This window comes from Pongo abelii, chromosome 12 (assembly GCF_028885655.2).
Source record: "Pongo abelii isolate AG06213 chromosome 12, NHGRI_mPonAbe1-v2.0_pri, whole genome shotgun sequence".
In the NCBI taxonomy this organism is placed as follows: Eukaryota; Metazoa; Chordata; class Mammalia; order Primates; family Hominidae; genus Pongo; species Pongo abelii.
This window is the reverse complement of record NC_071997.2, coordinates 79256970-79329058: the sequence shown is the minus strand read 5'-3', so window position 1 is coordinate 79329058 and position 72089 is coordinate 79256970.

Sequence of the window (72089 nt, the reverse complement as noted above, 5' to 3'; positions counted from 1 at the left end):
TCTCATTCAAGTTGATAAATAAGATTAACCACCATAAAGACAAAAAGGGATATAAAACATCAAAAGACTTTATCTTCAATTCTATGTCAGCAGGTAACAGCACATACAAATTAAGATAATTCAAGAAGGGTTTAGTAAAAGGTATGTGCAAGGTATAGGGAAATCACAAAGTCTGGTGCAATACTCAAGGAGAATGTTGAGTAAAAGGAAACACTCAGTGACACCTTGAATTAAACTGAAGCAAAGGAGCAAAGGTAATAAGTACCCAGCCTCTCTGTGTCCTCCAACATCCTGATGGGCATCCCCATTAACTGAACCCAGCAGGAAGACAGAGGGTAAGGGGTCTCAAAGACATAGTCCACATAGGTCACCCTTGTCAATGAAGAGTCAAACTCCATAACATATTTGAAGAGATATATTCTGAGCCAAATATGAGGGACAATAGCCTATGTCACAGCCCTTGGAGACCAGGAGAACATGTGCCCACATTGGTTGCAGATTTATTGTAAGATTCACTCTGGAAAGGCAGACAACTTGAAATAGGGGTGGGGTGCAGGTGGGGCTTCCAGGTCATAGGTAGATTTAAAATTTTTCTGATTGGCAACTGGTTGAAAGAGTTAAGTTATTATTTAAAGATCTGGAATTAATAGAAAGGAATATTTGCATCATGATGATAAGGGGTTGTGGAGACCAAAGTTTTATCGTGCAGATGAAGCCTCCAGGTAGCAGACTTCAGAGAACTAATTGCAAATGTTTCTCACCAGATTTAGAGTCTGTTTCATCAGTAATTCCAAAAGGGAAGAGGGTATAATGAGGTGTGATCACCCTCTACCCCACATCATGGACTAAACCAGTCCCCCAGGTAAGACTTGGAATGCCTTTGCCAAGAGAAAGGGTCCATTCAGATGGTCAGGGGGCTTACAGTTTTATTTTTTGTTTACATCCTCCTGGGGTACAAAGCTGGCTAAAAGTTCAATACATAAAGACAAGTAGAAAGACTTTACAACATTTTTGTAAAATCACAGATTTTACAACACAAAATCTGTGATAGTAAATTTATACCTCAATAAAATGAATAATTATTCTGCAAAAAAATATAAATTACAAAAATTGAATCTAGCGGTAGAAAAACTAAACCTACAATCATAGAAGAAGGAAAAACATTATTAAAATGTTACATCAAAAAATGGTTACTGGTCTAGATGGTTTTATTGTAATTCTTTTCCAAGGTTTCAAAGGACTATATCACATTTTTACCCAGGATAAAATGATGCAAGTATGTTTAATTAATTTTGTGAAGATACCATGCCTAATACCATTCTCAAACAAAATAAAAGTAGAAAAAGAAAAATTTCGGCAAATTTCACTTACAAGTATAAGCATTTTAAATTACTAACAAAACAAAATTAATTTCTATTTAAAAATCAAAATTTTCATTTACCCAACAAGACACAGTAGTGTCTTAGCTTACTTACAAGTGTTGCAAAAATGATTTAATAACTGAATTTCTGTTGTCATGGATACCACACTGCTCAATTAAGCCACAGGATTATTTTCATATATACATTAAAGTTTCAAAAAGAAAAGTAAGTAGTGCTTCGTACAAAGTCATTTAGAATAACTGAAAAGGATACATATATATAGGAATAAAATTTAATACTTAACCTCCTATTATAGCTTCCTTATTAAAATTCGTGTAAAAACAATAAAACCTAAAACCCACCATGATTATTTTAGCATCATTACGGCTGTTTCTCCCATTTTAACTAGACGCCAAACATGTAAGTGAAGGAATCATCCTGGACTTTTTAAGCTCCTATAGTCACTAAGTCGCTAAGAGATGAACCACCCCTCTGTGTCCTGTCTGAATTTCTGCCTCACAGAATCATGAAAAATTATAAAATAGTTTTTTGTTTATTTTTAAGCCACTAGATTGGCATAGTGTGTTCGACTGACCAGATATGAATCAAGGGCTATAAGACTGGCTTCAGCAGAAGAGGACGAGGCCAACACAGAGGAAAAAAGGGTTGAAAGAGAGAGAAGGAGAAGAGAGATGGAGAAGGGAGGGGAGGAGAAGAGAGGGAAGGAGAGGAAAGGGCAGAGGAGAGAAAGGACTTCAATTAACAACCCCATGACCTCATTTATATTTCTAAATCCATCTGAGCATGAAGCTTTATCCTTCTCTGGACTTTCCATTTTTTAGAGCAGACAAATGCCCTTTACTGCTTAAGTAAGGCTGAGCTGGATTTCTATCACAATAAAGAGTAACTAAAAACTCCTCCAGGTAGAGGGGCTGGTCTGGCTATTTACAGAACTCTACACAGCAGGATAACTGTTTGGCCACCAACCTTCTTAAAATACTGATGTGGATTAAAGTGAATTCTGGGAAGGTGAAGTCCATCCACTTCAGCAGACATAGGTTTGTTTTTGTTTTCCTGGGGGAATGAGTTTTGTGACAAAACTAGGTCATCAAAGTTTATAATTGATGGAAGTATGAATATATAAGGAATTAAAATGAAGTTTAATTTTATGTCTCTTAAAATCAAAGGTTACTAGCTGTGGATATAAGTCACATAATCCATTATTACTATTTGCATTTCAGTTCTTTTTCTAAACATGTTATCATTCCTAAATCCATTTTCAGAAATCATATTTACAAATTGTAATACCTAAGAGATCTCCTGGGTTTGATACTTCTTGTCCTATAGAGGGAAGTCTTAATTATTTTTATCTAATAAGACTACCAGTATTTCTCGCATACATAGCTTTTCTCTAGTCTTTTCCTAGATATAAAAAATTATCTTTGAATCCTACCCTCTTATTAACCACATTCATTTACCATAATTTTGCACCAGTTGTGGTGACTTTCACAAATGCATCAGGCTGGGTGCTGTGGCTCATGCGTGTAATTTCAGTGTTTTGGAAGGCAGAGGTGGTAGAATCACCTGAGGCCAGGAGTTCAAGACCAGCCTGGGTGACATAGCAAGACCCCACTTCCACAAAAAATTTGAAAATTAGTCAAGCGTGGTCATGCATGCCTACAGTCCTAGCTACTCAGGAGGCTGAGGGGGAAGGATCACTTAAGCCCAGGAGTTCAACGCTACAGTGAGCTATGATCATACCACTGCACATCAACCCTGGTGACAGAGGGAGGCCCTATCTCTAAAACAAAACAAAATACACACAAACATACTTCATTGGTTCTACAAATCTTAGGAAACAATAACCCATTGGAGACAGTGTTATAAAAACAACCTTGTACTATATTACAATGAAAAAAAAAATAAACAGGCTCTAAACCAGATTGACTGTAGAAGAGACAGAAGGAAGAGAAAAATCACCTTGTTGTTCAGTCATTGTGAAATCAGCTGGGTGTCAAATCAATGACCAGCAAAGAATGTGGCAAGTGCCCAGAGAGCTTGATCAAACAGATCAATTCAAACATTTCCTTCATTCATTCAACAACAAAGCCACCAACATTTAAATGAGAATTTAATCAAGAGTAGATTTATTCCTAAACATTAATCAGTCTGTAATTCAATTACAAAAACTAGGCAACAGATAACCACGTATATTTGAGAAAGATTTTTTAGCTTTCAAATGTGCTTGGCTCATTTTGAGAATATTAAAAAGAAAATATTAAAATGGTGAAATGTGTTTAAAGCCCCACAGTGTCACAGATATTGTGCCTAGTAACAAAATAATCAAATACTCAAAAAAGTCTTTTGAAAATAGGAGCTGATGTAAACATATAAGTGTATGTATATGAAATATGACAGCAAGAGGGTTAAAGGAAAAGGCATAAAGGTATTTATAATAAACTGCAGTCTCTCTTCTTATAGGCCGTTTATTTTACCTGTGGAATATCAGTTAAATTTCACTTCAGTAACAGAGAAAACACACACATACACACACACACACACACACACACACACACAGAGAGATTAAAACTAACGTTTAAAAATTGTGGATGGGACTCTATTTAAAGTGATGAAATACTCTGATGTGAACTACATTTCAAAAGACTAGCTAATTCCTTCCTCTGGAATCAATGTCCATACGACCAGAGTTGGAACATAAATACCTCAGCTCTTTTGGCCCTTGACCAGGATAACACGCAGTGGCCAAAGGTGTAGTAACATACCCTAATTGACTGCCTTCTACCCTGTTTTACTTTCCTACTCCCATAACAGAATTTTTTAGTATCACTTCCCAAATAAACTACTTGGACACAAATCTTTATTTCAGTGTCCAATTTTGGAGACTCCAAATTAAAATATGTAACGAGAACATTTCTTTATTCTTCTGAATTTCTGTTAACATTTTATAATTTTCTAGATGTTCGCTAATTGTACTTTTGCAAATTTTCATCACACTCAATTTTTAAATTGCAAACTACATATTTTTTAAAGTTAAAAATATTTTAAGTTAATAATCTCATCTCTATTTTTATTTCTGCTTCATTAATATGACCCCATTTTTTTCCAAGGCATAATGTATAACCTTCCACAGCTTATTCTATACTCAAAAAATATGCATAATCTTATAAAAGAGATCAATTGTTTTTTAATGCTTATTTTTTCATTAATAGCTAAAAATCTATTGGATTATAATATAATCTATTATAAAAAAATTATATTGGATTATAATTCAAAATTTATTAACTGTTACTGAGGTCATGGCAATTCTTCTGTAAATTATCAGTTTATATCTGCTATCCATTCATCTACTGAATTTTTATATTTATACTAATTTTTAGAGATTTGTTCATATTATTTGTATCAATGTGTTAGAGAAAGATCTGCCTTATGTAATATTTAAACTGAGAATAAATTTGTTGTGATCAAAATACTGTGGTGTTCAAATAAGACTGAAAGGAGTCCATAAAGGATATACATGTGTACATATATTTATGTAGACACACACATACACGCACATATCCAAATGGATAGGAGAAATTAACATACGATAAAAATGATATTAAAATTTCAAGAGGAAAGATTTTCTTTTAATAAGTGGCACTGGCTTCATGAATAATCTCTAGGAAATTAAATTTAGACCTTTCTCTTACGTCATATAAATGAAGACTGGAACAGGAAAAAAAGAGAAAATTAAAAGAGAAAAGTTTTTAATTCTCTGACTCATATTTCTTTTTTTTTTTTTTTTTTGAGATGGAGTCTCACTCTGTCACCCAGGCTGGAGTGCAGTGACGCGATCTCAGCTCACAGCAACCCCTGCCTCCCGGGTTCATGCCATTCTCCTGCCTCAGCCTACCGAGTAGCTGGGACTACAGGCGCCCACCACCACACCCGGCTAATTTTACTGTATTTTTTTTTAGTAGAGACGGGGTTTCACCGTGTTAGTCAGGATGGTCTCGATCTCCTGACCTCGTGATTCGCCTGCCTCAGCCTCCCAAAGTGCTGGGATTACAGGTGTGAGCCACCGCGCTCAGCCTCTGACCCACAAGGAAGCTGTGACATAATAAATGTGAAAGCTCTTATCAGCAGAACTAATCTGTAATGCAAAACAGAAATACTATTATGTTTCATCCAATGAGTTGTTCCACTTTAGAGAGTGCTTAGCAGCTAGAGCTTGCTATTTAGTGGTAAGGTGTAGGCCACTGAGGACCAAATGCTTCTCTCAAAAAAAGAGAAATTACAACAGAAGGGAGAAAAAGTTGCTATACCTCTGTGATCATAATGCATATCATTTGCATAAAAGGAATATGAATGAGACATTTCTCCAGCAGATTGTAAGATATAAAATGAAGCAGAGGAAGTTTGCTTTCTTCTCATTAAATCAAAAAGAAATTATTCATCTCCATGAATGCAAATGAAAGCTTTCCAAATGATATGGTCATAACATGGTAATTAAATGCCTGAGTGCCAGCCAGATTCCTTCATTTTTCTAAATTATAATAATTACAATTGACCATTACTGGCAATTACAGTGATCAGAAAGTCAAATTCCAATTTTTCATTCTATTTCCTGGAATAAGTGTGTACCTTCCTCCCACTAAAACAACCAAGTGTTCTTTTTCCCTACCCAAATCTCTTCTGCTCTTTTGTCCCATGCCCATGCAAAACAGCTCTCTCTTCGTGTTCTCCTTTATTTTTATTTACCTCATAATGATGGTTCATTTTTCAGATTTCTCCCAGGGGCTAATCAGGAGATGTCCTTCATACAAGCATTAAATGAAGGTAAAATTGAATGATTAAATACGTAAATTATTGTTTCAAAAAGAGTTCTATGTATTCTGAGTGCCTGAATCATTTCATACATGCCCTCTTATTATCCCAGCAATCAAAATAAGAGCCAGCAATCAAAGGTCCTAACAAATTATTTGAGGAAAGCATGCAAGTTAAAAAAGAAATGATTAACTACCACTCAGTTTTGCATTAACACCATGTTTCTCAGCCCACATCAATGTATCAGTTTACTAGCTGTGTGGCATATCTTGAGGTTTCTGTCGTTGGACTTTAGAAGGATACCTACAAATCAAATCTTTAATATTTCTTTCCTTGAATCAATTCATTCTGTTCTCCAAGTTTCTTTCTTGAAAATAAAAATGCCTCTGAGTAATTCAAGCTTTCCTTAATCATCCATGGCATGAGTTCATCAATTTGCTTTTTTTTAAGAGTGTAATTCAGAACAATTATTTAAGGAATTCTGGAGGTCATTTTTGCAATCCAAATCTAAGTTTCAATGCATAGAAACTTTGGCTCTGAAGTAATAGCTATAAAAAGCATAGATAAATGGGAATGTTGCAGTGCGATTTATTTCAGTACAAAAAAAATTGTAAACTTCTGTGTCCATTAACAGATGACTTACCACTTAAATTAAAGTACAAATATACAATGAAAAAGTGTTCAGATATTATAGAATGATTAGATACATACATACTTATTATATGAGAAACTATCCAAGATAACACGATTCCCCTTATGTATATTTTAATGTGTATATGTATATGTGAGAACATGGAAGAAGGACTGAGACAATCTTAACCAAATGTTAGCAGCTGTTTAATCTGTCAAGATCTCAGGTAAATTTAATCTTTCATGCTTTTATATAACTTTTCTGTCTTTGATTCTAAGCTATATATGTTGCCATTTATCATCACATGCATGGTGATTTTTTATTACAGAGTTAAGAGAAAAGTGAATATATAGAGAGAGATACTTTTTCATGCAGCCCCCAGCTTGGCCCTTATAAGCATTTGTGTTTGTCATCCCCGCCACAGAGGAAAGACACTGAAGACCCAGGTAGAATTTCTAACTCATTCCCTTGTCGTATATGTGACTTTAGATTCAACATTCAGTCTTTACTGATTTCAGTTCTGTTTGTATTAACATGAAACTTAGTTCATGGCCTAGACATATTACCTTAACAACATAACACATTTTAAAAATTGATTGTATATTTAAAGCCTATGCCTTAATTCAGTATGCAAGATACAATCTCCTTGCCTCAAAGTAATTACATTCCTTGACTAAATTAGTCAAAGCATCTAGACTTTATCTTGAATTAGGATCAATTTAGAATCTGATGTTAAAGACAGTAAATCCCTTTTGCTAAAGAAACCCACTCAATGTTTTTCTACTTGTCAATTAACTAATTATGAAATATTCCTACTTTTCCTTTTCGTATTACCATCCACTGGGACAACACCCTTAATCCAGCAACTCTAGTAAACTTACCCAATGAAAAAGAATTTCATAATTCTGTTTTTATAACACAACAAGTGTTCATGTCCAGAACAAAACTTTTGATCACTCTAGTACCAAATCCTGATGATATTATTTATTAATAAGTGTTATATTAGAAACAAAGGGAGAATAAAAGGCTTGATACACAATAAGTATTATAGTTTCTCCTTTAGGATCTAGTTCTTTTCAGAAACCAAATTGTACAAATGACTAAACTGATGTCCTTTCTAGGGTATATTGAACTACTAAAGTAAAAGAGTTTTATACACACACACACATACACACACACACACACACACACACAAATAGCCGGAATGTTTCTAGGATAATTTATTAATTTTAAATGCTATAGGGGGAAAAAAGGTTTCTTGATTTCCTCCAGTACCCCAAAAGGCTAACAAGAAATTTGTAATTTACTTGACGTCTTGATACCTAAACTGAATGCTGTTGTAAATAATGATGCTTCTACAGGCTGAGAAGTCCAAGATCAGGGCACAAGCATTCAGTGTCCAGTTAAGAGCCTTTTGCTGCAATAACAGATATGTAGTCAACTGTCACTGAACAAAAGGGGTACATTCCGAGGGATGTGTTGTTAGGTGATTTCATCGTGTGTGGACATCATAGAGTGTACTTACACAAACCTAGACGGTATAGCCTACTACACACCTAGGCTATAAGCTATAGCCTATCGCTCCTAGACTAGAAACCTGTACAGCATGTTATTGTACTGAATACTGTAGGCAACTGTAACACAATGGTAAGTGTTTGTGCTTCTAAACCTATATAAATGCAGAAAAGGTACAGTAAAAAATATGGTATAAAAGATAAAAATGGCATACCTGTATAGGGCAGACTTTTATACAACTGGCAGTGCATTAGGTTAGTTTATACCAGAATCACCAAAAACACGTGAGTAATGCATTGTGCTACAATGTTATGATAGCTATGATGTCACTAGGCAACAGGAATTTTTCAGCTACAATATAATCTTATGGGACCACCATCATATTTGTGATTTGTCATTGATCGAGATGTCATTATGCGGCATATAGCTGTGCTGTAGAATCAAGAGAGACTTGTTTTAATAAATTGGATCACAAGACTGTGGAGACTGATAAGTCCAAAATCTGCAGGGTAGGCCAGCAGGCTGAAGATCCAGTAAGAGCTGATGTTGCAGCTCAAATCCAAAAGCAGTCTGCTGGCAGAATTCCTTCTTCTTTACTCAAAGTTCACTGATTTAAACATTAATCCCATCTAAAAAAATACACCTTCACAAGAAAATCCAGATATGTTTAACTGAATATCTGAGTATCATGACCTGTCCAAGTTTGCCACATGAAATTAATCATCACAAGTATTACAACTCTTTAACAGATATTATAGAAATCATTTTTAAACAACATAGAAATGCTTCAAAAATATACTGCTACAGAAATACTTAAGCTGATGATCAAGCTAAAACACTGCTTCAACATAAGTTCATGTCTTAGTTCATTTGTGCCACTATAACAGAATCCCACAGACTCGGTAATTCATTAAAAACAGAAATTTATTTTCTCATAGTTCCACAGGCTGAGAAGTCCAAGATCAGGGCGCAAGCATTCAGTGTCCACTTCAGAGCCTTTTTGGTGCATCCTCATGTGGCAGAAGGCAAAAGGGAAAGAGGACCAATGCCGCATGAAGCTTATTATATAAGGCACTTAACCTCATTAACAAGAGAGGAGCCCTCATGGGCTAATCACCTCTTAAGGGGCCTATCCATTAATACCATCACACTGGCTACACCTGAATTTTTGAGGGGTCATATTGCATAGCAGTCCACATACAAGGACCTCATATAAAAACTACTACTACTAATAATAATAACAATAACTCCATGGAGAAATTCAAGAACTCCATTACAGATACACAAAATCTGCCCATTCCCCAGATTCTGGTTGCAGAAGGTGGGAAAGGGGCAGGAATGGGAAGAGTAGAATTATAAAAACAGAAGACCTGACAAAACCAGAATGCCTGATAGCACCAGATAAAACTCAAATGAATTTGTTTTCATCTTTAATAAAATAATGCACCATGTTAGGGGTACATGGGCCAGAATATTAAATACTAATGGAAAAATTTTGTTTGAATAGCAGAAAACATGACCAATTCATGCTTCATCTGAACTAAATTAATCTGGAAACTTATAAAGGTGCAACATGAATTAGACCCATCCCATAAGAATTCTTTGGGAATCTTCAAATGAGTTTTATATAATTGCCTCTATCTGTTGTTTATAAATATGTATCTATAGGACCGGGCACAGTGGCTCACACCTGTAATCCCAGCATTTTGGGAGGCCAAACGGGGTGGCTCACCTGAGGTCAGGAGTTCCAGACCAGCCTGGCCAACATGGTGAAATCCTAACTCTACTAAAAATACAAAAATTAGCCAGGCATGGTGGTGCACACCTGTAGTCCCAGCTACTCAGGAGGCTGAGGCAGGAAAATTGCTTGAACCCTGGAGACAGATGTGGCATTGAGCTGAGATTGAGCCACTGTACTCCAGCCTAGGTGACAGAGGAAGACTCCATATATGTCTGTGTATATCTGTATCTATCTATCTATCTATTATTTATTTTATAGATTTGCTGAATGGTGAATCTAACAAAAGCCACAACACCCACAGAGGCAAAACCAAACCAAAACAAAAATACTATTAGATTTTGTGTTCCCTGTCTAGAACATTCTAAGGTATTTACCGAGTAATCTAGGACATATGTTACTGGAACACTTATTCATAATTTTGAATCATGCAAAGCTTTGCCACTTACTCAGAAGCATTGTCTTTATCACTCACTATTCTCTGTGGAAAAAAATGAAAAGGACCTGTAGAAGAAGAGGAAAGTTACTACCTTTAGATAAATAGAGGTTTCAGAGAGCCTCCAGGAGCAAATACACTGTGGAAATTTACTGCTAACTTATGATTCTTAGCATAAGCTGCTGAGGACAAGAAGTAGACAGCTTCCTCCCAAAACCAGTGGAATAAGATTCTCCTATGTCATACAATCCTTTACATACTCTTGGTTATTTTGTACTTCATACTTTTTCTCTTTATTATTTTAAGGTTTTGCCCCCCATATTTATCCTATAATTGTCCTCTTCTTAAGTTTAGTCTTTACTAGAGACACTTATCTCCTACACCATGGTTGTTTGTTTGTTTTAACTATGGCTGATCTCTCTCCATCCCCATCTTCGGGGGACATTTGGCAAAGTCTGGAGATATTTTTGGTTATGAAGACTAAGTGAAGGTGGTGTCACTGGTATCTGTTAAGTAAAGGTCAGGAATCTTGCTAATCATCCTATAATGCACTGAACAACTTCCTTGCCACAAACACACACAACAAAGAATTATTTGATCCAATATGTCAAAATGCAGAGATTAAAGAACTCTTCTTTTGATAGTCTCTAATGAAGCTTTGGCTGAATGAGAATGAAACCATGGTACTGAAAATAATAGAGGTTCCCATCCTCCTAGAAAATGACTGTTCTGCAGCTATGTTAACAAGGAGCTACGAGAACCAGTTTTAAACTCATTCATCCATCACTGAAAATCAGCCTCTGTGAATACACTTTTACAAGCCAAATGATCAATCGTGGCCTTTTGTTTTTGAAAGTCTGACAATCAGAAATGTACTCATTCCAACAAACACACTACTCAACGCCAAATAATCAACAACAGTGACCATACCATATACAGATGTGATAAAACCACTTATATTTCTGAAAATCCACCAATCCCTGAACTCTATGCTTCTCAAAATCTTACATACAGTTAGAAGGTTTCTTTTTGGGGGGAGACTTCCTGACCAACAGAGATATACCTTACTCTATTAAACAATAATTTTACCTTTGTCTTTATATTCCAGATACTGACAAACCCAGAATTGTCAAAGGATTATGAGACCACCACTCAATATCTGAAATAGAAAGGTAAAGATGAATTTATTGATTTTTATAATAAGAGAGAGCTATGCTGATCAGGCATAACAGACTGCTGATAATATATAGTAATTCGAGGAAGCAATGATTTCTTCCCATAAGAAGGCTATGGCTTTGACACAGACAAACAAAAAACAGACAAAAAATAAACACCACTACTTTTGGTCAATAACATGAGCTTGCAAACAATGTCTCAGGTTCTCAAACCAAGCAGAGACTAGGAAGAGGCCATATGATGCGATAATGCCGGAAGGCAGATTAAACAAAGGAGGCTTCTTCTTTCACAAACTGACTAAACAGGGAAGGTTCTCATGAAAGATTTATAGAGCACCCAGGGCAAAGTCTGACCACTTAACTTTTCATGAATTGGTCACCACTCTAACAAACCTGCAATCATTGGCCCTCAGAGCTGGATTGTATTAGAATTGTGGCTTATTCCTCCACTCACTCATGTCCTATACAAGTTTCCCTTATATATTCAACAAAAAAAGAAAGTCCAAGAAAAAGCAAAAAAAAAAAAAAAACATAAAAATAAAACCAGACTGTACTATATAGACAATGGCAAAAGCAAAACAAGCAGCGGGAGAATAAAAAGGTTAATGGCAAAAAATAAATAAATAAAAATAAATTATCAAATGATACACTTTTAAGCCAAAAGGTCTAATAACCTTATACAAAGCCTAATTATTTATAATACAAAATAATGTATTTGTATAAATAACTATACAAAGACGAGGCTTAATTTTACCAAAATCTTGGTATAACACTATAAAAAGCCCTGTTTGGTTACAAATCCTGGGATAAATTCAGCAAAAAGTAAATTCAGCAAAAAGAGCTCAGTGGAACTTGTTGGAACTCAGATTGTTGTTCAAAGTAACTGGTCTGGCCCAAAATATAGAGTTTGAGCAGAAGGGGCCCACTGAGGACACCTGTTGCTCTGAGCATCCTCTGTAATCCTGCTAAGGCAAGGTCTTTGAAACAGTCTCAAGTAGAACCATGTAGGGTCTAGTACAGTTCTAATAAAACTGTTGCTGTAAGAACCTAAGAAAGAAATGGTGCCTTTATCTGCTCCTACACTGAGAGGATGAAATCTTTCACTGGGTTTTAAGAACCCTGACCCTCAATCTAGTTTCTAGGAAACAGATTTTCTCCTTTCTGGTCACTCTGCTATAATAAAATAATAAATATAATATAATAAATATAAATATAATATAAAAGTTAATCACAGACCATATCATGAGGCTACCCAGATCTCATAGCACATTTCTTGGGAAGCATTTCAGTGCTTAATTTATATAATTGTTTTTAAAACATTTATTGAATCATAATTATGTCCCACAGTATTGTGTGTTAGATATTCAGCAATATTTGTCCATCTGTGGTTCACCATTTGTCTGTGATTAAACTATGTACTTAGAAAGCTCTGAAATTAGTTCTTAATATTGTCTTCAATGTTTTATCAATTAAACCTCAAAATATAAAATTGTAAGCTTTTCTTATATTATTCACATATTTACATATAAAGAGTAGAAAAGTCTGGCATCCCGACTTTTTGAAGAAAAATAGATGCTAGAAGAAAAAAAAAGTCATTTGATGCTTTAGTTTGCCATTAAAACGTCCAATTGGAGTAGAGAAAAAACAACCTAAAACATTAATAAGGCCATTTTTAGTACCTACATTTACAGGATAGTCATATTAATGAAGTAATTTCATTACTAAAATAAAATTATTTTCTTCCATAATGACACAAGCATCTACCAAATTATTTAACCCCAAAATTCAGATCACTCTTAATTTTCTCATTCATTTCTAATCTATCAGTTAGTCTGTTCTGCCTGCCTAATACAGTCCGCAAATGTATCCCAAATCTACCCCCTCATTTCCACTGCACAGGTAGTTCCCTATAATTTGCCCTGATTATTATCACAGCCTACCAAATCTTCTCAGTTTTTCTATTCCTGCCTTTCTAGAATCCACTTCCCAAAAAGCAGCCAATATACACCATATATGCAAAAACAGACACAAAGAGCAATGGAAGAGAACAGAGAACCCAAAAATAAGACTGCACACCTACAGCTATCTGATCTTTGACAAACCTGGCAAAAACAAAAAAATGGGGGAAGGATTCCCTATTCAATAAATGGTGCTGGGATAACTGGTTAGCCATATACAGAAGATTGAAACTACACCTCTTCCTTACACCATATTAAAAAAATTAACTCAAGATGGGTTAAAGACTTAAATGTAAAACCCAAAACAATAAGAACCCTGGAATACAACCCAGGTGATACCATTTTGGTCATACGAAAAGGCAAAGATTTCGTGATGAAGACACCAAAAGCAATTGCAACAAAAGCGAAAATGGACAAATGGGGTCTAGTTAAACTAAAGAGCTTCTGCACAGCAAAGGAAGCTATCAACAGAATAAACAGACAACCTACAGAATGGGAGAAAATGTTTGCAAACTATGCCTCTGACAAAGGTCCACCATCTATAAGGAACTTAAGCAAATTTACAAGAAAAAAAAATCCCATTAAAAAGTGGGCAAAAGAAATGAACAGACACTTTCAAAAGAAGATATATGTGGCCAAAAAGCATATGAAAGAAAAAACTCAACATCACTGATCATTAGAGAAATGCACGTCAAAGCCACAATGAGATATCACCTCACACCAGTCAGCATGGCTACTATTAAAAAGCCAAAAAATAACAGATGCTGGAAAGGTGACAGAGAAAAATGAATGCACACAGATGGTGAAAGTGCAAATGTGTTCAACCATTGTGGAAGACAGTAAGGCGATTCCTCAAAGACCTAAAAACAGAAATATGATTTGACCCAGCAATTCCACTACTGAGTATATGTCCAGTGGAATATAAATAGTTCTGTTATAAAGACACATCACGCACACACATGTTCATTGCAGCACTATTCACAGTAGCAAAGACAGGGAATCAACTTAAATGACCATCAGTGTTAGACTGGATAAAGAAAAATGTGGAACATATACACCATGGAATACTACATAGCCAAAAAAAAAAAAAAAAAAAAGAACAATCCGTATCCTTTGCAGGAACACAGATAGAGCTAGAGGCCATTATCCTCAGCAAAGTAACTCAGAAACAGAAAACCAAACCCCACATGGCCTCACTTATAAGTGGGAGCTAAACGATGAGAACATAGGGACACAAAGAGGGGGACAACACACACTGGGGCCTATTGGAGGGTGGAGGGAAGGAGGAGGGAGAGGATCAGGAAAAACAACTAATGGGTACCAGGCTTAATACCTGGGTGACAAAATAATCTGTACATCAAATCCCTGTGACACAAGTTTACCTGTATAACAAACCTGTGTATATACCCCTGAACTTAACACACACACACACCATATAACATCCCAGCTTAAGACCCTCTAGTGGGCGGGCACAGTGGCTCATGCCTGTAATCCCAACACTTGGGGAGGCCAAGGCAGGTGGATCACCTGAGATCAGGGGTTCAAGACCAGCCTGGCCAACATGGCGAAACCGTCTCTACTAAAATTACAAAAATTAGCTGGCTGTGGTGGCACGTGCCTGTAGTCCCAGCTACTTGGGAGGCTGAGGCAGGAGAATCACGTGAACCTCGGAGGTGGAGGTTGCAGTGAGCCAAGATTGCGCCACTGCACTCCAGCCTCGGTGACAGAGCGAGACTCTGTCTCAAAAAGAAAAGAAAACAAAAAGACCCTCTAGTGACTATCCACCATGTTTAGAACAAAATCCAAACCAATGATCATGACCTATCATGGTTGTTCTAATTTGTGTACACTATTTCATACATCTTCTTCCTCATGCAACACAATCCTGCCTCACTGGCTTTTTCCTATTTCTGGAAAACATCAAACCTTTACTTGTCTTAAGGCTTCTGCACCTATCATTCCACTTGATGGAATTGACTCTTTCACTTCTTATACAGAAGGTTTCTATAGTCTATCAAATCTTACAATAAATGTCACCTATTCAGACAGGACTTTCCCATCTACCCATAGTCTCTACACATCGCTTGGCTTTATATGCCAAGCATAAATTCTTCATAGCACTTACAAAATATGACATTACATTCTTCAATAATTTATTTATTTTGCTCCTTTAGTGTCTTTCTCATTCCTTGGAATATAAACCCTAAAACTGCGTGACTGTCTTACTCACTTATGTAACCTCAGCACTTACAACAGTGCCTGGCAGATAGGAGATCAATAAATATGTGTTGAGCAAATACAGTTATGCTGAATCGACTCATGAAACCACGCATGTGGATGGAGAACAGGTTCAGATTCAGAGGAGTCAGAAAAACTTCTTACATGTATGAACTGCAGTGCCTCAAAGACGCAATGGCTGGATTCCCATTTCTTGCCTTTATTATAGTTCTTTCTTGGCATCCTCCAAAGTGGTATTTAGGTTTGTTTTATCTAGGATTATTTGATATCTTCTCCTTTAGAGGTCATACCAATTTCTAGATCATATTGTCCACAGACAAAAGAGACCAGTACATGCCCCAGAAGTGCATCTTCTTCAATGACTTTAATAAAATCTTTAACTAAGAATACTTGTTAGTCATATGTTAGTAAGTCAGGAAGCACTTGAAGGCCAGCATGCTTTCTAAGTCTTGGAATGGTAGAGGTAGAAACACAAGGCTCTTGAAAACTCTTAAGAATTTGGTGCCAGTGTGTCATTTATCTCCCCTGACAAGCTCTTACCCTTCCTTTTTGCATCAATATAAGGCAGGGTTCATCATGTTATTTTTGAAATTATATTGCTCATCTACAGTGTTGTCATAATATTATTTTTATATCATCACATCTTCACTACATAGATCTTGGTCTTTAATTTGTATAAAGGTACGTGATATGTACAGAGTAGCATAGTAGTGAAAAATGAATAAACTTAAAACTAGAAAGGAGTGGGTTCAAATTCTGCCCCCACCAGTCACTAGCTATATGAACTTGGGAAAATCTCATAACTATCTCTCTGAGCCTCTTTTCTCACAGTAACACCTAAAATATTTCACAACATTGTTATAAGTAATAAATTTTCTACAGAATATGTTCATTATAATGCCTGACACATCATAGAAACAAAATAAGTGTAATTTACTTCTTAAAGCTTCTGTTGTCTATCCTAATGGCAAGTCACCTTGAATGTTTTGGGATCATTGATAGGGCAAACAAAATATATTTTGAAAATAAGAAATATAACCTTTTAAATAAAAATATAAAAGTATAAATGTAGAAAAATAATATACAAATAATAGAATCTCTGGAATACGAAGCATTGTAAATAAAATTACAGATATTAACTTGGGTTTGAAAGACCTGGCACAGCTGGGAAGCTGTTCCTCGAAAAGAGGTCCGGCACAACACCCACCAGAGGAGTCAGCCCTCTCTAAGAAGGATTCAACAAGGAGGGCCAAGCTTTTTGTTTGTTGTTGTTGTTTGAGAGCTCGCTTCTTCACACAGGCTGGAGTGCAGTGGCACGATCTCCATTCACTGTAACCTCCGCCTCCTGGGTTCAAGCAATTCTCTTACCTCAGCCTCCCGAGTAGATAGGATTACAGGCGCTGGCGACCACACCCAGCTAATTTTTGTATTTTTAGTAGAGACAGGGTTTCGCCACGTAGGCCAGGCTGGTCTCGAACTCCTGACCTCAGGTGATCCACATGCCTCGGCTTCCCAAAGTGCTGGGATTACAGGCATGAGCCACCATGTCCGACTGGAGGGCCAAGTTTTTAACTTTTTATTTTGGAATAGTTTAAGCATAAAAGTTACAAAATAGGAAGTATCCTTGTACCCTTTACCATTATTTTCAACATTTTTCCACATTTACTTTCTTTCCTCTCTCTCTCTTCCTCCACGTATAATTTTTTTCTGAACTATTTGAGAATAAGTTGCAGAAATTTTCCCCATTTGCTTCTCTAAGTGCTTCCATGTAAGTTTTCTAACAAGAAAGATGTCCTTTTACATGATCGTAACATAATTATCAAAGTCAGGAAGGTAACTTTTTTTTTTTTGAGACGGAGTCTTGCTCTGTCACCCAGGCTTAAGTGCATTGGCACTATCTCGGCTCACTGCAACCCCCACCTCCCAGGTTCAAGCAATTCTCCTGCCTCAGCTCACTGAGTAGCTGGGATTACAGGTGCAGAAAATAACTTTGATATGATAGTGTGACCAATCTATAGGCCTTTTCCAGAGCTCTCTGATTGCTCCATTTGTACCCATAAGCAAAAGACAATCCTGGATTATTCAGTTGTCCTATCTGTTTAGTCTCCTTTACCTGTAACATTCTCTGACTTTCTTGGTCTTTCATGTTACTGATAATTTCCAAGGGTACAGATCAGTTATTTTTGAAGAATGCCTCTAAATTTAGGCTTGTCTGCTGGTTCCTCATGATCAGATGAAATGATGAATGTGCAATCTACCATGGCAAAGAACACATACATACCCACTGGACTAGAAATTAATAATAAATATTTTACTTTATTTGAAAAATAAACTATGGAAGAAAACATGAGTGCTCATCAATGAGACAAGAAGGCAGCAGACTATTTTAATTCATTTTATCCTGGTCGTGATTGGCTTAGGAGCTTTAGAGGACATGATGGCCCTGGAGGGCCTGGAATTACGACAGAAATAAGGATTAAATGAATTGAATTGAGTATTTATAAAGGTAGAAAAGGAAATTAGTACTTACGTTTTCTTTCATATTTTTGTTAATTAAACCAAAACATTTATGCTAAGTTCTAGTCCAGCATGTAGATGCGCGTTGTTTGCCATGGGTGAATACACAGCCTAGACCACTCATCACCCCAAAGTGTCCTGTGAGATGGAAACTGACGCGTAACTCCAGTTTACTAGACTTCAGATTTGGAGTGTTTTTTCTCATCTGCTCTTGCTGGGCTTCCTATGGCTTCCGAAGTGTTACATGTAGAAAACTGCTTTCCAGGAAGCCCTCCCAATAGGGAGCAATTAGGATCAGCTGATTTCCATTCACAGCACATTGGGGCCCACTGGAATTAAGAGTTTAGAGATTTGGTGACTAATGTGGCCAACTTGTTGCAATGAAAGTTGAAAACAGAGCTATTATAAGGATTTCTCTGTGCCCTAAAAGCTTAGAGAATAGAAAAAACATGTAGAAACTGCAGCATCTTTAAAAACAAGACAGTTGCATTTTTAAAAAATATATAAAATATAAAAATATAAAAATAAAAAAAAAATTTTTTTAAATATAAAATATAAAAATATATGAAGAAATTGGAAAACAACAGAATCCCAGCTGAGGCAATCATTACATTTTATGGATATTCAGTATAAAGCATTTAAATTTAACAATTAAAAAGACACGGGGAAGAAGGTAATGTTCCATTTTGGTACTTTAAACCTGTTGTTTATGTTTCACCAAGTGAGTTCTCAAAATTTTCAGCTGTTCCTGCTTAAAACCAGAGGCACAAATATTTGAGATCTGGAAAAAGATTATGAATCAAGACAAACGCTCAAATTATTTTAAAGAAACAGGAAACATCTCAAAATTTCAGTGAAAGAAGATGGGAAAAAAACATTGTAAGCGGTGATTCACACCATGAAACATACATCAATTTATCAGAAAATACGGTATTACCAAAAGGAAAACTCAATGATGCTATTCTTTGAAAGAATCATCCAAAATTTATCTTGCAAAAGAAGATTAACATCTACCTGTATTTCTTTCAAGTAAATTCTCTTCATTAGCTCCAACAAATCTCAGAAACCTGTATTATAAATATTTTCTTATACATAAATTTTTGAGCCCAGACACTGAATGTTTTTTAAATTATAATATTAAATGTATGAAGGAAACAAAATGAAAATCTAGGCATTCAGTCTCACCAGTAAGGTAACACTTTCCCTTTCGTATATTCAGTGCAGCATTAATGCCAGGTGAGGTATCAGGGCCCTGGCATTGCAAAGAGGTTGACTTGCAGGTTGGTAAGAATAATTTATTGATGACAGTATAGGTTTAAAAAGGAAAGTTCTATTAGATAGAAAGTATGCTGCAGAAGACTGCAGGGTACCTCAGCAAGAGAGGAGTGTATGTGCTGTGGCGGGTTTTCCTTAGCAACATTTATGGACTTTAAAGTGGGAGCTTAACGGTACTTTGGACCATATTAGCCACGTAGATCATGATAAAGGATTATATTTGTGGACATTTTGGTGCCTTAATGTCAGCAAGGGTTGTACAATGAGTTTGGGCATGCATGCATTCCAGAGATGTACAGAAATTCTAGTTACTTATAAGTTTCTTTTTGGAAAGAGGCCTGGAACCAGATGCTGACTTTAGATAATAAGGAAATCTAATTACTTATAAATTCCTCAGATAAGGAATTTTGTCTCTGTCTGGCCTGTTTGATGACCACCAGGTGATCTTTGCTCTCCTCAATTAATAACAGAAAATATATCTTAGGCACATTGCCTCACAGTAGACAATATGTAAATAACATATAAATGTGGCATGATTCCTATTTATTGGTAAACTATAAAAGAAAAAACAAGTACATAAAATTCTGCCCTCTATTTATATTCAGTCCTGGTCTGTGACCACATTTCTCTGTCTACCATATGTACCCATCAAACTAAATGAAAGCAAATACCAGGAAAAAAACTAATAAAATCTTTACAGCAAGGATAATATTAGCTCAATGTGCTCATTTTGGCTGTGTATGTTCTAATACTTGATAAATACAAAGGAAGTATTAAACATTTGAATAACTATAACTAGTGAGTAGTTCATGAGTCATTCACAAAAGTCCTTTAACCCTCACAGGCCATGCACTGTGACTGAGGCTGGGGATAAAATAGTGAACCATAAGATCAAGGTCCTTACTTATCACTTATCTCAAAGGTAGTAATAAGAACTATAAGAAAAATGAACCAGAATAAAATTAGAAGAACTGGCAAGTGAGAAGGAACAAGTAGTGTGTAGGTGGTCAGGGAAAGCCCTTCTGAGGTGACAAATTAGGTTAAAAGCTGACTGATGAGAGGCCTCAGCCATGAAATGACTTGAGAGCAGAGCATTCCCGATAGAAAGGCAGATGCAAAGGTGTGGCTTGTTGGAGGAAGAGAAAGAAGGGCAGCATGGTTTACTTTGGTGAACACACACCTCTGAACTCACTGGTGCATGCCTTCTGTCAATCCAATCAAAACAACCTAAATAGATCAATCTGATCAGTAGCTACAGACACAATTCACTTTAGGGTTCCTTCCCCTTGGGATGCAACATGGTTTCAGGATGGGAAACTTGGTCTAGAAAAGGTTTACTGGATAACCATGGTCCTTCATGATAAAACTCTGCTTATTCCTCTTTAGAGGGCTTATGGGCTGTCTTTAAATCTTGACTCTTAAAATAGTATCTTTGTAAAAAGTTTGCAGAGATGAATATCAACACTTGGCATGCCATCTGCATAGAGCTAATTATATACACTTGTTATTTGTCACTATAAGATATTTCAGAATGAAATGTGCGAACCATCTGCCAACAACTTTATTCACATTTCTTGGATCATCAACAAGAAACCTTATACTTCTTCCCCTGCCCCCAGGGAACACAAATTGTAATGTGCACAAAGTGGGTAGATGAAAAATTCTAAAAATGGCTTTGGCATGTACCAGAAAATAGGAGGTATTTTCAGTAGAATGTTCTAGAATCATTGGTATCTATCAGTCTGCTGTGTGTCCTTGATATAGTGTTATACAAATCAAACCTAACTCTCCAAGTGTCAGACCGACACCAGTGCTTTTAGCATTGTTTACATTATTGTTGGGTAAGGAAGAACAAAGAATCTATGAGCTTAAAATAAGTTGCAGTTTGCCATTTGATTATGTAAATATGTGGTTGCATGATCCCCAAATTCTGCAAATCACATTTTATGCACAAAGGCAAAACCAGCTTTTGTGTCTTGCAAAACAGGTGCACAATTATCCCTGCAAAGAAAAAGAGAGTCATTTGCAGTGATTTTTTGGGGAAATGATTGAGCAATTACAGACATACATACTAATTTTGTTTCACCCTCTGACCATCTTCTATTTGCAAAATGCATAGGCTTTTTCTCTCTCTTTGATAAGAGAAAGAAGCTGCAGAAACAAAGATAAAGAAGTCGGACAATTTATGCTGCTGCCAGTGGACATCAACCTGGCACCACTTGTTCAAGCATTTTTCAGTGAGTACTTGCCATGTCTGATCATTTAATAAAATACCCTGGTAGTTTAATTCATATCTTACTAATATGACTTGCCTAAACCACCCCACAGAGATCCAGGGATTCAATATTTTTTGCAACATGTATAATTTTTAATTGCACTTTCTAGTAGTTCATCCGGAAATAAATTAAGAGGTAAAGGAAAAAGACTAAAACACCCTATATTTCGATTTGCAAATTCGACTCACTTTCTTACTATCTGTGGTTTGCTCAATGCCAAAAGGGCCATATATTTGTTGTAATATAAGATTGGAACTTGGACAATTCTAGAAGGCAAAAAAAGAAATGCCGTTCTTTACTACTTGGACTAGTTTCACCAGTTGAATACTATTTTCACTACTTGAGCCACTTTCAATGTTTGAACTCTGAAAAATTTCCAGGATTGGAACTATAATACTATACAAAGTCAAATTTATATTTCCCAAATTAAATTTTTATAAATAAAGCTGGCCTAAATGTATACATCTAAAATGTTTATACATACACATGTTCATGCATGCATATCTGCCCACACAGACACACACAGTCATCTTTATATCTATATTTTAAGGATCCGATGAAGAATCTCTAATTGTAGAAAACTATTTTGCATAATTCAAAATCATTGAAATGTCAATTACCTTTAAAAATTATCCCATTAAAACTACTCGGGAGATTTCCTAGTATAATTTTATTCCAATAAATAATTTGATAGGGCTACTGGTAAACCATCAGAATAGAAACACTTGGCATAAATGAGTTACAGTCAAATACTAGAAATATCATAATATCAATAATATAGAAAAATATATCTGAATATTAATTCTAGATTGTACTAAATCATGATAAATGTCCTGATGTAAAGGATACATGAATCAATATTACTTGGAGAAAAGGCTCAAAGCATATACCGTTATACTGCGTCCTTGGCCATTCTGTTCATCAAGTCCATGAATGCTTTGAATAAGAAAAAAGTGATTTGCTTATTATTTGCTAACAAAAAGAAACTGAGAAACATCCAACACATGGGTGAGTTGAGATTAAAAATAGCAGCATGAAATGATGGGCCAAATTTATGAAAAATAAAATTATATAGATGAATATAGTCTAGATTTTATCAAAACTATGCGAGCACAAGCACAGGATAGGGAAGATGGTCTGGCATCTTTGCTCTACCACTTACTCATTGCATGAACTGGAGCAAGTTGCTTAACCTCTTTGTATTTCCATTTATTCATCTGTAAAACGGGTATAATAAAAACAGTACTGATCTTTTATGAATGTTGTCGGATTAAATGACCTTAAAGAATTATCAGTCACAGACTCAACTCTCAATGAATGTTAGTTAAATTACTGTTGTGTTTGTTTTTTAAAAAGAGCTGTTTTGCCTAAAAGCTCAATGTGAATCAACAGTGTGATGAGACAGCCAAAATATATTGACCTTGGGCTGCATTTAAAAAAATAAAATATCTAGAGGGAGAAGTCTACGGGAATATTGACAAATGATCATTCAGCCCCTGGCCATGCTCTTCCCTCCTGGTGCCTCTGCCTTCTGCTGTCTGTCTCTTTCTCTGTTTGTCTATGTTCATCTCTTTTATACATGTTTCTCTCCTTATCTTGCTCTTTCGCTCTTCCTATGCCACTTCTTTTCTGCCCTTTAGAGGAAACCTCAATACTCCTGAGTGCATCTAGAGGAGAGCAAAAACTCCTCTTGATGCACTCCTCCTTCTTCTCTGGTGAAGGCAGGAAGTGGGAAAATGGAATGGCCACTCTATAAACAGAGACCACCAGGCAGAGGTAGAAGAAACTCTCTGAAGAGCCACACAGGCTGCTGTCAAGAACATCCAAGTCAGACAGTTTAAACCAAGCTTTGCAGCTTAGCAGAGAACAAGAAGACTCAGTGGAGCAATTACAGGGAAGAAGATATTTGGATTAAAAATAGATATACTTTTTACCTAAAACTTTCTGGAATTAAGAGTAGTATCCTCCTGAAGTAGTTAATTTTCTCTCACCCAAAAGTTTGAGAAGAGGCTGGAGAGCCTGTAATTATATGTAATCATGACAGCTGGACTTAAGCATCCTTGAAAAGGCTTGTCAAGTTAACTGTGCTTATAGACAAAATCACTGAATGTGTATATGCTGTGACTTGAAGTGCAACAGAGACCCTCAAATGAAACAAACAAGTAATAACAAAATAATTTTGACACCAAAATGGAACAAGACTCAGATTGTTCCATTGGATCAAGACTTTGAAAGCTCTTGTCAAAATGGAAAATACTGTCCAGCAGGGGTTATTTTTTAATCATCATTATTTTACTGTGAATTTTTTTCCAAACTGGGCAATGGAACATATATATGAGATAAAATAGACATCATTTTATATGTAAAATAGACAACTGGAGAGAAGCTATGAACAGTAAAATCCACTGGGTTATAGACTTCCTTTTGCTTCTGTGTCTTTTGATTTAGGAAGGCATTGCTTATTTATGTGATTGAATGACAAACTTCTGCAAAATATCTATGTCACATAGTGATCACCGATTACGTGACCCTACAGATAAGAGAAAAAATGCACATAATTAAACTACAATGTTGCCATTTTCAATATACCCAATATTATTGCTTTGCTAAGCATGTCAAAAAGAAAAGAAAAACTCATTCTTCACTATTATTTGCAACCTAAGTGCAATTGTCAATGCTATTTAAGGATAAAATGTAAATATAAAAGGAAAGGGGGCATATAAACTCAGTATCCAAAATGTAACTACTTCTGAAACAGATTTTTTTAAAAGCACTTGATATATTTGCTATAGATACACTCACCTTGAAATTTTACTACTTACTTGCTAATGAGGATATAAAAATTACTCATTTTATATAATGGCTTAGGAAACAGGAGTTTTTTTTAACAGCATAAAATTCATCATGGAAGTCAGTAGTTGGCTTAAATTGCATTTTTTCCCTCAGTTGCCATTTAGAAAACTAAAAGAGCAAACGTTCCAAGAGAGAAAGGTTCCAAATAAACAGTAAACAAAGTAAAATAATATAAACTAATCTACCCATGGAAAGAAAACAGAAAGAAATTTTTTAACAAAGCAGGTTTGGGAAAGAGGTAACAAAGAAAATTGGAGAGTTAAACTCAAAAAGATTAGTAATTATATTCAAAGTAAATGAATTGGAAACTCCAATGAAAAGACAAAGATTGTAAGATTATAATAAAAGATCCACGTTTGTATATAAAACATACAGAAAGATTACCTGAAAGTAAAACTGGTTTTTTTAAATGTATCATGTAAAAAAATAAATAAAAACTGAAATAAATGCATTAATTCAAACTGAGTAAACTTAAGGATAACAGGCATTAAAAGGAAAAAAGTGAGGCACATTTTAAGAATAAAATGTTCAGTTCACCAGTAAGATAAAACACTTCAAACTTTGTATGCAACTAATATAATCAACTGAAAATATTCTAAACAAAACTGACATAACCACAAGGAGAAATTCATAATTATTATAGAGGTTTTTAATTCAACTTTCTCAATATCATGGAAAAGACAGGAAAAATATAATAAGCCATAGAAGATTTAAACAAAAAGATTAAAAAATTTGACTTGATAAGACATATATGGTTTGTTGTACCCTACAGAATGCAAATTATTTTCAAGGATACCTAAAATATTCATAAAAACTGACCAAAGGAAATCTCAATACATTTTAATTATTAAAATACTAAAGAAAATATCTGATCACAGTAGAATTAAGACAGAAATGAATAACAATAATATTTTGCCACAAGTTTTGGAAATTAAGAAATATAATTATTTACAACCCATAGGCCAATGAATGAATTACAAGAAAATAAGAAAATATTTTAAATTAAAGGATAGCTAAGATTCTACATATCAAGGTTATGAAGAGCAACTAAAGCTAGAAATTTACAGCTTCAATTTTATAGATGAGAGAAAGGATAGGACTAAAAAATTAATAAGCTCTGAATCTAGCTCAAGATGTTAGAAAAGAGATAAAGGTAAACTAAAAGTAGATAAAAAGAAATAATAAGAATAAGAACAAAAATCAATGAAACAGAAACCAATGTACAAGAAAGAACTGTCCAAGCCAGAACCTGGTTATTTGAAAAGATAATAAAATTAATAAACCCTTAAGTAGAATAATCTGGAAAATAAAATATAAGACAAAGGTAAAAAATTATCAATTTCAGAGAGAGAAAAGCTAATACCATCAAAGATCCTACAGACATTACATATATGTTATGCAACATATATAAAGCTATGTGTTATGGAAAACATGCCAATAAATTTACCAGGATGTAAATAGCCTTATAACCGTAAAAAAACTGAATCCATAATTTAAAATATTACCACAAGGAGAACTGGCCTCAGTAGCCTCAAGGGTGAACTCTATCAAACATTTTAGGTTATTAGCTCAACTGGAATGTCAAGATACCCTAAGGATACTTTGAGAAAGAAAACTTACAGACCAATTCCATTTATAAACCTAAATACAAAAATCCTTATTTAGAAACATATATTAAAAAAAAGGGCTGGGCACAGTGGCTCACACCTGTAATCTCAACAATTTGGGAGGCCGAGGAGGGTGGATCAGGAGTTCAAGACCAGCCTGACCAATATGGAGAAACCCTATCTCTACTAAAAATACAAAATTAGCTGGGTATGGTGGCACATGCCTGTAATCCCAGCTACTCCGGAGGCTGAGGCAGCAGAATCACTTGACCTGGGAGGCGGAAGTTGCAGTGAGCCAAGATCGCACCATTGCACTCCATCCTGGGCAACAAGAGTGAAACTCCATTTCAAAAAAAAAAAAAAAAAAAATGACATTGAAGTTTACTTCAGGAATAATATTTTAAACATTTTTTTAAAAAGTAGTCACTATGGTATGCTACATTAAGAAAAAAATCTTATAATTATCTCAACAGACCAGAAAAGCATTCTATATAATTCAACATTTATTCATGATTATGAACTCATAACAAACAATTAATATTAATAGAAAGAAAACTTCTTAATGTAAGGAAGAGTAATTACAGAAAACTTGTAATATTTAAAGTTGTTTTCAGTTAGTGGTAAAAGTTGAAAAGTTTACTTTGATATCAGGTCCAAGACAAGTATACCTGATATGATTACTTGTATTCCATGTTGTTCTAGCAAGAAAAATATTCTAGAAATAAAAGCATAAGAATTGGAAATGAATACATAAACTGCCACTGTTAGCAGAGGTCTTGAACTATAAGCAGAAAATCCAAAAGAAAAATCAGAAAAATAATTAGACCTAATAAGTGAGTTTAGCAAAGCGCTATTTATTGTTACCATACAAAATTAACCTGTATTTCTATGTACCAGCAACAAAAAGCAGAAAATAAAATTAAAAGATTTTATTTAAAATACATAAAAATATGGATTTTATTTAAAATACATGAAAATATGGATTTTATTTAAAATACATAAAAATGTGACCATAACTCTGTGAAAGATTGAGAAAAATGTTAAGAAAGCTTATTAAATTGAGAGATACAATATTTTAATTGACCAGAAAACTTAACGTTTAAAAAATAAATCTCTCCAAATTGATCTACAAACTAAAAGCAGTCACAACGAGAATTGCAACAGATTTGTGTTTCTGATTTTAGGGAACTGGACAAGCTGTTTCTATAATTAATATAAAAATGCAGAAGATCAAGAATAGCCAAGACTATTTGGTTTCTGCTCTCAAAAATTATCAATGATCTCTAAGAGTGTTAATTTACGTGGGTAACATGTATTTATTATATTAGGCATTAAAATGGGGAAAAGTTTAAAGATATTTGTAATAAATTGATTTTAAAATAATCATAATGAATACATTACAACAAAATAGCATATTTTAACATATGAAATAATACTATACTTTTCAAATCAAAAATATAATAACAAGCGGCCCTGTTCGCATTTTCGCCAATCTCTTCAAAATCTGTTTTAATAGAAGACTGAATTAAATCTGTTGCATGTGCAATTTGGTTCAAGTATATAAAGAAAATCCAGCCTCACATATATATGTAGTTGGAAAAGATGATATCAAGGGCCCCCTGACTGGGTCTTGGGTACCTCGTAGGCTTTGAGAACCACTGACAACAAAAATCTTAAAATGACTATGAAGTGATGACCTGCTTTACTTATTTTGTTATTTTTTATTTTATTTCAATAGTTTTTGGGGAACAGGTTGTGTTTCATGACACGGATAAGTTCACTAGTGGTGATTTCTGAGATTTTGGTGCACGCATCACCCAGTCAGTGTACACTGTATCCAGTGTGTAGTCTTTTATCTCTCAGCCCCCTCCCACCCTTTCTGCCAAGTCCCCAGGATCCACTGTATCATTCTTATGCCTTTGCACCGTCATAGCTTATCTCCCACTTATGAGTGAGAGCATATGATGTTTGGTTTTCCATTCCTAAGTTACTTCACTTGGAATATTGGTCTCCAATTCCATCCAGGTTTCTGCGAATGCTATTATTTCATTCCTTTTTATTCCTGAGTAATGTTCCATGGTATTATACCACAATTTCTTTACCACTCATTCATTGATGGGCATTTGGGCTGGTTCCATATTTTTGCAATTGCAAATTGTGCTGCTATAAACACACGTGTGCAAGTATCTTTTTCGTATAATGACTGTTTCCTCTGGGTAGATACCCAATAGTGGGACTGCTGGATCAAATGGTAGATCTACTTTTAGCTCTTTAAGGAATCTCTATACTGTTTTCCATAGTGGCTGTACTAGTTTACATTCCCACCAGCAGTGTAAAAGTGTTCCCTTTTCTCCACATCCACGCAAACATCTATTATTTGTTTATTATCGCCATTCTTGCAGGAGTAAGGTCGTACCGCATTGTGATTTTGATTTGCATTTCCCTGATCATTAGTGATGTTGAGCATTTTTTCATATGTTTGTTGGCCGCTGGTTTATCTTCTTTTGAGAATTGTCTATTCATGCCCTTAGCCTATTTTTTGATGGGATTGCTTTTTTTCTTCCTGATTCGTTTGCATTTCTTGTAGATTCTGGATATTAGTCCTTTGTCAGATGTACAGATAGTAAAGATTTTCTCCCACTCTGTGGGTTGTATGTTTACTCTGTTGATTGTATCTTTTGCTGTACAGAAGCTTTTTAGCTTAATTAAATCCCATCTATTTTCGTTTTTGTTGCATTTGCTTTTGGGTTCTTGGTCATGAAGTCTTTGCCTAACCCAATGTCTAGAAGGGTTTCTCTGATGTTATCTTCCAGAACTTTTAAGTTTTCAGGTCTTAGATTTAAGTCTTTGATCCATCTTGAGTTGATTTTAAGGTGAGAGATGAGGATCCGGTTTCATTCTTCTACATGCAGCTTGCCAATTATCCCAGCACCATTTGTTAAATAAGATGTCCTTTCCTCACTTTATATTTTTGTTTGCTTTGTCAGACATTAGTTTGCTGTAAGTATTTGGCTTTATTTCTGGGTTCTCTATTCTGTTCCATTTGTCTATGTGCCTATTTTTATACAGTAACATGCTGTTTTGATGACTATGGCCTTTTAATGTAATTTGAAGTCAGGTAATGTGATGCCTCTGGATTTGTTCTTTTTGCTTAGTCTTGCTTTGGCTATGTGGGCTCTTTTTTTAGGACTGCTTTTTTTCATTCTGTGAAGAATGACGGTGCTATTTTGATGGGCATTACATTGAATCTGTAGATTGCTTTTGACAGTATGGTCATTTTCACAATACCGATTCTACCCATCCCTAAGCATTGGAAGTGTTACCATTTGTGTTGTCTATGATTTCTTTCAGCACTGTTTTGTAGTTTTCCTTGTAGAAGTCTTTCAGATCCTTGGTTAGGTATATTCTTGGTTTTTTTGTTTGTTTGTTTGTTTGCACCTATTGTAAAAGGGGTTGAGTTCTTAATTTGATTCTCAGCTTGGTTGCTGTTGGTGTATAGCAGTGCTACTGATTTGTGTGCATTAACTTTGTGTCCTGAAAGTTTACTGAATTCATTTATCAGTTCTAGGAACTTTTTGGATGAGTCTTTAGGATTTTCTAGGTATATGATCATATCACTGACAAACAGCAGCAGTTGGATTTCCTCTTTACCAGTTTGGATGCCCTTTATTTCTTTCTCCTGTCTGATTGCTCTGGCTAGGACTCTCAGGTGAAATGCTTTCAACTTTTCTTCATTCAGTATATGTTGGCTATGGGTTTGTCATAGATGGCTTTTATTACCTTAAGGTATGTAACTCTTGTGCTGATTTTGCTGAGAGTTTTAATCATAAAGCAATGCTGGATTTTGTCAAATGCTTTTCCTGCATCTGTTGAGATGACTGTGTGATTTTTGTTTTTACTTCTGTTTATGTTGTGTATCACATTTATTGACTTGCAGATGTTAAACTATCCCTGCATCCCTGGTATAAAACCTATTTGATCATGATGGATTATCTTTTTGATATGCTGTTGGATTCAGTTAGCTAGTATTTTGTTGAGGATTTTTGCATCTATGTTCATCAGTGATATTGGTCTGCAGTTTTATTTTTTTCTTATGTCCTTTCCTGGTTTAGGTATTAGGGTGATACTGGCTTCATAGAATCATTTAGGGAGGATTCTCTCTTTCTCTATCTTTTGGAATAGTCTCAGTAGGATTGGAACCAATTCCTTTTTGAATGTCTGATAGAATTCAGCTGTGAATCCATCGGGTCCTGGACTTTTTTTTGTTGTTGGCAATTTTTTTTATTGCCATTTCAATCTCGCTACTTGTTATTGGTCTGTTCAGAGTTCCTATTTCCTCCTGGTTTAATCTAGGAGGGTTGTATATTTCCAGGAATTTATCCATCTCTAGGTTTTCTAGTTTGTATACATAAAGGTGTTCACAGTAGCCTTGAATGACCTTTTGCATTTATATAGTATCAGTTGTAATATCTCCCATTTCATTTCTAATTGAGCTTAATTGGATCTTCTCTCTTTTCTTGGTTAATGTTGCTAATGCTCTATCAATTTTGTTTATCTTTTCAAAGAACCTGCTTTTTGTTTCATTTATCTTTTGTATTGTTTTGTTTCAATTTCATTTAGTTCTGCTCTGATCTGGATTATTTATTTTCTTCTGCTGGGTTTGGGTTTGTTTTGTTCTTTTTTCTCCAGTTCCTTGAGGTTTGACCACAGATTGTCTATTTGTGCTCTTTCAGACTTTTCGATGTAGGCATTTAATCTTATGAACTTTCCTCTTAGCACTGCTTTTGCTGTATCCCAGTGGTTTTGATACGTGTTGTCACTATGATTGTTCAAAGAATTTTTAAAATTTTTAACCTCATTTCATTGTTGACCCAAAAATCATTCAGGAGCAAGTTATTTATTTTTCATGTGTTTGCATGGTTTTGAGAGTTCCTTTTGGAGTTGATTTCCAATTTTATTCCACCGTGGACTGACTGAGAGAATCCTTGATATAATTTTGATTTCCTTAAATTTATTGAGATTTGGTTTTTGGCCTATCATATGGTCTATCTTGGAGAATGTTCCATGTGCTGATGAATAGAATATATCTCCTGCAATTGTTGGGTAGAATGTTCTGTAAATATCTGTTAAGTCCATTTACTCTTGGGTATATTTCAAGTTCATTGATTCTTTGTTGGCTTTCTGGCTTGATGACCTGTGTAGTACTGTCAGTGAAGTATTGAAGTCCCCCACTATTATTGTGTTTCTGTCTATCTCATTTCTTAGGTCTAGTAGTAATTGTTTTATAAATTTGGGAGCTCCAGTGTTACATGCATATATATTTAGGATTGTGATATTTTCCTGTTGAACTAGTATTTTTATCTTTATATAATGTCTCTCTTTGTCATTTTGAACTGTTCTTTGAAATCTGTTTGTCTGATGTAAAAAATAGCTACTCCAGCTTGCTTTTGGTATTCATTTGCAAGGAATATCTCTTCCACTCCTTTACTTTAAGTTCATGAGTCCCTATGTGTCAGGTGAATCTCTTGAAGACAGCAGATACTTTCTTGGTAAATTCTTATCCATTCTGCGATTCCGCATCTTTTAAGTGGAGCATTTAGGCCATTTACATTCAATGTTAATATTGAGATGTGAGGTACTATTTTATTCATTGTGCTATTTGTTGCCTGAATACCTTGTTTTGTTTCGTTTCATTGTTATAGGTCCTGTGAAATTTAGGTTTTAAGGAGGTTCTATTTTGTTGTATTTTGAGGACTTTTTTCAATATTTAGAGCTCCTTCTAGCAATTCTTGTAGTGCTGGCTTAGTAGTGGAGAATTCTCTCAGCATGTTTGTCTGAAAAAGACTATCTTTCCTTCCTTTATGAAGTTTAGTTTCACTGGATACAAAATTCTTGGCTGATAATTGTTTTACTCAAGGAGGCTAAAGATAGGACCCCAATCCCTGCTAGTTTGTAGGGTTTCTGCTGGTGTTACTCTAATAGATTTTCCTTATAGGCTATCTGATCCTTTTACCTCACAGCTCTCAAGATTCCTTCGTCTTGACTTTAGATAGCCTGATGACTATGTGCCTAGGTGATATTTGTGTGATGAGCATCACCTGGGTGCTCTCTGAGCTTCTTGTATTTGGACATCTAGATCTCCAGAAAGGCCAGGGAATTTTTCCTCAATTATCTCTCAAATAAGATTTCCAGGCTTTTAGATATCTCTTATTCCTCAGGAACACCAATTATTCTTAGGTTTGGTCATTTAACAAAATTGCAAACTTCTTGGAGGCATTGCTCATTTTTTAAAATTATTTTTTCTTTTTGTCAGACTGGGTTAATTTGAAAGCTTTATTTTCAAGCTCTAAAGTTCTTTCTTCTACTTGATCAATTCTATTGGTGAAATTGTCTACTGTATTTTGCATCTTCTAAGTGTGCCTTTCTTTTCCAGAAGTTGTGGTTGTTTTTTAGTTATGATTACCTATTTCTCTGGAGATTTTTTTTGTCCATATCCTGTATCATTTTTTAAATTTCTTTAAGTTGGTTTTCACCTTTCCCTGGTGCCTCCTTGAGTAGTTTAATAATCGATCCTCTGAATACTTTCCCTGGCAATTCAGAGATTTCTTGTTGGTTTGGATCCATTGCTAGTGAGCTAGTGTGATATTTTGGGGGTGTTATTGAATTTGTCATATTACCAGAATTGTTTTTCTGGTTCCTTCTCATTTGAGTAAATTATGCCAGAGGAAAGATATTGGACTCAAGAGCTGCTGTTCAGATTCCTTTGTCCCATGGGGGAATCCCTTGATATGGTGCTTTCCCCCTTCCCCTAGGGATAGGGCTTCCTGAGATCAGGATTGCAGTGATTTTTATTGCTCTTCTGTGTCTAGCCATCTAGCAGAGCTACCAGACTCCGGGCTTATAATGGAAGGTGTCTGCAGAGTTCTGTGATGTGATCCATCTTCAGGTCTCTCAGCCATGGATACAAACACCAGTTCTGGTGGAGGTAGCAGGGAAGTGAAGTGGACTCTGTTAGAGTTCTTGTTTGTAGTTTTCTTTAGTTCACTGGTTTTCTCAAATGCTGGTTTATGCTAGAAGTGAAGTTGTCACAAGGACAGATTCAGGACTTCTGGTCAGCCAGGATGTTACAGGCAGTGGTATTAGCTGTTGTTTTCTCCCTTCTTGGAGCAGGGTTGTTCTGTTGTGAGTTGCTGTAATTGCTTTAGTTGGTTGGCCTCCAGCCAGGAGGTGGCACTTGCAAGAGAGAATCAGCTGCGGTAATATGGAGGGATACAAGTTTGCCCAAAGGTCACCTGGATAAGTATTCAGGTTTCTCAGGTGATGGGTGGGGCCATAGAGCTCCCACGAGTTTATGTTTTCTGTCTTCAGCTACCAGGGTGGGTAGAGACAGACCATCAGGTGGGGACATGCCTGAGCTCAGACTCTCCTTGGGTGGGGCTTGCTGGGGCCACTGTGAGGGATCGGGAGGTTGGTTCTCACGCCAATGGAGTTATGTTCCAAGGGGCAGCATGGCTGCCTATGCTGTTTTGCATAGTTTGCCAGAGAAGTGGGGAAAGCTGGCAGTGACATGCCTCACCCAGCTTCCCCAGATTCTGCCCAGGAAAATTCAGACTCAGTTGAAATTATTACAAAGTTCCACTGGAAGTCTCCTTCTCCCTGTGGCCCTTCCCCAAATCCACTGGCTGCCCTCCCCAAGGACCCCTGTGAAATAGAAGTCAGAAATGGCTTGCCTCGGCTTCCCTGGGGACCAGAAATGCCTACGGGCCTCTTCCTACTGCTTCTTCTACTTTTATATTTCACTCAGCTCTCTAAATTTGTTTCAGCTCTAAGATAAGTTTAAATCCTTCTCCCATGATCTAGATGTTCAGATTCCCCAGTGAGGATGTGTGTTTGGAGGTGGACATTCCCCCTCTCACACTTTGGGCACGCACAATTTTTCAGCTGTCTCACCGAATTTGCAGAAGCTAGTCGCTTCTTTCAAAGGGTCTCTGTGAATTCTTTTGGTTTTCCTGGTATGTTCATACAGTGGTTCTTGAAGCAAAAGTTCATGATATTAATCTCTACACACTGTTCTGTCTGTCTGATTGGGAGCTGCAAGTTAGTCCTGCCTCCTATATGCCATTTTCTAGTTAGTTTATAAAGAAAAAGGGCTTATTTGGATTCTCTACTTTTTTCTCTTTTTTGAGACAGAGTCTCACTCCATCACCCAGGCTGGAGTGCAGTAGCACAATCTCAGCTCACTGCAACCTCTGTCTCCTGGGTGCAAGCAATGCTCCTGCTCTACTTGTTTCAAAGTAGCAATTACTAAACAATATGGGTTGACAGAATAAGAGAAAACAAACCAATAAGAAAAGAAAAATCCTAGAAACAAACACATACACACATGAACTCTTCATTGATACCAAAAGTGACATTGTGGAGCCATGGGAAAGGGTGGTCTTTTCAATAAATGATACTGGGATAAGTGGATATCCCCTTGAAAAGAAAATGTAACTTTACTCCTCCATTCTACCACACACACACACACAAAAAAAAAAAAAAAAAAAAAAAAAAAAACCAACGTCAGTTAGATTTCAGACCAACATGAAAAAGCTTTTAGAAGAGTAGAGGATATTATTAAGTTTACAGTGAAAGGAAACATTTCTGTTTTGATTTTTAACAGAAAACAAGAAGCACTTGCTATTAAAGGTGAACACAGATATTTTTGGCTATGTTAACATTAAACTATTTTTCTCAAAATATATCAAGGGAGTTGAATAACAAGTCATAGAATAGAAATGGTATTTGCAATTCATAGAGTTAATTTTAAAAGTGCAAAGGCAGAATATAGACACCACACAGTAGAATATATCGAAATGGCCAACAGTCAAATTAAAAATTGACTGTCTTCATTATTCATCAGAGAAATGCAAATTAAAATTATAATTATACATCACTATACACCCACCAGAAACATCTAATTAAAAAGACTGACAGTGTAAGTGCTAGCAAGGATGAGGAGAAATGGGTACTTTCATAAAGCTTCTTGTTATCTACTAAAGCTGAAGACATCCTCTATGACCTAGCAATTCCATTCCTATGTATAAACTCAACTAAAATTCATTCACAAGCACCGAGAGATAGATAAAAGGATTTGCATAGAAGATTCATTATTCACAGCCAAAAGCTTCACTCAATTCAAATGTTCATCCATAGTTGATTAATTTAATTATATTATATGTATTCATTAGAACACCTTAACAGTAATGAGAATGAAAAGACAGTAGTTATATGTAAAAACATAGCTGAATCTTATAAATGTAATGTTAAGCAAAGAACCCATATGTAAAAAGAGCACTTATTACAGATATCAATTTATGTAATTTTTCTTTATATGTGTTATATTTATACTACAGTTTTTTTAAAAGTCACACTATTAATGCAATAACGTTTATGATCACACATGTGCCAGAAATCTAAGCGCTTAATATAAACTGTCTCATTCTGAAAACAACCCCTATTTTATAGATGAATAACCGCAGGCATTAAAAGGTTAAATAATGTACCACAATGACAAATGACAGTACCAAAAATAGACACAGTCTTGATTATAGAACTGTGCACAGAGTATACAGTCTGTTTTATATGCATCATCTCATTTAATCTTAACCTGCAATGTAGGAGCTCTTATTTCTATCATCTATGAGAAAAATGAGCCCTGGGGAGATTCAATCAAACGCTTAAGGTCACAAAGCTAAGAGGAGCCAAGGCCTTTACCAGCTACACTACATTGCCTTCATTTAGTCAGACAAACGGGCACCTTTTCATTTTTTATTCTATACAAATCCACTGAAATAAATTAGCATACTGGCTTATACCAAGTAAACGAATGTTTGGTGAATGAAACATGCTATACTGAGCCATTCAACCCAGTTATTCAAAAAATAAGGTATATCTCTGTTTCCTAAATAAGAATTGAGAATTAACATGCAGAAAGCCAGAAACATTTGATTCTGGCTTTTCATGGCAGCATGTGACTAATGATTTCACATTTGTGATATGGGATTTCTGGGACCTAACCAGAAGTAGCTCTGGCAATTAGGAAATCCAGTTTGAAAGAACAGCGCAGAGCAACTAACCAGAGAAACAGTCAGTGGTACTTGTGGGATACAGGTGGCTAATTCCTCAAAACAGTAGCAGAATCTTGCATTCCTAGTGTCTTTATCACAAACTGCAAATGTGACAATGAAGGAAACCTTGTGAGGAAGGTCTAAGGAAAAGAAGAACAACTGTGCAGAGAGAAGTACAGAAAGGGAGAAGTGATAGTAAAGAGACAAAAAGAAAGGGAAAAAATTAAGGCCAAATAATTTCCATTCCTTGGTACACTGAATACGGAAAAAAAGAAAACAGAAAAAAAAAAAGAAATAAATAATACCCTTCTGCCCCCAGGGACAAAAGAAAACCTGGTCAGTGAAAGGGGTGATAATAGAAACCTTCATTTTGAAGTCTGCATTTGTGGAATCAGACCACATTCTCATGACTCTCAGCATTTAATCACCATTCTTCTAACTTCTCAGTCTGAATTGAAAAATGCCATCCCACATTCAGCATGATGTTGCAATAAAACGACTTCTTCCGGCAACTTGCCTTGTAATTTGGGTGAATTACAATTGGTTCAGCCGGTAAAATAATGTGATGCCTGTTGGTGACCTAAAAACTTAATAGCACCATTCACTTGCTTCCCAGCCCTGAAAATAAATGGTTAGTCACCAAATTTGTAATTTCAGAACGGCCTGACTACCACTATTTGAGTCACTACTGCACACAGTAGCTCTGGTAATATTGACATCAAAATATCTAGGGCAAATTTTGAAAACAAGATGAGTTTCATCCGACGTCTCTTCCTTTTGCGCTTCTTTAACTGCACTAACACTCATTTAATAGGGCTTATTAGTCAGAAGGGGATGTTCAGTTTTAGTTATCAATTTCATGCAGACTCCTTTCAAGAGATTTCCTTCCACCTTTGGCATTTGTCCTATTTGCAAACTTTACCCTGTATTGCTTGTAAATCTGCATTCCCAAAGCAAAAATAATGAAATTCATATCCTACATTTGTATGAGGTAACACAGGAAGTTCAACTGCTTTCTGAAACTAGTAGAATGTTAGAGATACTCTTTATCACATGAGAAGAGACTCCCAATATCCTCCAAGGGAACTCCAGTAAGGAAGAAATAAAAATCCTTTAAAATACTGTTATGTTCTAAAACATATGAATAGTCTGAAATAGAAAGTAGACACTTAAAAAATTATTTGCATTGGATATCATGAACTTAAAGGAATAACAATAAGTGATATCTATGATGGTGATTATTAGGATAAGTGTTTTCCTGCCTCCACTTGCCCTCTAAATTTTCTGCATTATTTCTCTTTAATTTTAAAATATGTATTTTTAAATTCTGACATTTAGGAGTCAGTTTCAATGACAGCCAGTATACTTTGTCTGAAGCAAACAATTAGAAAAAGTCACACCCAAATTAGTATAAAATAAAATGTATCTGCCAATGGAAAGCAAGAGAAGTAGGTAACTTTTGTCAGGTAGAAAATTGCCATCTTCAGAATTATGAGTAATGGAATACCTAAACATTCTTTGGGTCCACCACAAGAAAATGACTCACATGTATTTCCTGCATTCAAACTTACTAAAGTATGGAATGGAAAAGGAATCGAATTGAAGAAATAATTTCATGTGTAGTTTGGAGGTCCATTTATACAGACATGTGCTGGGGAAGTAGGAGGGGGCATCTATCTTACCTCTTGGTATCATTGGTTGTCAAAGGAAGAAAGTAGGAAGATTGTTTTTCTGGCTTTATCATATGCTCTAAGCATCAAAGCAGGCAGCCCAGGGCAGTCAGAACCAGAATCAGGTTCACCAGCGCAGCAGACTAAAAGAGTGCTTTCTAACCAGGTTGTCCTACAGGGGTCATTTGGCAATGTCTGGAGACATTTTTGATCAGCATAATTGGAAGATTCTACTGGACTCTAGTGGAGAGAGGCCAAGGATGCTTCTAAATATCCTACAATGCACAAGACAGCCCCCATGACAAAGAGTTAACTGGCCCTAAATGTGCCAAGGTTGAGAAACCCTGGCCTACGGAAATACCTAGGAGTATGAAAGATAGGCTGCTTAAAATTCGGAACACAATATATTAATCAAGCTGAATAAGATTTACTTAGAAGTCAAAGGCCCATAAAAACTAACTGGGCTATAGTTTAATTGTTCGTTTGTATATTTTATGTTAAAGTATATCTTAAAGAAATCAAATATTCTTAATTTACCAAGTGACATTAAAATGAAAAATACTGTTCTGATACAATACCAAAAATTTAATTCAAAAACAAAAATTAAGTGATAAATTGGACCTCATCAAAATGAAAACTTCCGCTCTTCAAAAGACACTGTTAAGAAAAGAAAAAGATAGTTTCATACTGGAAGAAATATTTGCAAAACATGTATCTTATAAACGACATGTATCTAGAACATACAAACAACTCTCAAAATTCAATATGATAAAAAAACTCAAATTTAAAAAAATGTGTAAAATATTTGAAAAAACATTTCACCAAAGAAGATATAAAGATATCAAAAAGGTACATAAAAAGATGTTCAACATCATTAGTAATCAGGAAAATATAAATTAAAATCATAATGAGCTACCACTTTACACCTTTCATAATGTCTAAATTTTAAAAGACTGACAATATCAAGTGTCAAAGAAGATGTGGAGTATACAGAACTCTCATACACTGGTAGGAATATACAATGGTACAATCACTTTGGAAAACAGTTTGATTTTTGTCTACAGAAAGATTTGGACACAACTACATAAATAAATATAAGATTTTTCAAAAGCCAAAAACCTGGAAACAACCCAAATGTGCATCAACAAGTCAGAGGTAGCGAATATCCGAGTTACTGGTGGAGAATCCGTACAGGTCTGCAGAAACCTGTTTGTGCCTCTGAAAAAAAATAAATTGACTGAGGGGTGTAAGGTAGAAAAAGATACTGAAGCAAGTTTCAGAGCAGGAATGGAAATTTCTTAAAAAGCTTTAAAGCAGGAAAGAAAGAAAAGTACACTTGGAAGAAATCCGAGTGGGCACTCTGGAGGTCAAGTGCCCCATTTAACCTTGATCCTAGGATGTAATATGCTGACTTACTTCCGGCCTCTTGTGCCCCTTTCCCTTCATTATTCCATTAGGGTGGACCACCTGCATGCGCAGTGCCTTCCTTGTGCTTGGTGGGTGAGCGTGTGCAGTGTGTTTACTGGAATTGTACCCATGCTCGTCTGAGGCATTTTTCCCTTTTCCAGTGGAAGGTCATACACCACCATTTTGTCTCTTAAATCGCGTGCTCATGCCCACTCACCAAATTCCTGAGATTTTATTGGAAGCCGTCAATGACCAATTTCAAGTGTTTGCAAAATTGCCTGGGACTCCCTGGCTCCAGCTGCAACCAATTATCATTTTAGTGTGACAACTGCCAGACCATCACCTGATGGTCTCCTGACATTCTTGGTGGATCAGAGGGAGCCCTCTCCTGCCCCACTCATGCCTGATTAGCTACCTGCTGTTACAAAATGAATGGAAAAAACAAAGTGTAGGTTATCAATACAATGAAGTATCACACAGTAATCAAATGGGGTAGATGCACACAACCACATGGATGAATGTCAAAATAATTTTGCCAAGTAAATGAAGCCAGACAGAAGAGTATCTACTTTGTGAATCTATTTATAAAAGCCCCCAAATAATGCAAGCTAATCTATAGTAACAGAAAACAGATCAGTGGTTGCTGAGAAGCCAGGTGACAGAGGGACATTGAAGAGGGGCTGAAGGGAGGGATTACCAAGGGACTTATGGGAACTTTGCGGGGGTTATGGATATGTTTACCATCTTGATTGTGGTAAAGATTTCATGGATGTATACATATACCAAAAATGGTAAAATTGTACACTAAATATGTGAAGTTTATTGTAAAATAATTACATTTAAATGAAGAAATTTAAAAAATAAAGAACATTTTTTCTGCAAAAGACGCATCAAAGCTTCCATCATGTATTGTTCTAAGATTTTTAAGAGCAAACCTAGAGCCAGTATTTGATTCCTTAACTGCCATATAGTAGCAAAAACTCTTGATCAGCCAGCAAGGCCCACTGGAGTCCTAAGTAAACCACTTGAAGCCAAGATTGAGGTAGTTTAATTCAGTATTTTATGATATTCTTTTTATGTGAGGTAGTTCAGTTTTTTTATGTGATAACCAAATATTCTTCTACAAAGAAGTTTATGTATTTGCATAAAATATCACTCAACCAGTCCTTAATGTAGGAGTATCTAAAATCAATCAACAAATAATTACTGAAAACCGACATAACCCATCCTAAAGTCAGAGCTATTGTTACTCTTAAGAGTCCTCAAATGATTAAAGAAATACAACTACATATATATGTATATCTATCTATCTATATAAATGTAGTTGTAAGATAAAAGGAAAATTGGAACAGGGCTGGTTTCAATAGAATTTTCATGATGTGAAATAGTTCCATAGGTTTGAGTAACAAGAAGTCTATATCAAGGAATTGAAGACTGAGATGTATTCATTCATTTATTCAACACATATTTATTGTGTGTCTACCCTGTGAAAGGCATTACCTAGGTGCTAGAGATATAACAGTGAATAAAACAGCTCTCATGGAGCCATGTTCTGTGAATTTTATGTTCGAGTGGGAGCAGTGGGCAAAAGAAAAATTTAAAATAAAGTTACATATTCTGTTAAATGTTGACAGGTGCTAAGGAGAAAAATAAAGCAAGAAAAGGAATAGCTGAGTGAGGGAGAGGAGGAAGAGGTCAGAATTCTAAATGGAGGGTAGGGGTTCTACTAAGCCCTCACTGAGAGGGTAATGTTTAAGCAAAGACTTGAAAGAGGTAAGAGAGTCATACATATGGATAACTAAGAAAGAACACTCCAGACAGTGAACAGCCAGTTCCCTCTGAAGATAAGATCAGAGGGGTAAAAGTTCAGATCTTGTATGACCTTGTAAAGACAAGGGCTTTTACTGTGATTGAAATGAAAAGCCATTGAAGGTTTTCAGCTCAGGATGTTACGTGGCTTAATTTTTTTTAAAAGATCATTCTAGCTGTTGAATGAGGGTAGAAGAGGAAAGAAGCAGAAATAAAAGTCAGGAGACTATTTCAAAAATCCAAGCAAGAGATGACAATTGTGGCAGACAATCCCTAAAATGACTCTCTATGATCCTTGACTCCTGGTGTTTACAGTTTTGTTTAATCTCCTCCCCTTGAGTATAAACCCTGGGATTTGCTTCTAACCAAGAAAATATCACAAGGGTGAGAAAGATGTTATCCCATAATGAGATTAAATTGTATGGCAAAGGTGATACGAGATCACTACTGTAATTACATTACCATATATATAAGATTCATCTCGCTAGCAGAGCCCCTGGGGACGTGGCCCCTCAGTAGTCTTGAAGAAGTGAGCTGCCTTGCAGGAAATAGCCATGTCATAAGAGCCCTTGTGGCAAGAATCAACAGGAGGCCTCAATTGCTGAGGACAGCCTTCAGCAGTAACTGAACAACCTGAGTATCTTTAAAGAAAATCTTTCCCCTGTCCAGCCTCGGAAAAGACTGCTACCGCCAAAGCCAATTCCTGTTCTGGAACCCAAAGAAGTGAAGTTGTGAAACAGACAATCTAGTAAAGCTATGCTCAGACTTCTGACCTACAAAACTGTGAGATAATACATGCATGCAGTTTTAAGCTACAAGTTTAGTGGTAATTTGTGATGAAACAATAAAATTAACACAGCAGTGGTTCAGATTAGGGTGGTACCAGTGGTTTGAAAGTAAAGACAAAATTTAATAACTGATACAACAATAAAAGTTAAGATAGACTCCAAGGATTTTCACCTAGACAACAGAAAAGAAAAAGCTATTTACTAAGATGGGGAGACCTATGAAGAGCAAGTTTGAAGGAGATAGCATCAATGGTCTATCTTTGGACAATTTAATTTTGAGATGCATGAAGATGGAAGTAGGAATAGGAAGTTGCATCCATGATTCTGAAACTCAATACAAATAAGAAGCCAGATATATACTTCTGGATATACATATATGGTAGACAGTGACTACCTGAGATCAATGATATCTCAAAGTTGTGGGTGGAGAGAAATCAATAATATCTCAAAGCGAGATCATGATTTCTCAAAGCTGTGTTTGGAGAGAGATATTGTAAGCCAGAAAACTAACAGGAGAAAAAGAAGTCATTCAAAAGAGGGCACACAGCATAAGCAAAAGCTTGAAGGGAGGAATAAGCAAAAGCTTGGAGGCAGGAATAAGCCAAAGAGGCTATTGGTGACTTAAAGGCAGTCAGCATATTTCATTCATTTTCAAGAACCTAACAAAGCATGGAAACCAGAAAACCCTAAAAATGACAGGTGGCTAGTAAGAAAGGCACATGAAGCCAGCAAAATAAAATTGTCTTTAATGGGAAGTGGTAGGATGGAAGGAGAGATTAGTGACTTTCCTTCCGAGATATCTGACTTGAAAATGGCCTGTGTATCTTATTGCAGAGTGTGAGAGAATTCCTCTGAAACTAAACTGGAAGGAGTCTTGCGAAAGGCTAGTTTGGAATGAGTAGGTGCCTTAAGTTCTAGGCTCAGCTACAGGGGAACATGATGATTAAAAAGCAATCTGAAATTCATTCTGGCACAAGGGTTGGGGTGGGGAGTAAGTAGATTTGTAGCTCAAAGATAGAAAATAGGTTAACAAAAGAAAGTGTTCAGGTCAACTAATGGATCATGGTGCTTCCCAGATATTTTTAAAGTTTTATATTAGACTCGTTTCTTACATAAAAGTGCTTTTACCCAACAGCTGTAAGTACTGTGTGTTTTCCGTATTGTGCCAGAGGTGTTGTGGATGATATTAAAAAGTAGAAAAATAGTTATTGCTCTCAGAAATCTGTATCAGATAGATAAAAAGAAAAAAGTATACTTACAAAAAAAAAACAGAAAAGAATCAGGAGTCAGCACTTACGCATATTTTGGAAGGATTATTAAAGTTCATAAAAAGATAATATGTTAATACTACTATAAGTTATTTAGAAGGTAATTTTATCAACACTTCCAATAAGTTACCCTGCTATAAACTGCTATACCTTAAACTAAATTATATGTGTACATATCACATGTATACAGTGGGTATATGTATGACATACCTTTTTATAGATATAAGGTATAAAAAGAAGGTTTTGATCAATTTCACTGAAATACTAGATAACTAAGTATCAGGAATAACATGAATTGGGTGCTTACATATCCAGTGGATATATGTATGATATACCTTTTTATAGATATAAGGTATAAAAAAGGTTTTGATCAATTTCACTGAAATACTAGATAACAAAGTAACAGGAGTAACATGAATTGAGTGCCTATTAAGTGTTCAGCAGTTTATGTTCAAACAGCTACTAAATGGCAGTACAGAGCTGAATACAGGCTGTAGGATCTAAAACACGGCTTTATCCTTTCAGCTCTGTTGTCTCTGCCTCAGTGCTCCTTCCATTTCACTCTGCATGTATCAATCAGATTAATTTATACATTCACACTCCTCACTTTAGAGAAATCCTAAAAATAAAAATAAAAAAAAGTCACCATGACAGATGACAATTTAGCAAGAGCACTGGCAGTTTTTCCAAATATTGATATGAGATAAATTATATACCAAAATAATGTACTGCCAGGTACACTTCTCTCTTGCTACTTGAATGGATGTAATAATGTAGTTGGTTCTTTCCACCTCTGATTTATTGATGGCATGAGATTTGTCATTTTATTTTGGTCAAATTATATCTCTAGAGGGAATTTTCAATGGATAAAGTTAATTTGAGTTATCCTGAACTTCCAGCAAGTCTGGGAGATTTTTACAAAAGACAAACACTGTCAACCAATGAGTCAAGAAACTATATATTTTAGTTTGAATTTTTGAAAGCACATGAAAAGGCAATTCACAACGCTTTTGATACTAAAAAGAACACTCAGAGGTTAAATGCCCATCAAGTATATCACCAAAAAACTTGGGGCAAATTCACAGTTGTTATTTCTTTCAACTAAACCTCAGTTAAATTGAAAGAAATAACATCTGTGCTCTCCCATTAAAAAATTGGGTAAACCCAAAGATTTAGAAACATAGGTAATTTTATCAACAAAATTATGAATGCTTTATCGTACCTTTGTGTGCATAGGATTTCAGGTATGATCAGCACCTCCAGATGAAAATGGAAAAGTTAGTCGAAGAGTCCACTATGTGATCATCCCAGCATCTAAGCTTTGTAAACACCTAGTTCTTTAACCGAATGCTTTCACCTTTCGGCCAGACATTGGACACTGTATACACAGACACAGAGTCTATTTAAGCTTACTGAGACCTAAGCAGACTAACAGGCACACTTCTATTCAATCTCTCTAATGTGAGGAACACACATAATTACATTCTCCTAGCTAAAACAAAACAAAATGTTCCCTTCCTAAATATGGCCTTTATAAGAGATTGCACTCCATGAATTTGCTCCTTCTTCTTATTTGATAGCATACCTTACTCCTTACCAGGGTCTTATTAATAACAATAAAACTAATATACTAAACTGTATTATGTGTTATAATTGCTTTTTCTCATGTAATATCCACAAAAACCTTATAAATTTGGAATTTACATCTGATTTTAAAGATGACCAACTAAGGTACAAAGATGAACATTAACTGGCCCTAATAGAAGCAGAGCTGGATTTTTAAAAATTTTTATTTGTAATTAATAATAAATGTATATAGTTATGGGGTAAAGTGTGACATTTTCATATATATTTACAATGTGGAATGATTAAATTGGGCTAATTAACAAATCAATCACCTCACATAGTTAACATTTTTTTCATGTTGAAAACATTTAAGATCCACTCATTTTAGCATTTTTGAAACAGGCAAGGCCAGGCACGGTGGCTCATACCTGTAATCCCAGCACTTTGGGAGGCCGAGGGGGTTGGATCATGAGGTCAAGAGATCGAGACCATCCTGGCCAACATGGTGAAACCCTGTCTCTACTAAAAGTACAAAAATTAGCTGGCATGGTGGCGTGTGCCTGTAATCCCAGCTACTCGGGAAGCTGAGGCAGAAGAATTGCTTGAACCCGGGAGGCAGAGTTGCAGTGAGCCGAGATAGCACCATTGCACTCTGGCCTGGCAACATAGCGAGACTCTGTCTCGAAAAAAAAAAAAAAAAAGGCAATGTACTATTCCTTACTATAGTCACCATCCTGTGCAATCAATCACTAAAGCTTATTTCTCCTGTCGAGTTAAAACTTTGTGCTCTTTGATCAACGCCCCCCTTTTCCCATCCGCCCTCTCCCTCAGCCTCTGGTAACCATCATTCTACTAGCTACTTCTATGAGTTCCACTTTTTTAGATTCCACACATAAGTGAGATCATGTGGTATTTGTCTTAAGTGCCTTGCTTATTTCACCTAGAATAATATCCTCCAGGTTTATTCATGTTGTCACAAATGACAAGATTTTCTCCTTTGTAAACAGTGACTAGTATTCCATTGCGTATTCCATTGTGTATTTATACCAGTTTTCTTTGTCCATTTTTCTGATGATGGACACGTAGTTCGCTTCCACAGCTTGGCTACTGTGAATATACTGTAATGAACATGAGAGTGTAGTATGTCTCTTTGACATACTGATTTCATATCCTTTGGATATATACACAGTAGAAGGATTACTAGATCATACGGCAATTCTATTTTTAGTTTTCTGGGGAACCGCCATACTGTTTTTCATAATGGCTGTATTAATTAACATTCCAACCAACAGGGCACAAGATTTCCCTTTTCTCCACATCCTTGCCAGTACTTGTTATTTTTTGTCTTTTTGATAAAGCCCTTCTAACAGGTACGAGGTGATTTGTCATTGGGGTTTTAATTTGCATTTCCCTGATGATCGGTGTTGATGAGCATTTTTTAATATATCTGTTGGTCATTTGTATGTCTTCTTTTGAGAGGTGTCCATTACCCATTTTTTGATTGGGTTATTTCTTACTATTGGGTTGTTTGCATTCCTTATATATTTTAGATTTGAACCCCTTATCAGATGTACGGTTTGCAAATATTTTCTCTCAATCAGTGGGTTGTCTCTTTACTCTCCTAATTGTGTTATTTGCTATGCAGAAGGTTTTCAGCTTGATACAATTCCATTTGTTTACTTTTGCTTTTATTGTCTGTGCTTCTGGGGTCACTGAGCTAGAATTTGAACCCAGTTCTTACTCCAAAGAAAATGATCCTTTTGGCTAGGCACGGTGGCTCACGCCTATAATCCTAGCACTTCAGGAGGCTGAGGTGGGCAGATCACTTGAGGTCAAGAGCTCAAGACCGGCCTGACCAACATGCTAAAACCCCATCCCTACTAAAAATATAAATTATAATACATATAAAATATATATATAAATATAATATAAAAATTAGCCAGAAATCGCTTGAACCTGGGAGGCGGACGTTGCAGTGAGCCGATATCATGCCACGGCACTCCAGCCTGGGCAACAGAGCAAGATTCTATCACAAAAAAACAAAAAAACAAAAAAAAAAGAAAGTGATCTTTTAGTTGCTAGATACTTACATAGCTTTAATGCTTGAAATACTATCTGCAAGAAAATATGCCCTGGAAGCTGAGGCTCATAATGTATAATTTCTTTGGTAGTGTTTTTCTTATATAATGAGGGAAAACAAATGCATTTTCTCAATACAATTTAAGAGTGTGAGGCAAATCTCCCAACTTCTGGAAAGTCCACTTCCCCTCTTGTTCTCAGCTTCACTGTATTTTTGTAACGTTCCCTTATTTCAGGGAAGATCCCAATAAATAGTTTTTAAGTCATTACTGACTCAATTTTTACCAGAGACCCCCCAGAATTGAATTCAAATTTAGGCTTAAGTTAAGAAGGAAAAAGAATCTGAAAGAGTTTCTCCATTCCATTCTCTGCTATTTCTCTGCCTTTGACCATAACCTCCAAGTCACTGGCTGCATCGGAAAAAAAAAAAAATGAAGATACATGGAGGGAAATGAAGGGAAAAATAACAATGGATAGAGGAAAAGAGTGTTACAGTTTTCAAGAGTTCAGAAATGGATTGCAATTAGGGATTTGGAACCATGAACTGAGAATTTCATTTGCTTTTATATAAACAATGGCTCTGTTATCGGAATTCAAGAGAGAAAAGAGCCTCCTTATAGTAGGCTAAAGGTCCCAGCCCTCCTCCAATTTTTTTTACATTTTCTACAACCTAAAAGTGTTACTAACTTTTGAGTTGTAGAAAGAGAATAGATGCTTTTAATCACTGACTACTTCAATGAACATAATCTACATTTCTTTTCTCATCCTCTTGATTAGTTTTTTTGGGGGATTTGCTCCTTATGCACAAACAACAGAAATAAGATTCAAAACTTGTTCCTCCTAGATAATACCAATAGCAGCCATAAACAAAGACAAAATCTGTGATTTTACATTGTACGCTGAGGGATGAAATTAGGTATTACATTGGGGAATGAAAGTAGTAAGCCAGAAAATAAAATGTCCATAATTTAAAAGTAAATACAAGAAAAAAAAATGTGTCACTTGAAAGACACAGGTTTTGATGACAGCATAATTCAACAGATTTAAATAAATATTAAGATGTCCATTTAAACATATAGCCTATTTGTCTAAAAATAGAGAAATATTCTGTCATTCATTTTCCCATTTTAACTGGATGATTTTGAGAATGGAGAGGATTGGATGGAGTCCCCCAATTTTTTTTTTTTTTTTTACTTTTTAACCAGATGTATCAGAATGCAGCCTCTTCTTTCCTCAGTGTGATATTTTGCAGTCCCCTCCTTTCTGCTCTTCTACCCTGTCCCATCTCTAAACTTGTCACTGCTAAACATCTTGTTCTGCAAGTATAATATAGAAAAAAAGAAAGATTTGAATTCTAGCAGAAAGAACTCTTAAGTGCAAAGTTCTTATGAGTAAAGCTTAAATTATTTCTAAAGATACACACTACTGTATCTTAAATAATTGCTAACTCTTATTTAATAAAATAAAATTAAATGTCAGTGAATTTCTTAGATGATGGAAGAGAGATCAAATCAACTAAAACTGATTTTACCAAACTATACAAATGCCTTTTGTGAAACTGCCATAATACCTGAGACTGTTACACCAGCAGCAACTATGAAAGCCTGTATTTCCAACTGAGACACTCTTCTTCATAAAAAAATGCATTGACTTGTTCTATAGGTCTTAATGATATGGACAGGAGGCAGAGAAATACTGGGTAGATGAGGGCGGTTCCCAGGAGGGCTCCACCCTCGAGTCTGAACTGTGGCCCAAAGTGAGAACTTTACATCCTCGTTTTCCCAATCCAATGTTGCCTTTTCCAAAACCATCCTGGACCATCTGGCCCCCCATCCTGTACTCACGGAAATCCCAGGCTCCACTGGCAGAGGAGCAGCAGAGAAGAAGAGAAGAAAAGAAGCAGCCAGACGTCAGAGAGAAGCAGCTTGACTTCAGAGGGATGGCTAGATGGTAGGACTTTGGAAAAGAGCCTGGCCAGGGATGGCCAGACTACAAGGGAAGATCACCTTCCCACTCCATTCCTTTTACAGCTCCCCTTCCAGCAGAAAGCTACTTTCATTGGCAATAAAATCCTCCATATTCACCACCCTTCAATTCATTCCTATGACCTGATTCTTTCTGGGTGCCAAACAAGAGCTTGGGAGCCACAGGTGCAGATGTTTGACCTGTTAACACTTAAGCCATTCACAGACAGCAAAACTAAAAGAGCACTGTAACATACAATGTCTAGGGCTCAAGAGGTCACTGGTACCGCTTAGACACTGCCGTGGAGCCGCAGAGAGTTCTGCTCTTGGCTGTGCCCAGAAGCACTCATTCTGGCTCCTGCACGCACTCACCTGTGTGCTCCCCCTCCCATGAGGGCTGAGTAAGTGGGGGCACTCCTGTCATGAGTCCCATGAAGGGGTCAGGGAAATATCCTGCTTCATTAACACCTACTCTTGCTTTACAAGAATTTATCACAAAGTTTTTCCTAGGTCTAGAATTTGCACCAGGTTGTTGAGTGTTGTTAATTTAGGATACATTTTTGAATAACAGAAAAATTAAAACACCTGAAGAAAAAACCTAGCCATGGCTGAGAGGTGACAGCGTGCGGGCAGTCCTCACAGCCTTCGCTCGCTCCTGGCGCCTCCTCTGCCTGGGCTCCCACTTGGGCGGCACTTGAGGAGCCCTTCAGCCCACCGCTGCACTGTAGGAGCCCCTTTCTGGGCTGGCCAAGGCCGGAGCAGGCTCCCACAGCTTGCAGGGAGGTGTGGAGGGAGAGGCGCGAGCGGGAACCGGGGCTGCGCGGTGCGCTTGCGGGCCAGCTGGAGTTCCGGTGGGCATGGGGTGGGCGTGGGCTTGGCGGCCCCGCACCCAGAGCAGCCAGCCGACCCTGCCGGCCGGGCAATGAAGGGCTTAGCACCTGGGCCAGCGGCTGCGGAGGGTATACTGGGTCCCCCAGCAGCGCCGGCCCACAGGCCCTGCGCTCGATTTGCCGCCGGGCCTTAGCTGCCTTCCGGTGGGGCAGGGCTCGGGACCTGCAGCCCGCCATGCCTGAGCCTCCCACCCCCTCCGTGGGCTCCTGTGCGGCCCAAACCTCCCCGAGGAGCGCCACCCCCTGCTCCACAGCGCCCACAGCGCCCAGTCCCATCGACCACCCAAGGGCTAAGGGGTGCCAGCGCACTGCACAGGTCTGGTGGGGCCTTGGAGAACTTTTATGTCTAGCTAAGGGATTGTAAATACACCAATCGGCACCCTGTATCTAGCTCAAGGTTTGTAAACACACCAATCAGCACCCTGTGTCTAGCTCAGGGTTTGTGAATGCACCAATTGACACTCTGTATCTAACTACTCTGGTGGGGACTTGGAGAACCTGTGTGTCCACACTCTGTATCTAGCTAATCTGGTGGGGAGGTGGAAAACCTTTGTGTCTAGCTCAGGGATTGCAAACCCACCAATCAGCGCCCTGTCAAAACAGACCACTAGGCTCTATCAATCAGCAGGATGTGGGTGGGGCCAGATAAGAGAATAAAAGCAGGCTGCCCGAGCCAGCAGTGGCAACCCGCTGGGGTCCTCTTCCACCCTGTGGAAGCTTTGTTCTTTTGCTCTTTGCAATAAATCTTGCTGCTGCTCACTCTTTGGGTCCACACTGCATTCATGAGCTGTAACACCCACCGCGAAGGTCTGCAGCTTCACTCTTGAAGCCAGCGAGACCACGAACGCACTAGGAGGAACGAACAACTCTGGAGGAACAAACGACTCCAGACGCACCGCCTTAAGAGCTGTAACACTCACCGCAAAGGTCTGCAGCTTCACTCCTGAGCCAGCGAGACCGCAAACCCACCAGAAGGCCGAACACATCCAAATATCAGAAGGAACAAACTCCGGACACGCCGCCTTTAAGAACTGTAACACTCACTGCGAGGGTCCACAGCTTCATTCTTGAAGTCAGTGAGACCAAGAACCCACCAATTCCGGCTACTGTCATCAAATTACAGGATCATGTTTCTATACCAACAAGTGGCAAGAAACCAGATAGTAAATCCTGAGTGGTTTTCAAGGGGAAATGATGATAATCATTGTTTAAATATTTAAAACATTTCCCTGAAAAGTAGTTTAACAAAAAAATCAATTCTGATTTACCAGTTAAAGAATATTCTGTGGATATATAAATGGATATTATGGCCTAATATAATAAAGCCATGGGTATTAACTGTTAATGATGCAAATAACTGACAGACTTGCAAAGTTGATACTTCCATATTTATTATTTTAAGAATATTTTGTTTTTCTAAGTGAAAAGTAGAAAAAAAAAACACATGAAACCATTTTTTCTAGATACAAGAAAGTTCATAGGAGAAAAAAAGATACAAATACACATAGATGTAGATATAGATACACAGATAGATACTGACATAAACATATCAATCCACAAAGCTTTTTGCATTACTCGGCTTGAAGGAGATAAAGGATATATCAAGGAGGCAAAGGCAAAAAAAGAATAAAACCAGAGCAAAAAGTGGTAAGCAAATGTGACAGTCTAAATTGCTCGAAAGACAAGTGCCACTATCAGTACTGCAATGAAAACACTGAGTGTTGGTATAGAAGGAAAAAGGGAGCACTGAATGCAAGATTCATGGATTAAGCCAGGAACCCTGGAAGAGGGCTAAAGATTTGTAACATTCCCTGCTGTCAAGCTGAAACAACTGCAAATCCTGTCTGAGGAAAGCTTCCACAATACAGAGTTATAGGATATATATATATATATATATATATATATATATATATATATATATAAAACAAATAGAACTATATATATAACTTAGATATCATACATATATAACTTAGGTATCATAACTATTATAGCTATTCACAAATATTCATATGACTATTACATTCACATGACTATTATAACTATTCACAATAAAAATCACCCAACATGCAATAACACAAACCAACATAACTGTGAATCAACAAAAGTACAAGAAACAGTCATAGGTATCCAAGAACCTGAGGTGTTATAATTATCAGCTGGAGATTATAAAATACCCATGTATGAGATATTTAAAGATAAAATAATTGCATTTTTTAAGTGAGCAAGCAACAAGATACTATCAAAAGTGGTTAGCAAAACCTGAAAGAACAACTAAATAGACATTCTAGAAATGAAACAAAATGTATTATTGAAATAAAAATATTTAATGGATAGATTAAATCTCAGAATAGGCAAAACTGAAAGAACATTCATGAATTCACCAAAGACATTATTCCAAAAGCAGCAAAGAGAGAAAAGCAAATAAAAAATTTGAAAGAGATGTAAGACAATATGGAAGATAGAGAGGAGCTAATGTTTATTAATTCATCTGTCTTATAAACATTCAAAGAACATTCAGTAAGTGTCTCTTATGTATAAGGCACTTTCTAGACCCTGAGGGAAAAAAGTAGAGGAAAAAAAATCCAAAGCAGATAGGAAGTAGGATGTAGGTCAGATGATTATGGGTGCTATGAAGAAAATTAATAAAGGGAAAGAGGATACTCAGAGTTCCAAAAGAGAGGAGAGCTAGAACAGAAGAGAAGCTACATTTAAAGCAATATTGGCTATAAATTTTCCAGAGATAATGAAAGAAATGAATCCAAAGGTAAGAAAGTATAATCTATACTAGGCAGAATACATGAAAGTAAATGTGCATGTAGATAGGTTGCCATGAAACTACTGAAACTCTATGAGAATATTTTTAAATTAGTAAAAGTATTTTTATCCATGAAATAAAAACAAGCAAACTGACAGATTTCTCAACAACAAGAAAAAAAACATAAGACATTTAATCATTTATTCAACAAATATTTATTATTTACTATGGCTATGGATAAAAAAGTAAACAAAATAAACAAAAATTCCTGCCCTCCCAGAACTTACATTTTAACAGCTGAAGACTGACAACAAGCAAAGTAATAAACAAAATATTTCTTACTGGTAAGTGATATGTTGTAACAAAGAAAATGTAAGATATGGGAAAGAATGACATTGTGGGAAGTGGGAAAGAATGCTAGGAAGGGGTGCAGTTTTAATTACAATGTCAGGAAAAGCCTCAAGAACAAAATATTTGATCAAAGCCCCAAAGTGAGGGAGGGGGCTTAGAATTTGGAGCGAAAGTGCTTCATTAAGTTTATTGCCTTGAGTGGAGCAAGACTTGTATTTTCCAAAATCAAAGGAAGCTAATGTGTCTGGAACAGAGGGAGACAAAAGGAAAATTTGATAGTCATGAGGTCAAAGAAGAAACATGAGCAGATGGCATATTGTATAAGAACTTGTAATCCATTGTAATAACTTTGCCTTTTACTCTGAGTGAGATATGAAGTCATCAGAGGGTTTTAAATATATAAGTAGTAAGAGGGCTGAATAATGGCCCCAATATAAAATGTTATAGACACTTTGGCAGTTTCTTGTAACATTTAACATGCACTTATGCTATGGCCTAACAATTTCACTCATAGGGTTTTTCTCAAGACAAATGAAAACATATGTCCATAAAAAGATTTGTACAAGAATGTTCACAGGTGCTTTATTTATAATATTCAAAAACTAGAAACAAGTCAAATGTTTAACAACAGAAGATGGACAAACAATTGTGGTACATCCATACAATAAATATCACTCATAGTACTCAGCAATGAAACAAGAATTAATCTTACCTAAGCATATAATAAGCAACTCTGAAAACAAGAGATAACTTTTTAAAGCAGACTGAGAAAAAAGAAACATTATAATCAGGGGAAAAATACATTTTGATTGATTTCTCATCTGAAATAATTGAGGCCAGATGATCATGGAATAGTATCTTTAAATTTCTGGCAGAAAAAAGAGCTGTCAACCTAAAATAACATACACAACAATTTTTTTTTCAAAAATGAAAGCAAAATAAAGCCATTTTCATATAAAGAAAAGCTTTGTTAGACCTTCTTATCAGGACATACCCAATACATCTAGAGTATAAGAAAACCTACAGGATGTACTTCAGACTGAACAGAAATAATACAAAATGGCAACATGGGTAAACAAAAAATAATGATGAACACTGTGAATGATGACTATGTTAGAAAATATAAAGAAGACTTTTTTATTTATTTATTGAAAGGGAATTGTGTAAAGCAAAAATAATAACACTGTATTTTTACATATTAACATGTAGAGATAAAATATATAATAATAGCACAAGTGATGTGATTGGAAGGATGGAATTATACTGTTTTCAGGGTACTATAGTATACATAAAGTGTTATAGTATTCAAAGTCAATTGTGACAACTTATGTGTGATACTGTTATCACTAGAGTGACCGCTTAACATTATAAAGAGTATAGTTAAAAGGCATATAGATAAAATCAGTTCTCAGAATTATGTATTTAACTGTAAAGAAAGAAGGAAGAAAAGAACAAGAATCCTTGGGACAAATAAAAAATAAATAGGATGATGGTGGCATTAAAGACAACTGCATTTTATTAAATGTTAAGAAACTAAACATCCCACTTAACATTATCAGATGAAAACAGTATTTTTTAATAAAAAACAAGATGCAAAACAAGATTTTTAAAATAAATACACAAGAAGTTGAAAATGAAAAGAATAGAAAAGATATACTACTTCTACCTGCCCTCTTCTTCACATTGGGTATGCAGTTATACCAAGACATCTCTGCCTAAAAATCTATTAAATAAAGAGCTGGTGTTATATTTCCAGAGTGTAACCAGAAAGTAATTAGTTCTATAGTTTTGAGATATTCAAAGTTGCCTTTCTGTAGCTAGGACAAAGTATAATTTGCGACTATACTCTAGGTCTATATCTGGTGAGGTATAGTTAGTCTTTAATCACTTGTTTATATTTACGCATTACACTTAGTAAGAAATTATAGCCTATTGCCCTTCCCAGCTGTTGATTCCAAGGCTTTGTTTCACATTGGAAAAACAAGGAGTGGGTTTTCAAATGTTCCTTGTTCATCTTTTGATTGTACCATCCAATGTTAGATATGGCCTTTTGTGCTACCCATGAATGAAGATTTGCAATTAACAGTGAACATCCTAGCCAGACAAAGAGTTAGAGGCAGAAATGCCCAATAGATAAATAGAAGACAGTGAAAGACCAGTGATTGTCTTCTACATCATATTATATTTATCTACAAGGCCAAAAACTAATCTTAAAAACAAAAAAACAAACATAACTTCAAAGACTGAGTCTTTATTCCTGCCACCTTCAGTTGAAAACAGACCTTTCCTCCCATCCATTCTATTATGCCAAAATAAACACGGGAGCCCCAAAGAGACACATCATGGGGAAAAAGTTGGACCAGGTCACTGGCTCATAATTTTTCATTTCAGAATACATCTGAATGCAAGATGAGGAGCTTAAAATCAAATTTACATATAATAAAATAATCAGAAGTTAATTTCCAGTTTAATTAAAGGTATAATATGCAATATAAGCCCACACACAATCCAAAAAAATTATGAACTATTTTGCTTTTCTGCATTTTCAAAATCCTGATGTGACAGAATTATTACATTGAAAAATTCCTGAACAAAGACAGAAGATAGATTTAGAAATAAAACAAAAGATAAAAATGTAATTGGCCCATGTAGTTAAACACAGTTCATTTGGTGATCAGAACTAAATATCTTCAAAGAGAGAAATATAATCATCATAGAAGTGACATAAATTTGAAAAGTATATTTATGCAAATGAATGTATAAATGCATTCCCATTATTCATTACTGTGAATTTTTATGAAATTCAAAAATCCTATGTAAGAAGCTGCTTAATTCTTTACTGGAAAGTTCACTATAGCCAGCAATTCCAAAGCAATTCTTCCAGATGATTAGGAGCATGTCTCTTAAAATTTCTTAGCTTTAATTTCCACATATGAAAACAAATGTACTAAGTTAGATGATCCGTAAGTTTTTTGTTTAAGGTGCTCTGATATGTACTTAACACAAAAGGTAGAATTTATGTTTCTGAGACAAAATATTTTCCTACTGTTATTAAAGACAACATTTTAATCTACAAAACACTTTACATTTGACAAAGTACTTTAACATATATTACCTCATTGGATTCTCACAACCAACCAGCAGTAAATGTTACTCTAAATCTGAGACTTGGAAAAAGCAATGACTTGATCAATAACTGGAACTTTAACCTAAGACACCTCATTATAAGCCAATTTTGGCAAATCTAGAATACTGAAAATCCAGCTTAATATTACACACACACACACAAAATTCAAACAGTTCATTCTCAAACATCTATGGACACCTTCCAAAATTCTGTGGTCATTCTGACTGAGTTCTGTAGTATAAGAATGCTTGACTTCTCATGATCATTTCTAGCTTAAAGAAATGCAACTAAAGAGAAGTAACATATAAATATTAAACAAATGTGAACAAGTCCCTGTTTCTTGGTTAGCAGTATTCATCGAATTTTTTAGCTCACTGTAAGTTGACATTACCAACTTTCTCATGGGCTGAATTGTCCCATCCTTCCCCAAGACTTAAATGTTGAAGTCTTAACCCCCATTACCTCAGAATGTGACTGTATTTGGAGACAGGATCTTTAAATAGGTAATGAAGTTAAAATAAGGTCATTAGAGCAGGCCCTAATCCAGTATGACTGTTGACCCTATAAGAAGAGGAGATTAGGATACAGATATATACAGAAGGAAGACTATGTGAAGACACAGGGAAGATGACCATCTGCAAGCCAAGGAGAGAGCCCTCAGAAGAAACCAGCCCTGCTAACACCTTGATAACCAACACTACTAGCTGCAAGAATTATGAGAAAATAGATTTATATTGTTTAAGCCACCCAAACTGTAGTACTTTATTAAGGTTGCCCTAGCAAACAAAATCCTATCTTCTTGTAATTTGCTGCTGCTACTGCTGTCATTGTTGAAATTAATGTCCATAGAGCACAAATGACCTACTCAAAGTAACAAAGCAAGTTACTGGAAGAGCTGGACTGGAACCCAAATCCCTAGAAACCAATCTCATTTTTAAATAAAAATCCAATGTAAGAGAGAGAGGAAAAAAAAACAAATTGACACAAGAGTTAAAAAGAAATTACTTAGGCAGATAGTGAGAGTATGGAAGTCCTCAGTAAGGTTTCCCTTGTAATGAAAAGCAGCCCCAAATCATTTTCCTTTCTAACAAACAGCAGCCTGTAAAATTGAGCTGCAGATATAGATGCCAGCAGTTGTGCCAATCATGTTCAAAATGGCGGCTCTATCTTCCCTTCTCTGTCTGCCACGTGTACAGTAAGGAGCAGACAAGATGGGGCCTGCCAAAGGGAGAGTTCATTTGCATAATAAGATTAGGGTGGCGCTACCAGCCTTCCCTGCAGACTATGTAAACATCACACCTGATCAAACCAATCTGTGAGCCCAGTGTAAATCAGACACTGCCACCTCTAGCTGGACTATAAAATCCGGGGCCTCCACCACCAGTTGGTCTTTCCTCTCCAAAGTTCCCTCTCTCTCAATAAAGAGAGAGCTGTTTTTCTTTATCTTTCTTCTGCTTATTAAACCTCAGCTCCTAAACTCCTTGTGTGTGTCCATGTCCTAAATTTTCCTGGCACCAGATGACGAACCCCAGCTATATACCCCAGACAACAGAGCTGCTTCAGAATGATCAGCTGAATTAAGGGAAAAAAATGTTTATTTTTTTGTGAAACTCCTGAAGACATTCCTAGTAATCCACAGAGCACCATCTGAAAATCTGTGCATTTAAAAAGCTGACATATAACACAGGCATTAGTAGAAGTTTGTGAAATAAATCGGTTTTGAATCTTCCCTTTAGACTTCAGGTAATAAGCCACCTATTATTATAGAAAATCAACACACATAGGATGAGAAATATTTTCTGTAGTTGGTGAAACAAGATATAGAGGTTTAATTATAGCATTGAAGGTAGAAAAGTAACCACTAGACAAACTAATACATTTTATAACTACACCAGGAGGAAAAAGGAGAGGGGGTGAAAGAGGATATGGTTAAGCTAAATCTTTAGCAGAGTAGAGTAGGAAGCTTAATGTCTCAACCCAGAAACAGCCACTTAACATTTAGTAACCAGGTGAAAGTAACCACCAGAAGAAACCAGAAATAGCCAGAAATTATTGACTGTGGAGCTATGGGAGCAGAGACGAAGAGGCATGGGCAGGAAACTGTATTGTCATTATAAGCACTCCTGTAGTAGTAATTGTTGTTGTAGTATTTGTAGTAGTAAGAGAGAGAGTGTGAGTGTGTGTGTGTAAGGGTGTGGGTGGGGAGAGAGGGAGGGACAGATTTTCTCTTTAAAGCAAAGAGGAAGAAAAGCTTTCATGGAGTTAATTCCTCTTTCCATATCCAACAAAGGGAATAGTAAAGTCTATTAGTATTCACACACAGAAATGTAATTCCAAAAAAAAATACCAATTAGGACAAAAACTACTAATCTGTTCCACGCTGACTTCTATAATATTAAGCTACTACAGAACCCATCAAGCCCTTTCCCAGTCTTCCCTAAAGAAAGTTTTACCAAGGCAGAGAATTCCACTCTTTGCCTGCTGGGAATAAAGTCAAATCAGATCTATCCCTTGCTGTGACCCCTGAACCTCCCTCCTCCTACAGTGGAAAAAAAAAAATGTTTTAAAAACACACAAATGAAGCACTTTATATACTAAGGTGGAATCTGCCTGTCCTCTGAAGTGGAAGACATTAAATTTCTATAGAATTAAATTTTGGTGCTAGAAATTCAATTCCAGACCACTCTATCATTTATTTTACTTCCCAGACTGTTGAAGAATTGAAACAAAGTATGTATTTTGTTTTCCCCTTAAATATGAAGGCCCCAAAAATTGGCAATTTTTCTCTCTAAAAAGGAAGTCATGAAGGATGTATTAAAAATCATAAGATAACCCAAAAATCTATCTTCCTTTAAGGATATTAAGATCAACTATAAAAAGTTCTCTTGAAAATTACATGCCAGCATGGCACATGTATACATATGTAACTTACCTGCACATTGGGCACATGTACCATAAAACCTAAAGTATAATAATAATAATAATAAAAGAAAAAAAAAAGAAAATAAGAAATGAAAAAAAAAAAAAAAAAGAAAATTACATGCCAAAACATAAAATCATATAACTTTGATCAATTTTGTCATAAACTGGCAGAATAAAAAGTTCCTTTTAATAACAATTGCTTCTCTAGAATAACTTCTACATTCAATAGAATGTAGAAGTTGTTATATTTCAATGTCAAGTCTCAGTTAAGGATGATAGCTACATTTGCCAAAACAATGCATAACATGTAAGGCTGATGCATCCTGAATTCACAATAATATTGAAGGAAAAATAGGTAGGTTATTTTTAAACTAGGAAACTAACAGCATCATGAATCTAGTTAGGTCTACGTAACTAAGAGTTGCCAATACGCACTGCAAGTTTGCTTTATAGTAAAAAAAAAAGAAAACACACACAAAACACATGCTCTCTTCGGCCTTGATACATAAGGAAAACATATGCATTGTCCCATCATAATCCACTGTATTACAATTGTCTAAGCAGTGTCTTTTCCACAGGGACATTTCCATTCTTCTTTCTGAAGCACTGCCAATTTCGTGGAACTATTTGGATGTTTCACTTCATTACTTTCAAAGCCACCAAGTTTATGTGATCCAAAGTAATTTAGAAACACCTTAGAGTCATTGGAAATTTTAAATCTTAAGTATGTCTCTGAAGTGGTGAGTTCTTTTATTATTTTTATTTTTAATTGACAGATAATAATTATACATATTTATGGGGTACAATGTGATGTTTTGATACAATTCTACCTATTTTGAGATATACACTACCTTATTTTTTGCTACTGTCACCCTACTATGCAATAGGACACCAGAACTTATTCTTCCTTCCTAATTGTAAATTTGTACCCATTGACAAACCTCTCTCCACCCTCCTATTCCCCTCCCTAGTTTTCATTAGCCTGTTCCATTCACTACTTCTGTAAGAGCAACATTTTTAGATTCCACCTAAGAGTGAGAACATGCAGTGTTTGTCTTTCTGTGTCTGGCTTATTTCACTTAACAAACATAATGTCCTCTAACAACAACAACAACAACAATGTAGTGCTTAATATCCAAAAAATATGGACAGCATGCTCATGAAGATTCTAACTTCTCATTTAGACACAAATTCTGAAATGGTTTCCAGTAGAAACTGGGTTCTCAATTCCTGGCTGGAACAAAAAACACCCACCAATGCCATCAAGCAAAATGAGTAGGTCTCTTTTTGGACCTTTTGAGTGTAATGACTAAATTCTCAAACACTGCAGAAATTACTTGTTTTTTTATGTAAAGGTCACTGCTTAGTATATATGACATCCACATCACTCCCACCACTTGACCTTACTGCCATTGTTACATGTTTTGATTCAAACAGGCTTTGCTTCAAGCTAACACCTACCTAATTAAACAACTCGGATCTAGGGATATTAGCTGTAGAGTAGACATTTCTTCTGAAACATGGAACTTAAAGGAGAAATAACCAATTGGGTCACATCATTATATCAATTCTCATAAAAGCTAGAAAGCAATTATATAGTTTCTTGATTGTGCTGCAGCAAAGACAGTATCAGGATAATTACACAAGAAAATTACACAAGAAAAAAAGTCGATGCCTTTTTTTTTTTTTTTAAGAATTCTTCATCCCACCATTCAACTGAAGGAAAAAACTCTTAGTTTGTTACTAGATATGAAAGTGCAAAGAACTTTTCACTATCAGATAAAAAGCTTAATGTAGGCTATAGATGCAGGTTCAGAAAACATGACAATATTCCTTAAGAGAGATTTATTGCCTTTTTGAGTTACTTCCATTGATTTTTCCTGTCTACACACCTATGCTTCTTGCTGCACCACAATATTCTATTTTCTATTTGGATACTTATATTTACCATCTGCCTGCTACTAACTCATCTTTAATACGTTTTTAATGGATTTTTAGAGTGACCTTAGCAGACCATGCCTTTATTCCTTGCTTTAAGATGAACACTCCTTTCAAGTAACCTCTAAAGATTCAGGCCAAGGTCAGCTTCTCCATTGCTAGCACAAATAGGAAAATAAATTGCAGGCTATGTTACAAGCAAGTTTAGGTTTTATACTTCTATCTATAAAACAGTGCCATAATATTGATATGGCTAATATTTAAAATATTATTAAATAATTTGACTTCAGTGATTGGAGAATAGTATTAATTCATTACAACTGAATATGTATGACTTTTTAAACACTATTTCTTATCTAAGAAGATGACTTAGACAACACTTGGAGAGTAGCAGAATAGTAATATAAAGCATGGCATTAAGTAAGGGCTTGTTAAATGTTATTGAATAAACAGTAATGATTCTACTGGATATTTTTTTAAACCAAAAGTCTGCTCAAAAAGGAAAGAATAGATTTTGGTGGCTACAAAGCCTGCTCCAAATTTGAGCTCACCTAAAATAGAAATATATCCTGTGACTTTTGCACAGTCACAGGATAATGACTCTTCATGTGGATACAGATGACCTTAAAACACTGTAAGAAGCACCTGTTTAATGAACAAAAATAAATTTGATAGTTTTTATTAGTAATTATTGGAAAAGCCCTTAGTACTCATCTCATCCATTCTTACCCTCACAGTAACACTCTACCTTCCCCAAACTGACTGTGGTCTACTGGGTCTGTCTGAACACCTCCAACAACAAGGAAGTCACTTCCTGCCATTAGCCCACTCAATTTGGACAAGTGCATTCTTTCTTTTTTGACTCCCAAATCTACCTTCAACTGAGTTGACTGCATTTATTTAAGTTTTGGTCTCAAGACTTTTGTAGTTAGCTAAATTCCATGACACTTTTTTACATAAATTCTTATATCATCTAGTCTCTTGGGTCTACTTGTGAAATTTAGTGTGAAACTGCTTTGTCCCCCATTGTATTTTATGTCCATGTTATAAATTTACAATATATTTTCATTGTAAAATATTTTAAACATACAAAAAAGCCTAAAATAATAAAAATAAATATTCGTGTACCAACAAACATTAATAATTTTCATGTTTTCTGTGTTTACTTTAAATATTAAAACAAAGCACATCAGGGCAAAACAACAAGGAAAATCTTCACAAATACTGTTGAATCACTTTGTGTGACCTTCCCAAATCCTATCTCCTTCCCTCTCTCCCCAGAAGTAACCACCATATTTAGTTTACTCTGAATCATTTCTCTGCATAATTTTACTCATATATATGTTTACACCTATAAACAATAGAGTAATAGTTAATAGCTTTTAAATTTCCTATACATGATTTTCTTTTTCTCCATACATGTGATTGATATATATATATATATATATCACTCTCTGATGACAACTGTATACTTGGGACACATAGGAAAGTTTCTCTACAGTATAAACCAAGACGTGAAGCTACTTGGCTGTAGGAAAGTGGCATCTTCAACAATTAGCACACCAAAGGGATTGAATCAATTTATACACATTCCAGTGGTGTATATTAGGCCCCTATTGCTTCACTTTCTTGACAACACTTAGTATAATACTTTAGACTTTTTGGCAATTTGGTGGGAATTATATATCATTGTGGTTTTATTTGCATTTCCCTAATTATCCACAAGGCTGAGTGCCTTTGCTTACGGTCCTTGGCATTTCAATGCTGTTTGTCTGTGAGCTGCCTGTTTATACGATTTGTCTTTTTTTTTTCCTCTTGAGTTTCTAGTCTATTTCACTTTTTAAATTTTTATTTTGTATATTCTGACACAAATCATTAAAGCCTCCTCAAATTTTGTCTTATTACTTTATTTATAGTCACGCAGACATTTTTAGTGCTAATGTAGTTGAATTTATGAATATTATCCTTTCTTGTTTGTGCCTACTGTGTCTAGTATAAATAATTTTCCCTGCTGTGGGTTCAAAAAAATTAACTTTGCTTTCTTATAAAACATAAAATTATGGTTTTCACTTTTATGTTTTTAATCTTCTTGGGACATAGCCTTGTGTATATGGGATAGAAACCATATATTATTTTTTATCCACAAAGCTAAGCTTTGTCCCTGTATCATTTATTAAATACTTCAGTCTTTCTCTGTTGATTGATAATGTTACCCCGTCATTTGTCGTATTTTCATATTTTAGTGGTTCATTTGAGGACTCTCTATTATGTTCCATTATTCTATTTAATTCTTGAAATAAAACCACACTTTTTTTACACTGTAAAATTGCTTTATTTTATAATTAGCTTTGATGTCTGGTAGGAAAGAACCCTCATCATGTTCCTCTCCTTCAAAGTTGCCTTAATCATACTTGGCTTTTTGCTCTTCAATGCACATTTCAGGATTGGTTTGTCCAGCAAAATTCCTACTGAGGTTTAGACAGAAATCGCATTAAATTTATAGGTTAATTAAGTGAAAATTCACATTATGTGACCCTGTACAGGACAATGTTACACCTTTGTATTCCACTTAATCATATTGTAAAACCTTCAATAACATTTCATGTTTGTTTAAATGAAAACCTTGAATACTTTTCTTGAATTTATTTCCAGTTATTTAGCTCTTTGTTCTGCAGACACACGGAAAGAATACATATTCTGTACCTATGGGTTACAGAAGTTTAAGTATATTTTAGATTAAGCTTGTGTTTTCTTGTTCAAACATTCTCAATCCTTCTAATTTTTTTAATGGTTTACCTCCGAATTTCATAGAAGCATATTAAATTATCCCACTCTGATTGTTGATTTTTCAAATTTACCTTGCACTTCTGTCCATGAGGGCAGGAATTTTTGGCTCTTTGTTCACTTTTCCTCCCCAGTGTTCAGAGTGATACTCAGCATCTAATAGACATTAAACAAATAATTGTTGAAAAAGAATTGTTTTATATTCTTGGTAAATGTTTTTATTAAGATATAGCATCCTTTTTTTGTTCCTGTAGATGATTTTTGCCTTAAATTTTATTTTGTCTGATATTAGTTTTGACACAATAGCTTTATTTTAACTTGTACTTCTTGATCTATTCTTCCTCCCCATTCCTTTAGGTTCAAACTTTCTGTGTGGTTTTGTTTTAGGTCTTTCTTTTGTTAGTATCGTACAGTAGGATATTTTGAAATCATATCTGATAATCTCTGTATTTTAATGTGCTGATATTTGCCTCACTGACTTCTGTAATAACATCCTAATTTATCTTCTGTTTATCAACCTTTCTTTTTGCTTGTTTTTATTTGCCCTTTTTATTTCCTCTACTGGAATTCATAAATGTATCATATTATCCCTTTGTTGGTAGCATGCTACGGATTATATATGAGTAATTATCTTTATTTTTTTCAAATTTTTATTGTGGTAAAGTACATATAACATAAACTTTATCATCTTGAACTATTTTTAGGTGTACAATTCAGTGATATTAAGTACATTCATATTATTATACAACCACCCCTAACACCCATTTCTAGAATTCTTTTCATCTTGCAAAACTGAAACTCTATGACCATTAAACAATAACTTTCTATTCACCTCACCTTAGCCCCTGTCAACTATCATTCTATTTTCTGTCTTTATAAATTTGATTTCTGTAGGTACCTTATGTAAGTGGAGTCATACAGTATTGTCTTTCTGTGACTGGTTTATTTCACTTAGCATAATCTCCTCAAGGTTGGTTCATCCATTCGCAGCATGTGTCTGAATTTTCTTCCTCTTAAAGGCTGAACAATGTTCCGTTGTTATATACATCTCACATTTTGCTTATCCACTCATCTGTTGATGGACACTTGGGTTGTTTCCACCTTTTAGCTATTGTAAAAAATACTGCTATGAATATAGGTATACAAATACCTTGAGACTCTGCTCTTGATTATTTGAGGTATATACCCAGAAGTGAAATTGCAGGATCATATGGTCATTCTGTGTAATTATTTAAGGAACCACCATACTGTTTTCCAGAGCAGTTGCACCATTTTACCTTCCCAATGACAGTATAAAAGAGTTCCAATTTCTCCAAATCCTCACCAGCATTTTTTTAATAGTAGCCATACTAACAGGTGTGAGATAGTAATTGTCCTCAAATTTTTAGCACTCATACTTAAGTACAAATTGTTATAACAAAGCAAAGATGATTCTAAATGTTCACCTCATCCTAAACATGTCACAGATCCAAGAATAGTTTAGCCACTCAGTGAAGTTATTCTCTTTTCTCCTTTAATTCCTTTCCAATATTTTACCCTTATTTTTTGAAAGGTTATTTTATAATCAATATACATTTTATGTATTAATTGTTGAGCTAATGACATTTTTTTCCTAAAGTAGTTTTAACAAAAGTTTGAACTCTCAATTGTTATAGGTCTGAAAATAATTCCTGAATGATAGTATAGCTGAAAATAAAATTCTAGGTTGAACTCCAACTTACTGCAGCACTTTGAAGCCACTGCTCTGCTTTTTCTAGTAACTACTGGTGTTGAGAAAAAGTCAGCTGTCTATCTAAGTGGCATTCATTTGAAGTAAATGTATCTTGTCTTTCTGGGTTCTTTCAAGAGTTTCTTTTTGTTATTAACATTCTATAGTTTCACAATAATCTGTCAAGTTGTAGATTTATTTTATTCATCCTGTCAGTCTCAGGACTCATGGATTTTGGTCTGGAAATTTGCAGATTTTCACCTGAAATATTGATGTTTCACAAGCACTTGCCATTCTCCTCTAAAGCTCCTTAGTCTGTCTTCTGTGTCTTCTAACTACTTCACTTGTATGCTTTGCCTCTCTGTGTGCTCATTTTAGTAAATTTCTCAGCATTGCCTCTGGTTTGCAAACTCCCTCACCATGTATAGTTCATTTAATTTGTTGCATTTAAAAATATTTCAATGTCATGTTTTTTCATTTTTTTAATGTTCCCTTTTACATAGCTTCTGTCCTTGATTTATTTTTGTTTATATATTTTATAACATCATGCTTTTTAATGAAAATATTCTTGAAGTATTCTAAATAAACTTATTTTAAATCCATTGTGCTACCGTTCTATAAGAAGAGTGTCTTTGGAAATGAAATTCTTCCAAGTGCTGATAAAATACATTTACTCATGTATTTTGGAATTTGGGCTTGCACATCTTGAATATCTTGTTTTGAATTTTTTAATGTTATTTTCTCTTTCCATCTTTTTCTGAGTTCCCCGTCTACATTGAGAGGATTTGAAGTTACCACTTTTCAAACCCCCAGGACCCTCAGGTCTTCTAACAAAATTCTGGGGCTCCTTCCCATTGTGATGTTAAAATTGCACATACAGTTAGTGAGCAGCCAGGACACAGCTTAGTTTAGTGCCAGTTTGGAAACTGTGTGGGATCTTCCTTTTGTCTAGTTCAGCTGCTTGCTTACATCCTGTTATGGACTGAAAGTTCATGCCTCTGCAAAATTTATTTACTGAAATTCTAACCTCAATGGGATGGCATCAGGAGGTAAAGTCCTTGGCATGAATGGGATTCATGCCCTTACTAGAGCTCTCTTTCTGCTATATGAACAAACATGGAGAAGTCAGCAGTCTGCAACCCAGAAGAGGGCTCTCACTAGAACCCAACCATTCTGGCACCCTAATCTCAGACTTCCAGCCTCCAAAACTGTGAGAAATACATTTCTGTTGTTTATAAGCCACCCAGTCTATGGTATTTTGGTATAGCAGCCCAAACTAACTTAGACACATCCAATCCCCATAGAGTGGCAGTTTTTTGCTTGTTTGTTTGCCATCTCCCAGCCTGCTTTCATAAGCCTCCTCACAGACCCTGGATTTAAACAAGGAGTCTTCTTCAGGGCCTCATCCCCATGGAGCGTTTTTAGTCCCCTTTCTCAGGGGCCAAAAAACCCACAACTTTCTGCTTGAGGTCCCAAGCCAGAGGATGTGTGGTATAGCTACATTTATCATATTCTATTCCTCTTTGTCAGAGATGTGTGAACCAGAGCAACTCCATTTTGAATAGGAGCTGGGTAAAATAAGGCTGAGACCTACTGGGCTGCATTCCCAGATGGTTAGGCATTCTAACTTATAGGATGAGATAGAAGGTCAGAACAAGACACAGGTCATAAAGACCTCACTGATAAAACAGGTTGTAGTAAAGAAGCAGGCTAAAACCCACCAAAACCAAGATGGCAACAAGAATGACCTCTAGTCATCTTCACTGCTACCTTCCCACCAGCACCATGAGAGTTTACAAATGCCATGGCAACATCATAAAGATACCCCATATGGTCTAAAAAGGGGAGGTATAAATAATCCATCCCTTGTTTAGCGTATCATCAGGAAATAACCATAAAAATGGGCAACCAGCCGCCCTCAGGGCTGCTCTGTCTGTGGAGTAGCCATTCTTTTATTCCTCTACTTTCTTAATAAACTTGCTTTCACTTTACGGACTCGCCATGAATTCTTTCTTGCATGAGATCCAAGAACCCTCTCTTGGGGTCTGGATCAGAACCCCTTTCCTGTAACATCTTCTGTTTCAATCAATGGAGATTCTTTTTGTTGTTGTTGTTAATTAACATTTTTGCTTTGTTTTGTTTTAGTCCAGTAATGCATTGTATTACTTCCTCTTGTCACAATTTACCTATGTGTTTGAAGCACAAGATGCATTACAGCATTAACTCATATTGCCGTCTTGACCAGAAGTCCGTATCATGGTAACTGTGAAAGGTGAGCCCGCTGTCTCACTTACTGTTTTCTTTCTTGGGTTTTATTTGTATTTAAAATTCGTTGGATGAAATCGTGCTGCCAGCTATAAATTTACCACATGTGATCTTGTCATTCCCACAGTACTATACATGTTATTGAGAACATCATAAGAAATTTTGTCAGATGTTCTACTGATATTTAAATACCTAGATTATTCCACTTCTAAGAAGGAAATGACTTAACTTTGGCCTGAGTTAGTCTTGGTAAATGCCACAGTCAGTTAATAATCTTTTCTAAATTTGCTTGAAAGGGGTATCAACTTTATACGGCCAATTTGATAATCATTTAAAAATGATGGAGTAAATATTTATTACGCCAGGAATTCTGCAAGGACTTCTTTGTAGCACCTCTTCCAAATTGTGCAATTCTTTAAAATTAGCAAGTGGTTATTTTCCCACCTCTGCACCTTCACCTTCATAAAACGTCCCTCCAAAAAGTATTTATTTGGATCTGAGGAAGTGACTTCATTTAAAAGATCAAGGTGCCCACAGTTATCTGTCTTGAGCTTTCACTTCGTTTTAATTAAGTTTGTCTGTTCTATACTTGTCCATTTTAAAGTTATTCTCCTTGATAAGGAAGGACAAAGCATAAAAATTGAATAATTAAGCTTACTCACATCTCTAAACAATATAGTGTTTTCCTTCAGTGGTATCTTATCCTTTTCTTTAACCTTTTTTCTAGTCTCATCCATACTAAAAGTATCCCAGTCACTCTTCTGCAACTTTGCGTTTTCTGTACGCCTCATATACATATATATTTATATGTGCTCAGTCAAGGGCTTCCAAAGGAGTTAAATTGGTTAGTTTTTAATCAACTATTATGTATTCATAATAATAAAAATAAAAATAAATATTAAATATTAAAAATCAAGCAAGATAATTCTGAAAGATTCTCTGCAAGTCATTTTTGACATAAGTAAGTATTTCATGACAAAGCAGAAGTTCCCAAAATTGTGATATCTACTGTCTTGTATAGAGGATGATTTCCTCATTATAAAATATCTGAGCTTGTGATTTTTAAAAAATTTTGAACAAGCCTGAACAAATGGCTGAACCCTTAAAGTCATATACAAGATCCCTTGAAGACATCAAGAAAATTTGTCAAATAACAGAAGTAGTGACGATGATATCAGTATCTAATATTTGTATGCACTTATTACTTACCAAAGTGCTTCATTAAACACTTCACATGAATTATCTCATCAAATCCTTTTTAAAAACTCTGAGGTAGTATATTGAGTCTAATAGTGTTCCCAAAAAAATTCATGCCCACCATGAACCTCAGAATGTGACCTTATTTAGAAATATGGTCTTTGCAGATGTAATTACAGAATATGAGGTCACACTGGATTACGATGGGCCCTAGTCCTATGACTGATGTCCTTAGAGAGAAAACAGAAACAGACTCACAGGGAGAATGCCATGTGAAGATGGAGACATAGATTAGAGTGATACATCTACAAGCCGAAAAACACGAAGCCCATCAGAAGCTAGGAAGAGGCAAGGAAGGATCATCCCACAGAGCCTTCAGAGAGAGTATGGCCTGCTGAAGCCTTGATTTCAGACTTCTATTACCTGGGACTGTGAGAAAAAAACTTTTTGTTGTTTTAAGCCACCAAGTTTTTGGTATCTTGTTGTGACAGCCCTAGGAAACTAATACAGGTAGGTACTCTTTGTTATCCCATTTTATAGACTAAAAAACTGAAGTTCCAGAAGGTTAGGTAATTCATCCAAGATCAAATGGCTTGTAAACCACAAAAATTGGGATGAAAATCCAGGAACCCTAACCTCAAACCTAAGTATCCCCCTCCTCCGTGTGTGTGTGTGTGTGTGTGTGAGAGAGAGAGAGAGATTGCTTTATAAATGTACATGTATGTGTACATATATAATATACAAACATAAATATATACACATACAAACACATGCAACCACAAATGGCCATAAAGTTGTATACATATTAGTGCTATGAAAGTTCAGAGAAGATGCAAAAGTATTACAGGATTGCAAGAGAGTCTCATCAAAGTTTTCTTTTCAAGGAGGTAAAACTTGTGTTGGACCTTACATTTTGATAAAATTAAATTAAGCCAATAAAAATTGGAGGGGTAGAGATGGACAATGGATCACAAGATGAAATGTTATGACTGCTAAATTATTCTGGCTGTAGCATAGAATCCAGGAAAAGACTAAAGTGAAGATGAGGTTGGAATGGAGAATGGCAGACAATGGTGGAGCACCAGGTACACCAAGAAAAGCAAGTGAGTCTTTACCTAAAGGAGCAAATTGCCATTATAAATTAGTATACAGGAGTATTTGCATTTGCAAAGGAAGACAATGAAAACTACACATTTCAAAGATTAATCTAGTGACCATTCAGAATATGACCTGTATGGGAACAATGCTGGTGAGAAAGAAACTATTTCAGAGAATAAAGCAATAATCTAAGCAAGAGAAAGTAAAGGCCTAGATCTGACTGGTAGCCAAAGAAAACAAACTGTAAGAGAAAGATTTGAGAAATGTTACAAAAGAAATAAGAGAAATTGATTTCTGATTGACTTGTTAAGTGGAAATATTAAGAGAAAGGAAAGGAAGCAGGCAGAAATAATTAAAGTGCCATTTATTATATTTAAAAAAATTGTTTCTTTTGCTGTATAGAAGCTCTTTAGTTTAATGAGATCCCATTTGTCAATTTTGGCTTTTGTTGCCATTGCTTTTGGTGTTTTAGACATGAAGTCCTTGCCCATGCCTATGTCCTGAATGGTAATGCCTAGGTTTTCTTCTAGGGTTTTTATGGTTTTAGGTCTAACGTTTAAGTCTTTAATCCATCTTGAATTGATTTTTGTATAAGGTGTAAGGAAGGGATCCAGTTTCAGCTTTCTCCATATGGCTAGCCAGTTTTCCCAGCACCATTTATGAAATAGGGAATCCTTTCCCCATTGCTTGTTTTTCTCAGGTTTGTCAAAGATCAGATAGTTGTAGATATGCGGCGTTATTTCTGAGGGCTCTGTTCTGTTCCATTCATCTATATCTCTGTTTTGGTACCAGTACCATGCTGTTTTGGTTACTGTAGCCTTGTAGTATAGTTTGAAGTCAGGTAGTGTGATGCCTCCAGCTTTGTTCTTTTGGCGTAGGAATGACTTGGCGATGCGGGCTCTTTTTTGGTTCCATATGAACTTTAAGGTAGTTTTTTCCAATTCTGTGAAGAAAGTCATTGGTAGCTTGATGGGGATGGCATTGAATCTATAAATTACCTTGGGCAGTATGGCCATTTTCACGATATTGATTCTTCCTACCCATGAGCATGGAATGTTCTTCCATTTGTTTGTATCCTCTTTTATTTCATTGAGCAGTGGTTTGTAGTTCTCCTTGAAGAGGCCCTTTACATCCCTTGTAAGTTGGATTCCTAAGTATTTTATTCTCTTTGAAGCAATTGTGAATATGAGTTCACTCATGATTTGGCTCTCCGTTTGTCTGTTATTGGTATATAAGAATGCTTGTGATTTTTGTACATTGATTTTGTATCCTGAGACTTTGCTGAATTTGCTTATCAGCTTGAGGAGATTTTGGGCTGAGACAATGGGGTTTTCTAGATATATAATCATGTCATCTGCAAACAGGGACAATTTGACTTCCTCTTTTCCTAATTGAATACCCTTTATTTCCTTCTCCTGCCTGATTGCCCTGGCCAGAACTTCCAACACTATGTTGAATAGGAGTGGTGAGAGAGGGCATCCCTGTCTTGTGCCCATTTTCAAAGGGAATGCTTACAGGTTTTGCCCACTCAGTATGATATTGGCTGTGAACTTTCTTCACAGAATTGGAAAAAAAAAAAATACTTTAAAGTTCATATGGAACCAAAAAAGAGCCCGCATAGCCAAGTCAATCCTAAGCCAAAAGAACAAAGCTGGAGGCATCACGCTACCTGACTTCAAACTATACTACAAGTCTACAGTAACCAAAACAGCATGGCGCTGGTACCAAAACAGAGCTATAGACCAATGGAACAGAACAGAGCCCTCAGAAATAATGCCACATATCTACAACCATCTGATCTTTGACAAACCTGACAAAAACAAGAAATAGGGAAACAATTCCCTATTTAATAAATGGTGCTGGGAAAACTGGATAGCTATATGTAGAAAGCTGAAACTGGATCCCTTCCTTACACCTTATACAAAAATTAATTCAAGATGGATTAAAGACTTACATGTTAGACCTAAAACCATAAAAACCCTAGAAG